The 72,089-nt window shown below is 42.2% G+C and overlaps 1 protein-coding gene and 1 pseudogene across 3 annotated transcripts; both read left to right on the plus strand.

Moving 5' to 3' along the window:
* Window positions 1–22,011: 22,011 nt before the first annotated feature.
* LOC110546535 (peptidyl-prolyl cis-trans isomerase A-like) lies at window positions 22,012–22,645 on the plus strand (annotated as a pseudogene).
* An 8,145-nt stretch (window positions 22,646–30,790) lies between these two features.
* On the plus strand, window positions 30,791–59,191 carry Rgmb (repulsive guidance molecule BMP co-receptor b). Of its 3 annotated transcripts, none has more exons than XM_060373551.1 (6): window positions 30,791–30,913; window positions 31,805–31,999; window positions 32,931–33,006; window positions 36,289–36,545; window positions 41,327–41,835; window positions 54,168–59,191. In XM_060373551.1, the coding sequence occupies exons 1-6, from the start codon at window positions 30,880–30,882 to the stop codon at window positions 54,822–54,824; spliced, it is 1,728 nt and encodes a 575-aa protein (XP_060229534.1). In that variant the 5' UTR covers window positions 30,791–30,879; the 3' UTR covers window positions 54,825–59,191. The 3 variants fall into 3 exon arrangements, with proteins under 3 accessions (XP_060229534.1, XP_021489082.2, XP_060229535.1); XM_021633407.2 differs by lacking the exon at window positions 30,791–30,913 and adding an exon at window positions 30,960–31,366; XM_060373552.1 differs by lacking the exon at window positions 30,791–30,913 and adding an exon at window positions 30,960–31,235.
* The last annotated feature ends 12,898 nt before the right edge of the window (window positions 59,192–72,089 follow it).

Genomic DNA, 72,089 nt, shown 5'->3' on the forward strand with positions numbered 1-72,089 from the left:
TGTGCATATCTCGCCAGGCAATTCAGGACGGTCGAGTGTAGGTTCTACAGCTGGGTGTGGCCGCTGATGACTTCTTCCCCAACAGCTCATATATCACCTTCTGGAACCATGAAGGCTTTGTTTCTCTGAGTATTGTGTCCAGAATGGCTTGTCTTCAGCAATACAGTCTTACTGGTTTGGCTCTGGGAGGCATCTAACAGCAAGAACTACGCTTTTCTATCACTTTTTCCATAGACTTTAGTTTGGGTTGACCCTCTACCATCCCTACCTTTCCTTTATGACCTGTCACCATCACCCTTTAAGCCTTTCCTTCTCTAGGGTTTTCTGCTTTTACTTACACATAAAACCTGTTTTACTACCCCTCCTTCCAAAATCTCTTTCCAGCGCCCATGCGCACACATGCACACGTGCACCCATGCACGCACGCGCACACACACACACACACACACACACACACACACACACCCCTCATGGGTCCTTCCTTATTACCTCTTTAAATTCACTTCACTCAGTTATCTATTCATGCCCTTTGAATTCTTTGAGTGTTTTTATGATTGTTCCTTTGAAACCTTTGTCTGGCATTTCAATGTGTTCTCATTGTGACTACTAAGGACTTGATATTGAGGACCTTTGAAGGAAACATGTTGACTTCATTTTTCATTGCCTATATATATTTGGAATTGGATACCTTTTGTTGCTTGTGACCTTTAGTATGAGCTTGTGACCCACTTCTTTTGAGACACTGTATAGGTGGTCTCTGCTTGTCGTTACCCTAGTTGGGCTTAGAATCAACTAAGTGATGCCTGTTTCACTTGTGGGGCCCTCGGTACTGATTTGGGGGTGATGGGTCTTAGTTTGTCCTTGCTTGGTTAAGGGAAGGTATGACCTCTGGCCTCCCTAGCAGGCACACTGTGTGAGTTGGCAGAGGTAAGAGTAGGTTCCCTGGGTTGCCAAGGGGGTGTGGCCTCTGACCTGAGGAGCAGGCCATACTTCAACCAGGTTCTAAGATGCTGTGAGTTGGAGAGCAGGGTTGTACCAACCTGAACTGAAGATGAGACAGATGTACCATACAAGTCCAGGCACACAGATGGTAGGAGTGTGATCTGGATGGTAAGCAGCCCTTGAGGTGCTAGAAATCAGGATACTAGAAAGCAGGAGATTTGGCTTCAGACCTAGAGACAAATCTCTGCTATGGGCCTAAGATGGCAGTATTAGGGTATCAAAGGGTAAGAGATATGGTGTCTGACTGAGGAAAAAATTCCATTTGAGTCCTGAGGCACTGAAGAATGAGATTCATATCAGAGGTTGGGGTGCTGGAGGAATATATGACCTCTGACCTAGTTGTAAGATCCTATGTGCCTGAGACATGGCCTCTGACCTGGGAAGAGAGCTGCTCTTAGGCCCTGGGACACTGGTGACTGGGATGCTGGAGCAGTTTTGACCCCTAACCTGGGGAGTAAGCTCCATATGATGTCTGTGATGATGGGGTCCTAGGATGTCAGAATGAGGCTGATGCAGCCTCTGACCTGTGGAGTGAGTCCTTAGGGGTCCTGAGGGACACATGGCTTCCAACCCAAGAAGCAACTTCCACACAGGTCTCAACAAATATTTTAACGCTCCAGTTTTCTTTTTTCAAAAAAGTAAATTTGGTATACTAAACAATGTGTAATTTTGTGGTACTTATTTCGTTAGCATTTGATTTTGCCTTCCGAATCCCTGTGACTTTTAACCTATTTGTAGATGTTGAAACGGGAGCATCAGTGATATCTTTTGGGGGAAGAGTTCTAAAAGAATAAGATAGACTTTGAAGGTTAATTCTCAAATATTAATCATATACAGATAGTCCTAGTAATGGAATAATTTTTCTGGCTATTGGTTAGGACCATTGCATCTCTTCCATAATATCTTGAGAAACAGACAATACTTTTTACTATTAGTTAGTTTAATGTTAGATTGGAGAACTAAACATTTTTAAATCATCTTGATGAACACTGGTTGACAGCATTTGAAGATATTTAGACCACGAGAAATTATGTCATATTTAAATATCTTAAGTTTTTTTAGATATTGATTGTTTTAATTTAAGGATCTTATAGTTATTTCATTTTCTGTTGTTTTGTGGTATTAGGATCAAACCCTGGCTTTCCACATGGAAGGCAGGTGTTTTACCACCAAGTCATACCCACAGGCCTTGGTTTTTGAAGACAGGGTCTCCTTATGTATCTGAGAATACCTTCAAACTCATAGTTTTTCTGCCTCAGTCTCACAACTGTGCATCACCATGCTTTGTTTTACCTACTTTTTTTTTTTTTTTTTTTTTGCAACTCCACATTGCCTTAGTCACTTTGAGGACAAATAACTGTAATCTGATACCTCTTGTGTGGGTATTGTTTTGTTTGTATTTTTATGTTCCGAGCCATCAGAGCTAAGCTTAAGTCCACAACAGCAGCTTTATGTTTTTGATTCTTTCTCAGAAAAGGTCACATTTTCGAACTTCTAATCGTTAAAACTATCTAGGTAAAGCCAACAGAAAAGTGCAAGCATGCTTAAACCTGGAATATTTTAGTTGCATTTTATTAAAGTGATTTTGAATTTTAAAAAACTTTTCAAATAGGATAATGATCGGGAAGTAGCTCTAACGACTCTGGAAATTAAATATATTCAGATATTCCTAAGGCAGAAAAGTATAAAATTATTTTATGTAAATTGTTAATAATAGGCCAGCCAACTCTTTCAAAAAGATATATACAATAGAAAATATTATGCAACAAGTTATGTATGACATGCAGAGTGCTTCCAGCTAGAACTCTGTTACTCAGAGTACGGCATAACTCTTACCTATGTCTAAATATAGTCTGTAAATTTATTTCTTGTGCTATAGAAAAGGAACATCCTGTTTAACAGTTACAGCTTCCAACATCACTTGGTCCCATTCCCCCCTTGTGCTTTCTTCCCTTCCCTTATATGTACATAGCTCAACTTGATCTAAAGTTGTCTCAAAGTCCACGGCAGCTCTGCATAGTCCAGCAGTAGGCCAGGCCTTTATCGCCAGCATTCATTCACATAAGGAAAAAAGAAACTAAAAGGACAGGAGCATTACACAGCAGTGAGAGAGAGAAGCTATCGTTTCAAAATTATGTGCAAAAAAAAAAAATGATAGAAGGACAACCTGGTTCCATTTTGGACATATAGTTACCCTAATTCATTACTGAAAAGTTACTGAACTCAAGGCATTTTAATGAGTTTTTACTGTTAATTTATGTTGAACCACCCTGGAGAAAATACTCAGAAAGATCTCCTTTCCTGCTTGCCCAGGAAATACTTGGGTTGAAGAAATATCAGCTTCATCAATAGACATGTATGTAGGTGCCAACATAAAGACGAAAAGCTTCTAGATTTCTGTAATTTGCACAAAAACAAGCAGGTTAGTAGCAGATTGGGCTCCCTAGCCATATGAATTCCCCACACTGGGGTTCTTTTACTAACAAGAAGCTATGATTAGTGTTACCAAAAGATGTCACTTCCTAATTTGGATAAAGCTAAAATGAATTATGGCCTGGTCTTTAGAAGTGGTGTGGTCCACAGTGAATTAATAATCTCAGGAAAATCCAGCCACTGACATGCTGAGTGCTTTCAATAACTCAGTCATCAAGCCTCTCCTTCAATGCAGGCATTTAACAGATGGAGGTATGTAGGGAACTAACTATTAATATATTCTTGTAAAATATTTAAAGTTACATTAGCAAAAAACATAAAAAGAGAGCAAATATTCCTGAATATCTAAAATAACTATCATTTGATTTAGTACTAAGCCAAAATAGTGGGGTTTATTCCTCAGTTTTCTTGACTCTCTACTCTTTGTAACTAGCTGTTCATTATTGGTTTGTCTTCTAAATAATATTTTAGTGATTCGCTGGCCATCTCTAAAGAAAATATTTTTAAAAAGCTCATTCATTTCCTAACTAGAAAACTAACAAGAAGAGGGAAGAGTGGGAGCCAGCTTGCAATTGCATAGTCTAGAGTTGGGTCTAGTAATACAGAAACAAACACCCAAAATAGTGTAAATGCATGAGACAGCTAAGTTCAAAAATGGCCAAGTGTTAAGAGTTCTTGAATTTTATGTTGAAGAACACTGGTATAGAACTGAAGTTATTTGATAAATACTGAAAGGTCTATGGCAACTGGAGCTACCTGTAAAAAGAACAGCAATAAGAATTCTGCCTGGAATTTCTGTTACGTGGACCAGCTATCCAACAAATATACTGCATTTGTAACAGAGAAGTGACACCAAAAAAAGAAAAAAAATAATGTCACTCATTTTACTAAAATGTATCATCCACCCCAGAAAGCAGTTCTACGTACTTTGTCATTATTCTAATCTGTATCAAACAAAAGTCCCATATTAACATGTATCACCAAGCAAAATAAATGAGGGGTTTTTTTACACAGCTATAACAGAGCACTCTTCATTTCAAAGTTACACCTATACTTGCGCTGCGAGGATGTCACCATTCAGAAAGCTTCAGTAGTATATTCGGAGCAGGGAGATGTTCAGCGCGTAAAGATGCCGGCTGACAAGCGTGATAACCGAAGTTCAGTCCCCGGGACAAACTTGGTAGAAGGAAAAGAGAACTGAATGCTGCTCGTTGCTTTCTATCTCACATCCACACGGGGTAACAGCATACACATCCTCCAAGTAAATAGAAAAAATTAAGTGAATGTTTTATCAGGAGAAAAAAAACATTAGAATCAACATGGCTGAAGAGATTTTAGTAACATAGTCTAAAAGGCAGAGAAATTTTAAATGTGCCACAAAAGAAAAACACGACAAGTAAAATTTTCACAAACCAGTCTGCCTGTCTTGAAAAGGCTACTTGCAAATGGGAAGCATTAAACATATTTTCATTTAATCCTGATACTTTATATTTTTGAGGGCATACCGTCAAAATAAACAGCAAGACAAGTCCCAACCTGAAAAAGAAGGAAAAGAAAAAAAACAAACAAAAAAAACACAAACATCCGTGCCGGTGGCTGGAGAGATGGCTCAGAGCTTAAGAGTTGTGCTTCTAGAACATCTAGATGTCCTGAGTTCAATTCCCAGCAGCCATATGGTGACTCACAACCATCGGTCCCCTCTCCTGGAGTACAGGAGCATAGGAAGGCAGAACACTGTGAACATAATAATAAGTAAACCTTAAAAAGAAAAGACACATGTGCCAGAAATGGATCATCTATTCTTGCCCAAGTTTCAGAACGAAATGTTGGTATTATAGAAAAATAATAACACTCAAGTTATATGTGTTGAGGATTTGGTCAAGGAAGAGCAGCTGCTAACCCTTCAAGCTGCCACCACAAATGAAAATACCCAACTTACCCAATTCTGAATATTCTCATCTACAAAAAAAAAAAAAAAAAAAAGGAATGCCAGCTATCATTGTGTTGGCACAGACGGTATTGCTTTTTCTCCTGCCAAGCCCACACATCCCCTTTGCCTCCCTTGGTTGTTTATGCAAGCCAACCGACCTTCGCCACAGTCCTCCCTCCTGTCTACGGGGTAGAATTCTTATGAATATTTCTACCTAACTTATCTGTGCTTCCGTGAAAATAAGCTAAAATTATCCCTAAATTGGGTATTTATCCCTACCCCTTAAATTCTAAAAGTATTTTAAAAGAGATTCTATGGCAGAAAGAAGGACCTACTGAACACTGAACTACAGCTTCAGCCCCAGGATGACACACGTGTCCTGGGATATTAAGTCACCTCCAAATAGGAAACGCAACACCTCTTTTCTCTGTCCACAGAATTGTGGAGTGTCAATGCCACACCAAATCCCTTCTTCTGTCTCAAATATCTTCAGGGGGCTCTTCAATGAGAGTATGATTTTCTTTTCAAGTTCTAGAGAGAGTTTCTATAGACTACAATTCCATGTTCTTTATTGGCGTGCTATTAAAAGAACTAAAAAGGAAAGAAAGTTTAACTTATCTAAATTTCCTTTGCAAAAGAAAGGATTTCAGACATGAGGGAAGGTGTTGGGTTAGCTACTCTCATCAGTTTGTTTTGTTTGTCAGCTGGTGTGTTCACGGGAACTACAGTATTTTTAATATGCAAAAGTACAAATTTCATTTTCTGAGAGCATTTTTATTTTGTCAGAATTCTCCAATAAATAATTATGATGAATGTCAATTTTTTCATTTCAAAGTCTAAATAGTTCTAGTCACATCTTCTAATCATAAAGAGGCAAAAAAAGAAAAGTGATCCTCATTGTTGCATTTTGATTGCCCTTTCCCAATCAAATACATCAGGGATCAATTGTTCAGACAGTTGTATAAGTCAGAAAATATTCACTCTAACAAGGGCCATGGGAATGATCCAGCTCATTTTCTCACTCCCTCTAGAAAAACTGAAAAAAGTAGGCACAGATACTGGTATAAAACATGCTGACACTCTCCACTCTGAAAGCAGTAGTCTGACCTACAGGAAAGAAAGTTGCCAATGGGAAATAGGTACAGCTAGACCACTTGCTCCACAACAGCAACCGTAACACATTAGCAGCCAAAAGAACACCCTCAGTTACCTTATTTTTATCTCTTTTAAAAGGAATCAGAGGACCTATGAAATGACTTCCCTAAAATAATCCACTCTACCACAGATGCTTTTGGAACATAATAACAAAATAAAAGAGGAAAGTAAAAACCCCACCAAGATGCCAATCCACACCAGGTGAAAGAAAACTGAGAGTTCTGAACGAAGACCACTCACTTTGTTGAAATTAAATGACACCGGAATAGCCCAGAGAACTTCTTACATTTGGCCTCAACTCTCACCCTCACAGATAAAGAAAAGCAGCTAAATGAATAGAGAGGAGATGAGAGATGGCTTCCAGAAATAAGTATAATAGAAATGAAATGGTAACCCTGCTCTGACACAGCAACAATTTGGAACCAATAGCCCAATAGGTACCAATTTCCCAAAAGGTAGAGGTAGGTATCTTGGTAGTCAATTTGATTTGATCTGGAGTGGGTTAAAAGGCAGACCTCTGAGCAGGTCTATAAGGGTAGTTTCTAGAAGGGCTAAATGAGAAGAAATACTGTACCCCAAAATGGATGGCACCTTTGGCCCCTGGCCTAGATGTAAAGAAGTCCAAGGGGCAAGCTTTTGCTTTTCACCTGCTAGCCTTCACACCCTGCTGGTAAGTGCATCCATTTTGTCACTGCCTCTTCAGGGCCAGAGCAACCCATATTCTTCAGCCTTCCAATGCAGACTGGAGACCGGCAGATCGCCAGGAATTTTTCGGCCCCCTCACCAGATTGGGCCTGCTGAGGCATCTATCTCATAGGCTGCACAGCCAGAACTTCTCTGGTGTCCAGACAGCCATTGTTGGCTGATACCCAGTGTATCATGTAAGCCAACAAATAAATTCCCTTTGTAATATATATTTATTCTATTGGCTCTGTCTCTCTAGAGAACGCTGACTAATGCAGGATCCAAATGCCACTAACTTCAGGTAATACACTCTTTTGATCCAGAATCTTTTGTTAGGCTTCCACTATTCCATTCCTCAATTCCATTGCCCTGGACCTTGAAATACCTTAAGCCTCACCATCTTCCTTGTGTTTCTCGTTGGCCCAAAAGAAGACTCTCAGTGTATGATTTCCACCAACTTTTCAGAACAAAGCTTGGCCAACTGCTCACACACATCTCAATGCCTGCTTGACCAGCAAGGATACTTACCTGCTTGGCTCTCTTCTCTGGTGTCTTCCAGATACAAGATAAGTCTTCTCTGTTTTTTAGATTTTTTTTAAATTATATTTATTTGTGTGAGTCTGTGTGGATATGTGTACATGAGTACAGGTAATCATGGTTTCCAGAGACACTGGATCTCCTAGAGCTGAAGTTGGAGGAAGTTGTTTGCTGCCCAGAATGGCTGCTGGGATTGAACTTGGACCACTGGGAGAACCATGGGCTCTCTTAGCAGCTGAGCCATCTCTCCAGCCCCACGTGTTCTGATTTAACAAACAGCTTCAATTTCCTCTGTGGGTGCCTCTCTTTGGCTTAAGGAAAAAACAAAGTCCCACAATCTCAATTCTCTTTTTCCTTTCCTGTGAATTAAGGAAAGGAAATGCTTAAGTGCTATTCATAAGTAAAAATTACCTTTGAAAAAGGTACGTAGGTCCCAGGTACCAGCTCATATAGATTGTACTGAGTGGTTCCAAATCTGCAGAGACACCGGCTGAAGGCATGATGAAAAGATGTATCTAGCAGATCTCTTCTTCACATTAAGGCTTAGCCAGCACCCTAACGTCCAAAAGGAAGCCTTGTGTGCTTTGCGTTATATAATATTTGGGATAATTATATTTAAAACAAATCATATTTGTTTAGAGCACAAACTTTGGATTGTTCTAATTCACTCTTGATAAAATAAACAGTCTTTCTTCAAATATTAAGAATAGCTTAGGATCTATCTCTGCTATATGCTAACAAAAAGGTCATGCATTTGAATATTTGGGTTTAATGGTTTATGCAAATTTTAAACAGGAAGTTGTCTATTTTATTAGCTAAATCAGACGGTTGTTGCTAAGTTCATCAACCTCCTTGCAGAGGAACTGAGGTTTTTCTCCCAAAATACAAAAAGAGGGAAGATATTGTTAGTTCTATTATTCTCGTTACTTTTTATTATGTCATGTGTGAATGCCGTGTATATGTGAGTATGGTCATGCATGCCATGGTGGCACATAGAGGAGAAAAGACAGCACTTGGAAGATGGTTTCCTCCTTCCACCTATACATGGGATCAAGAATGTGGACTCCGGTCATCAGGTTTGTGCCATTAACAGGCGTCTAACCACGTGAGTCATCTCATTGACCCTCTTCTTAATGCCATGTTTTACTTTGAGATGTAGATACAAAGTAGGATGTTTCCTAGCCACAAATTTGCATTGCATGTTGAAAGCATACATACACAGACACGCACACACACGCACCCTGGAATCTAACAACGAGAACTTTAGGAAGGACAGAATTTCTCTAGACCTCATTGAAACCCATCTCTTCATCTCCTTTCAGTAACAGACCTAAGCTACATTTACCAGTGTCCCTTGCAATTAAATGTGTCCATGTGGCCAGTTTCTAATCAACAGTACATGAGCAGAGGTGACACGTGCTTTGTATATGTATCCCATAAAAACCACAGAAGAGTACATTCTCTTCTGTGTGTTCTCTTTTGGCTGCTGGAATGTAGGTGACTCTCGGGAAGATTTTGACAATACTGATTACTGAACAAAAAAACATGTGCCTTCCAAGAAAGTCTCAAGTCTCAGCATCCATTCTTCTTTTCAAAGACATCAAACACTACCTAGACAACTCTGGCTCTGCCATTGTTGGTACCCTAATGAGCATCTCAAGTTATCAGGATCATCAAGGACATGCCCATGCCTGCAAGCCTTCCTGACTACTCTGAGACTTTTTTTTTTTTGCTTTTTCATGATGTACACACTGTATTTGTAGTGTCTTATTGTCTGAATGGTTACTCCAGGAAAAATTCTATGTGCTAAGTCAGAGCACAGTTGCTGACTTCAAATTATCAGCAATAAAACATCAGTCTATATCGATGTGAGTATGTGCACGTGTGTGTGTCTGTGTGTGTGTTGTGTGTGTGTGCTATGTGTATGTTTGTGTCTGCGTATACCATGGAGGCTATGCATGGCCCATGGCATGCATGAGGAAGTAAGAGGGCTACATTGTGAAGTCAGTTCTCTACTTCCATCTTCATTTGTGTTCTGGAAATTGAATTCATTTGCCAATTTTGTGCAGCAAGGACCTTGACCCTCTGAACCTTCTCACTAACCCATGACTTTTGTAGTCAACCTAATACTTGTTTTCATAATATTTTGCTTTGTCCTTTAAGCCTCCACTAGGGATAACCTTAGAGAGATCTTTTGACAAGAAATTCTATACATATGATTCTTCAAATATAAATCCCATTTCAAAGCCAAATTTGCTTTCTTCACGCACACTACCTTAGCTACTGAAATGGCTCGGCGCCTGCAGAACCCTAACTGCTGGGCTCCTTTTCTTCTCTTGTGTCTCTTGCCCAGAGAAGTATACCTTCTGAGTCTAGCTACTCTATGTGCTTTCTATTTATCTACTGTTTTTAATGCCCCTTTTTATTCATGTGTGTTGTTACTTTGTTTTGCTTTTAGCTTCTTGTCTAGTTGATAAGAGCATGATAAGAGTATGAGCTACTTCTTTTCCAGAGTAGATATATACCATATCATGCATTCACATAAATAAAAGTATGTCATAATGCAGTATATATTATTTTCCATGAATGAACTCTTCCTTTGGAGAGACACAATGCTTCACAGCAATATAGAGAATACTCTAGGTCTATGACCTTTAACTTGAAGTTTCAGTGAGCCACTATTTTCCCTGTTGCAAGAAGGGATTTAGCTTAACAAAAAGAACAGGACATAACTGTGTGTGCTACAAAGGTCCCATCTCCAAAGGGACTTAGAACCCCCTTTGTCCTCTGATTTCTTCCTAGCCCTATTTATATTTTTTGCTCAATTTTTCTTTATGGTATTGGAAGTGGAGAGTGTGTGTAGGTATAGATTGACACAGCACTCTTGTGTGATCAGAGGACACCTTCAGGGCTCCTTACATCATGGTTCTAAGGATTTAACTCAAGTTTTCAGGCTTGTGAGGGATGGCAAGAGCTTTTACCCACTGAACCGTCTTGTTGGCCAATCCTAGAGTTTTATTAATTATTATTATTATTATTATTATGCACTTCTTAAAATTACTTCTTTCATTTTTTGAGACTATAATTATGGTATTTCCCCTTTATTTTTCTCCCTCTAAATCCTGCTGTATGCCCCCTTGCTCTTCTTCAAATCCTAAATACAACCTGCTTGTTCTATGCAATGTTATTTGTATGTATATGTTTTCAGGGCTGACAATTTGATATTGGATAACCAATTGGTGTGCTCTTCCCTGGAAAAGGTCATTTCTTTCACTCTCAGCATTTCTTAGTTGCCTATAGTTCTTTGTGTGGGTTTTCCTCATCCACTTCAGCATGTCTATTGTTGTTGTCCTTTGAACAAGGTCATGTTCATACTTAGGCAGCCATGTTGGTGAGACAGCTGTAGCTTCTGATATTACTAGAAGATTCAGTTTCATAGCAGACTCCCTAATCTTTCTACTTTAAAATCTTTTTGACCCCTCTTTAGAGATGTTCCCTGAGTCCTAGGAGAGGATCATGTTTTGTAGATGTATCCATCTGCTGGGACAGGGCTCCATAACTCTGCATTTTGATTGGTTGTGATTTCTGTAATGGTCTCTATCTGATACAAAGGGAAGTTTCCTTGATGAGATCTGAAGAATTATCTGTGGATATAAAGACAAATATTTGGAATGGAGTTAGCATTTAGGCTCCTGTAGCAAAGTGGTGGTTGGAAGGTTCTCTGTCAAGATCCGTGATTTCACTATCCCTGCGTAGTTGGCTAGGTTTTCAATATCAGGATGGTTTCCCTCTAGTTGAATGAGTCTTAAGCCCAAATTAGAGAGCCATTGCTTTCTGCCAAGGTATGTGACCCACTACTGCACCCTCAGTACCAAGCTGGTTGCTGTGGTTCATAGGTGTCTTAGCTCAGTAGGGCTGTTAGTTACCCTCCTCCATGGGAACCTTACATGGCACCTTCTCATACCTTGAAAGTTCTTTCTCAAGGAGGAAGCATTCAAGTCATTTCCAGCTCATGAGGTCTCTGAATCTTTCTCAATGTCATGCTTCAGTCTAAATTCATTATCTATCAACACTTAACCTACATATATAATTTTGGGCAAATGATGTAAACTTTTTTAATTTCTACCTTTGACTATAAAGGTATTTATACTTCCACAAATTGTGTCAAGGATCAAATACGATAATGTGTTTAGAGTAGTCTAAAGTATGATTTATCAAATGGTGCACACTTAGTGAAGTAGTATGTCATTCCCTTTCCTGTTCTGATCTTCATCTTTCAATGGATAACTGAGTCAGAGCTAAGCATGATCAGGAAAAATAGATCATATCCAGATGCAGGTATGAAAGCTGAACTGTTCTCACCATTTGTGTGTATCTTATGAAACAGGACAGAGGGCCTACTCTGTGAGTAACTGGAGCACTTACAAATCTCTGCTTGGATGATTACAGCATTTTTTCTGTAAAATCAAGTCCCACCTTAGTGAGTTTGCCCTTGTTTCAGGATAGGGAATTATAGAGCCTGGCCTAGAAGCTTCTCTTATTTCCTTTTAAGATCATTAGAAATCCCACATCTATTTTCAAAGCCAAAGCAAAACCCAGGCAAGTTGGAAACAAACTGTGCCACAAGATATTTTATGCTTATTGACAACTAAACAGATACTGTAATAACACAAGAAGGTAATTTTGTCAAACAATTCGGATGTGAATAACATTACAAGCACTCTACCCATGTCAAAACATATTTTCTCTTTTTTAATCATCCCTAGGGTCCTTGGTCCAGTTCTCACAAGTGCCAACTAGAATCCATCGAAATAAGCCAAAGCCACTGTTAAGACCAAAAACAAAATATCTGGAATCTTTTTAGCATTTAAGCTACTTTAAGGTAAACAGAATTATGCATACCTCTAGGTAAAGGAATTAGTCTCATACTTTTGTATATTTTCTCTCTCCGATTTCATTTGCCATAGATATGTCACAGTCTCTATGGCATGCTGTATATATGCATGCTTTGTACACACATTTCCATCTCTAAGGTGGAATCATCTCATTGTATAACTTTTTTTAAAGCCTTTTTAAAAAGACCTTGCAGGGTAGGATCTCAACTCTTGTAGACCAAGAAATGCTAAGGGTATGAGTGTCTTACCTGCTTATTATAGCTCCTACCCTTTGGCCACCCACTCTAACATGTAATGATTCATAATGTAGGAAGTAACAAAAGGCAAATCGCTAGATTTCTTTTTTCAGTCAAGGAGACTGTACCTTCTTCAATTTAGTTCATAGCAGTAAAAAGCCATTGAGTTCTTATCATGCATAAGGGTGTTAGGGGCCATAATTAATTTATGAGGTTAAGCACACTAGTGAATTCAAGTTTAGAAAACTAAGCTCCAGAATTATTCTATTATCTTACATCATGCTTACCTAATCCTAGGATTTGAAGATTAAAGATATCCATTCCTCAGAAGAAAGAGAAGCTAAGCAAGAATACAGGCCCATTAGAAAATTCTATCACATTCTCTCTAGCCCTGACATCTGACATGTTGCTAACTAAGTGCCTATAACTCCACAATTTTTAGAGCTTCATCAGGTTTAAAGTGTTTCTGTTTTATTAACACAGTTTCACGGCGGCCCAAAATGACACAACCTCACAGGTCTTTCCTAACCTGCAAAAGGCAGATGACAGCCTAGTGCCATGTTTTTCTTACTCTTGTTCTAAGGCTTTATGAACCTTACTTGTCTCAGAGACCCCACCCATGAATGTCATGTATGAATATTATTCGTTATTTTTCTATGGTTTTTCAACTCTGGCATCAAAATCTAGGCTTTGAACATCCTAAGCAAGTATTAATATCATTGGGCCTCACCTCAGTAAAATACCTTTCCTCACTGGAATTTTAACACCAACTAGATATCTTGAATGTAGATCAAGCATTTTGAGCCATATTGAACTACTTCAAGATTTTCAACAACTTTTCTTCATATAGAAAAAACTGGTGGGCAGGTGAGATGGATAATCAGGTAAAGGTGCTTGCCTCCAAGGCCGATGACAACTGAGCTGAGTTTTTAGTGACGTTTTTCTTCAATTCTCTGCCGTTGCCTATAGATGCATGTTTGCAGCTATGAAATCAAAGCTGCAAAGAGGGTCTATAAAGTAGTCCTCTTGTCTCTAACACTGCCTTAAAGAGAAGTGCCTAACGGTCATGTTTTACTTTTTCCTTTTATTTGCAACACTGGTAATACAGTTGAAAATTCTGCACGGACTGCCAAATCCTAAGGACATATTGATTCCTCTTAGAATGATGGTACAGTTAATTGTCATCATTTATGGATTTGATACTTATGAATTTTCCTACTTGCTAAAATTTATCTGTAATCTCCAAGTCAGCACTGATGTTCTTTTGTGGCCTTTTCCCCATGGGTAGAGAAGGGAGACACCTGTTCCCAACTGACATTGCGCTAGATGGCAGGCAAAACTCTGCCTTCTCATTCAGCTTACTTCTGTGAGCTACAACAATTGTTTGTTCCCCTTGATCTACTTAATGGCACTTTTTTTTTTCAAATTTAATAATTTTTCGCTTGGTGACTTTGCTGTTTGAAATGTCCTTCGAGTGAAGAGCAGAAGTAACATCTTTCATTCCTGAATACAGGAAGGCTGTGATGTGTCTAACAGAGAAAATAGATGTGCTGGATAAACCTTAACTGAAACCTGAGTTATGATGCTGACAGCCAGGACCTCGGTGTAAAACAATCAACACTATATGTTAAATAAGGAGTTTTTAAACAGAAACACACATAAGATAACATTATATATTGATTGGTTGGTGAAAACTTCATGACCACAACACAGAACAACTAGGCTCTGTATTTTCCCTGATCGGATAACCATTAGCTCAGTATTTATAGTAACTTTATAAGAGACAACTGTGACTACTAATGAGAATTAACTGTCAAAGCTTCTGGTCAAAATATACAGATGACCAGATAGAGGCACACAGACCCTCAAGATGCTCTTGATCATGACCTCATCATGGCTGTAAGTTGATGTTAAGCACCACTGTGTATGTGTGTGCGCATACACACACACACACACACACTTAACCAAGAGCACTCCTTTTATTTCCTTTCACATAGTCTAACTCATTTTTGCAATCACTCGTGGTAGGGTTGGCCAGCTGACATGATGAATTCAAATCGCTCTGGAATCCTGAATCTCTCCTTGGTGTTTCTGTAAATCTCCATGCATTATATGATTTCCTCCCTCTCCTCTGGCTCACTTTGTAGCTCCTGATGACTTTGGTTTATGGGCTTTCTAACTGTACCATTCCACTAAAATCACTGGGGGCAGAAGTGATGCCCACTGCTTGAAACTGGGGCCTGACATGCGCTTCCTCTTGCACAAAAGATAAGGGGGAAAAGAAGAGTCAAGGACTTGCTAGTACAGAATAAAACAGAACCCTGGCACTAACCCTGACTGAGCTAACCCCAGTCTTCAGGGTCTTCATTCCACTATGGACCATCCTCTAAAGGAAGGTTGCTAACTGGAGGCCCAGAGAAGTCAGCTGGAAGCCATTATAGAACAGCTCGAGGGGCCTGCAATATTTCAAAATTCAGTTAGGCAAAGACAGTTACCACACATTTTCTCTCATAAGCAGTCTCTGGATTAAAAAACAAACAAACAAAAAGACAAATAAGTAGAAAAGGGAGCCTTGGGGAGGAGAAAGAGAACAGGAGAAAGTGGATGGGCCAGAGGGTAGATCAAGCAAATATAAACAGAGCGCATTATATCCAATGCTACATCATATTAATATCCCTCTCTCCCTTTTCTTTGCTTATCTGTGAATTGCAACTATCTTCATTATATTCTGTGAATCTGAGAATTCTTCCAATTCCCAAATGTACAGATAATATATATGTGGGCCTGTCTCCTCTCTGAACTAGGACCTACACAACGGGAAGGATTATGTCTCATTCATTTCAGATGCATGGAGCTCCTGACTTACTCCGGGGAATGTCGTGGGTACACGGAGTAGCTAACAGAGAACTAGAGAGACAACTCAGGAGCAAGCACGGGAAGATTTAAACTTGTCCATTGTTACATTATAGACATGGTGGCACCTCAATGTCCTCGTGCCAAAGTAAAAAGCATAGTAATGCGTCGTGTACAAATGCTGAGAAAATAAAATCATGTTTGCAACATGTTTTATTAGCTGTCGAAGAAAATTCTCAGTATTTATTTTTCTGGTCCATTCCCTACAGAAATAATATACAATGGTAAATCATGTAACAGGTAACACCCCATAGAAATGTCCTAATAAGCAACAAGAGAGACAAAATTTAGTAAATTATAGGACTACAAAAACAACAAATTTTGGCAAAGTACTACAGTGAAAAACTATAAAAAAAATTAAACGTAACAGGAGATTAGAAGCATGGGGGAACATCAGTGATGACTTCCACCGTATAAGAGAAAATAAGCGCAGACAATACTATTCACCAGTTAAAATTTTCTTCTGCAAGTTCCAGCAATGTAAGACACTGACGGCAGCAATGGTGAACTATAATCTAACTGCTGTGAACTCGTTAATTAGTCAGACTCTTATCCTCTGTTCGAACTTCATCAGCAATTCCAGTAAGTAATCGCCCAAATGAATTGTAAGCACTGAGCTCACTCCTAAACAATTTAATGATGACACTCAGCAGAGGGCAACAACACAAAAAGAAATTGCGAAAACCCAAAGTGAGATAGAAATCGCCTTGGCACTTAGTTGATTAACATTCTTTCACCAATTACTTGCAGTCCTAGGCTTTCCCATGAACTGCCCACTGAACCCCACTGATGAGGTCTGAGGACTAGAAATACCAGAAATTGATCTAAATATTAAAGTGGAGGGTGAAACATCTGCTCCATAGACAGGTAATACAGACTGAGAGAGTCATCTTAGCCACTAATCTCTTTCTCCTTGCTAGAAGAGTACAGCTTTATAGCCATGCATTTCCACTGATTGGGGGAGAGCGGGTGCTGACAATGCTCATTTGTAGATCAGCTGTACTGTTAACTATATCTCTATTCAGTCAACACAATCTGCTGTGCACAGATTTAGACAAAGAGTGTAAAGCCTCTCTGCCATGGAAGCCTTGGTTGGTGGATTTTTCTGATTGGCTAACTTTATAATTCTGTATGCCTAAGTTTTTGTTGTTGTTGTTGTTCTGATTTTCTTAGGTGGAAAAAATTAAAATTTCATTTTATTGGCATATATTAAGTTCTTAAAATAAATGGTCTCACGTGACATTTTTACACATACATATAACATACTTTGATCATATTCACATTCATGCCATTACATCTTCTTTTCTACCCTTAGGTAGAATTCTTTTCTCAAATTAATCACTTATGTGATTCTTCACTGAAAAATATTTTATTTATCAATATAAATAATAGCTATTAAATCCTTAAATATTTTAACAAGAAGATTCCTATGGACAACTTAACTTCTTCTGAAGAAGATACTGAACACAGAAGTAAAGGAGCAAGTAAGGTAATTACAGAGAATCATCATGCACAATTCAAACTGCCAAAAAGAAACTAACTGAATAGGGTTTTATCTCATAAAGATCCTGAAAAAATTTGAACACCAGGCAACCTCCCTAACCACGTGGAGACTTGAAAGTAGAAGTTCTACCCATCAGAAAGTACAAGAGAAAAACCTTTCAGCAGGGAAGGTCACACTCAGAAAAGTCTCAAAGTAACCCAGGAACTTTTTGAAGGATGTGGCTGGAATGAAAACATGAGAGGAGGAGCAGGGCCCTCGCTGGCGTTAGGGAAGAACACCAGGACTTAAGGATGATGGTAAATAACAAGCATCGAGAAGGACAAAACCTGTTGTACACAGATGACCTACAGACCTGCGGAATTAACCTCTGAGCCCTCTGTAATGTGCCATTGCTCTAGATGTCTGCTTTTGTGGCAATGCCATCCATCGATGCTTTTGTTCCTATGGCTCTGCAGTATAAGTTGATGATGTCACTAGCAAAGGTGTCAAAAACATAGAGACCGTGAGAAAAAGACCATCCTTTCAAGAAATGGTGCTGGGGAGACAGGAAACAGGTTTAAAAGTGAAACTAGAGCTTTATCTCTCAGTTGACACAACAGGAAATTCAAAATGGATCAAAGTCTTTAATGCAGACCTGACACTCTGAAACTGCAGGGGAAAATTATCAGAACACTTCAAGATACAGGCATAGGCAAGGAGCATTGAAGAAAACTCTAACAGCATAAGAAATAATCCCAATAGAGGACACGTAAAGTTACACAAAATTTAAAAGCTTCTGCACAGTAAAAAAAAAAATCTAAAATGAAAAAAAAAAAGGCTGAAGAATAGTAAAGAATCTCTGGCAACTATAAATAATCACATAGGGGTTCAAGATCTAGAATATATAAAAAAAATTACAAAAATTAAATATCAAAAAACCAAATCATCTGATTAACAAGACGCTACTGCACTAAGCTAAGCAAACAATCTTCAAACGAAAAACTACCAATAGCCAATCAAGATTTTAGAAAGGGTCCAACATCCTTAGCCAGAGAAAAGGCAAATTAAAACTGCATTGAGAGTCTATCATCAAGACAACAAATGACAGCAAATGATAGTGAGGATGGAAGGGAAGAAGAATCATTTCTCACGACTAGTAAAAGTGCAAACTAGTGTCTCCACTATGGAAATCAGCGTGGAAGCTTCTTAAAACTCTAAAAATAGGGGGCTGGAGAGATGGATCACCTGTTTAAAGCGCGTGGCTGCTTTTTCAAAGGATCCGGGTTCGAGTCCCAACACTTACATGGTGGCTCAAATTGTCTGTAAGTCCAGTCCCAGGGGATTTGACAAAATGGCTAACCGTGTGCCACCCAAACTTTGATGCACCAAGGACTAAAGGCCGGTTACTCTGCGGCCAGTGAGATGTTTTAGTGATACAGGCGCTTCCAAAAGCCTGACAATCTGAGCTGCATCCTCAGAACTCCTGCGGTAGAAACAAACTCCCACAAGTCGTGTTCTGACCACAAACGTACGGAACACACACACACACACACACACACACACACAGAGCACACTCTCACACATACACATATATATACATACACACACAAAGCACATTCTCACACATACACATATATATATACACACACACACTGTCTCACACTCACACACTTGTACACTCACACATACACACACTCTTACACACACATTCTCACACTCTCACGCAGACACGCACACACATAAACATAAAAAATTTAATTAAAATCTTGAAAGCACATTCTGACTTGGAAGATCTTTTAGAGCCCAGTGATCTCTTTCTTAGAGATTTCAGGTACAGCACAAAACCTAGTTCAGCAAATTTTAACGTTTTGAATTCTTGTCTCTATTGTGTGTGTACTTTGTAGCGTGTTTCATTCTAAGGCGTATTTTTGCCTTTTGTGAACACAGTATATAATATAGAGTAAAAAAAAGACAAACTAATAAAATGTGAAGAGTTGAGTTCTGTGTATAGAGAATATTTTTCGGTAAAATTCCCAGGGTAATCATTCGTGCAGGTCATCTGCATACAAAAAAGAGACATATATTCATGTGTGCCAAATATTCCTGGCGAGATGTCACTTATTCTCTTTCTCTGAATATTGTTCCAGAACAATTAATTAAATTATTTTATTAATAAAAATGTATTTAAAGCTAGGGGACTAGGGATCTAATTTTGGCTTTTATTTCCCTGGAAGCTTTTGGTTTATTTTCATTCCTCACCTTGACTTCCATCTACAGTTATATCAATAGACCCAGAAGACTTAAGTACAATTCCCAGCACAAAATAATAAAACAGACTCGAAATAATAAACTAAGAAATATTATTTTCCCTATACAAACACAGTTTAATCTAATAAATAACTGGGGTTATGTTAATGACCAAGATTTCAAAATAACATTTAGTTGGCTATTTGTAAAGAAAATATAGAGAGTTGGCAAGCAGAGAGGCCAACTACAGCTCTTCACCTTCACCTCTAGGTCAGCAGCAGACCAATTGCTGTGGCCCCCAACCCTCTGTGCCCACCTCCAGTGGATAACAGAAAACCTTCCTTTCCAAACTTCTTCCCTCCTACTCCTCCCATCATCCCAGCCCCCATTCCAACAGGTATTCCCAGGGAACCAACGGGGCACACAGGCCAGGAAAGCAGGTGTTTCCGGAATAAATATTCCAACACCAATGAGAGTAGAAGAGAGGTGATGTCATCAGGCGACCTAAGCCAGAATGCCTCCCCTGAAAGGCCTCGATGCTGGGTCTAGTTTGTATTCTCATTTTACGCTCTAAAACCACAAGGCGTGTCAGGCAGGCAAACGAGTTTACAGAAGCCTACAGGGCAGTTGTTCAGGGCAGTGGCCCTTTGTTTCAACTGTTTCTCCAGGTCATTCTGTTCCAGGTAGCCAGTAAAGCCGTGATTGGAAAATAGGCCAATAGGCCGTACAAGCAGCGCTTTTGGTAAATCACTAAATAAAGCAATAAAGCAATATCTAATAATAGGCCTCTTCTACCTTAGGCTATTTCAGAGGTAGGCTAACTGCAGATCCTCATCTCTCACTCCTCTCCTCCAAACCCCTAGCCTCACCTCCAGCTCTGCAGGAGACCACCGGCTGTGGTCACCCTTTCCTCTCTGCCCAGTCACTAGCGGCTTATGTAGATGCTTTTCACACTTCCTCCCACTCATTCCATTGTCCCAGGCCCCAACTCCAGCAGGCATTCCCTGGGAACCTGCCCGCCAAGCCTGCCGGAAGCAAGTAGGCCAGCTAAGCAGGCAGGTGAGCTTCGGGGCTTCAGTCTTCCTTCTTCCCCTCCTCCAAACCCTGTGCCGCAGTCTCATCCCGGACATTGTCGCAAACCAGCTGCTGTGGCCTCTCATTCCTCTCTGCCCCATTCCCGGGGACTCAGCAGATCCTGGTGGAACACAGCTTTCCTCCTCCCTCCTGTGGACCCCTCAGCCCCATTCCCAGCCAGTCCCCTTTCCTAAGGATCAGCTTCCAATACCTAGAAACACATTTCACAGGGAACCCCCAGTGGCCAAACAGGATCTCAGAAGTATTCCCTACCAGGCCATACAGCTACCACACTTTCCGAAGAACCGCAGTGGGCAACAGAAACCAGGGAACAAAACACCCACCCAACAAAGACAAAGCCATGTATTAAGCACCTGGAATCACAGTTTTACCAAACCCAGATGCGTGTTCACAGATTAAAATCCACAATCAATATAGCAATCACGACAGTGAGCCCTGACTAGAGCCCAGCAATCCAACTACAGTAGGCACTGAGAAATTCAACACAGCTGAAGAAGAAGATAAGGACCTTAACATAGCCTTTATGAAAATGATAAAGGTTCCTAAAGAGGAAATTAATCAATCCCTAAAAGAAACCTATGAAAACAGAAACACAGAGAAAGGAAATGAAGAAAACAGGCCAAGACCTAAGAGTAGAAACAGAATCAATAAAGAAAACTCAAACTGAGGGATATTTAGAAATAAAAATTTTAAAAACTAGAGCATGTACCTCAGAGACAAGCCTCACCAAAAGAATCGAAAGGATGGAAGAGAGAATCTCAGACATTGAAGGCAAGAGAGAAGAACTGGATACCTTAAGCAAAGAAAATGTTAAATCTAAAAATACCCAGGTACAAAACATCCAGTAAAACTAGAAAACTATTAAGGGACCAAATCTAAAAATAATAGAAATAAAGGAAGGAAAAGAAACCAGGCCAAAGGCAGAGAAAATATTTTCAGCAAAATCATAAAAGGAGAAAAAAAAAATCCCAATGTAAAGAAGGTGATGCTTATCAAAGTACAAGAAGCACAGAACACCTAACAGAACAGACCAGAAGAGAAATTCCCCTCAACACGCAGTAAATAGAACACTAAACATACAGAACAAAGAAAGCATATCAAAAGCTGCAAGGGAAAAGGGAGCCAATAGCATATAAAGGCAGATCTATTGGAATTATACCTGACTGTTCAGTGAAGACTTTGAAAGCCAGAAGGGCCTGAATAGATGTTCTACAGACTCTAAGAGAACACCAAATAAAGATTCATTACCAAGAATGGGTTACATATAATCAGGTTGTTGGTCAAAGGGATCCCACGGGAACCCTCCAGCAAACCAGGTTATTTATGTCTTAGGTCCTGGAAATAAAAGGAACTAAAATTAGGCTTTGCAGACACCGCTGCCCCCTGCCCCCTTGTGCTGCAGCCATGGTCAGCCCCACTGTGCTCTTCAACATTTGTGACCGATGGCAAGTCCTTGGGTGGTGTCTCCTTCGAGCTGTTCGCAAAGTTCCCAAGATAGCAGAAAACTTTTGTGCTCTGAGCAATGGAGAGAAAGGATTTGGATATAAGTGGTCCTCCTTTCACAGAATTATTCCAGGACTTATGTGCCAGGGTGGTGACTTCATACATCACAATGGCACAGGCAGCAGGTTCGTGTGTAGGGAGAAATTTGAGGATGAGAACTTCATCCTGAAGCATACAGGTCCTGGCATCTTGTCCATGGCAAACGCTGGGCCAAGCACAAGCGGTTCCCAGTTTTTTATCTGCACTGCCAAGACTGAGTGTCTGGATGGCAAGCATGTGGTCTTCGGGAAGGTGAAAGAAGGCACGAACATCGTGGAAGCCATGAAGCATTTTGGGTCCAGGAATGGCAAGACCAGCAAGAAGATCACAATTTTTGACTGTGGGCATCCTACCCACCAGACCATTCCTTCTGTAGCTCAGGAGAGCACCCCCATCCCATTTGCTCGCAGTACCCTGTGATCTCTGCTCTCGCTGAAGTTCTTTGGGTTCCATATTTTCCTCATTCCCCTCCAAGTCTAGCTGGATTGCAGAGTTAAGTTTATGATTATGAATAAAAAGCATATAAGAAAAAAAAAGGAAACTAAAATTAGATTATTGGTTATATATGTTCCAGCACTTCAGAATCTAAGTCAAGAGGATTTTCACAAGTTCAAGGCCAGCCTGGCATACCATTCATTCATTAATTCCAAAGATGTGAGGAGAGAGACTAATGACATGAACAAATAAATTAAAGCAAACAATTAATTAAAACAAATTGTTTTTTTTAACTCAAGTACAAGGGCTGCCTGTCCCTAATGTGGGGTTTAAGAGGTCAGCATTGGATGTGCAGAAGACAAGGATTTTATAGCTCAGGAGTTGAGGGTTTTCAAATGGGACACTTGGTGGACAAAATAGGTGGGGTGACAGGAGCAGAACATAAGTATAACAAGTTAGTCATAGCAATAAGACATGATTGCAAGGTGGTCATAACAACAGGTGGTCATGACAAAGTAGCCATAACAACCCCTTTGAAACAAAGGTAGGGTTGCAAGACGTTATTAATTTTTTGAAATGAAGACACGATTGCCATTCCTGGAACAGGCAATATAGAGCCATTTGTAGTTAAGGTTGCAGGTGGAACTTAGCCCAGTCCTTGAGAAACAGAATTTTGATCATAAACAGGAATGAGCTAGTTTGTCTTTACTATAAGATGGCTTTCAAGCCTAAGATGGAGGCAAGCTGGCTCATCACTACATAGCAAGACTCTATCTGAAGACAAAACAAGCATTGCTTAATGAAGCAAGTAAGATTTGACATGTATCAGATCTTCCCTTTCATGGAGAAAAAGTATGAAGGATGTGAAGTCCTTTCCAGAAGATGGAAAATTATGGTTCCTTCTCTCCCCAGCCAGTCCCACTGCTTAAAGGTCCTGAGAAAAAGAAAACTTGTTTTTAGTAGAAGCCCTCCCCAGTCACACATTCCTTACATTCTTCAGTGATGGACAGTTCCAGCTGTGACAGCTGAAGAGCACTTTAACAACTCCATAGCAAGAGCCCAGACCTTGCCGCTCCCAAACTATCATCTTTTGAACCAAGCTCTACTCCTAAATTCGGCCAGATCTCTTTGTAAAAGTCTTATTAGCATGCATTATTTTCACTAGTCCATTATCAACTTGATTCTGGCACTAAATACCACCTAAGGCTGTTATGTGGCTCAAATAGCTAGTGAGTATGAGATATAAAAAGAAAAAGAATACTTAATATTTTTATATTTGTAATAATTTCAACGCTGCTTTCTCTGTACTTAGTATAATTTAGCAAGTTGACTTAAAGTATACTTGCCATTTTTTTCTACTACTGCTCTATGTACATTTTATCTGTATATTAAAACATACTCAATACTCAATAAGTTTCCTAATTTAAACTCTTAGTAGGTATAATAGGCTCTTGGAAGAAAGGATATCCAAATTTCCATTTCACACAGATTTTGTGGTACTTTAAAGGCTTACTGTAGTATATTCTATTTCGTCTATTTTTTTTTTTTTTTGGTAATGTTCTTGCCATTATAAATACAGGTGAATGTGGGGATAAAGATACCTGCAGGGTATCCAGGTTAGACATCACCTCCCTACCCAACCAGTCCTCTCTTCACCAGGTCCATCTGGGGCACAGCCAGCAGGGGTGAGCTTCATGCAGTAATATTACCTGCATTTCCAAGGAAACTTGCAGGGCTCCAGGAACAACTAGCTCCGTTGTCTGGCCACCTCACCAGGGGTGCTGCGCCGGAAACACGCCAGGGCAACCAGATGGCTAAAGGCCAGGCTTAAGCACACAATCAACAAGAGCCATGGCAATATGGCACCTTTGTACCATCAAATGGATAGAGGCCTTTAAAAAGGAAATTAATAAATCCCTTAAAGAAATACAAGAAAACACCATTGAACACGTGAAGGAAATTAATAAAATTTTCCAAGACCTGAAAATGGAAGTAGAAGCAATTAAGAAAACAGAAACTGAGGGATTCCTGAAGATGGAAAACCTAAGGAAGAGAACAGAAACCCCAGAAGTAAGCATCATCAATAGAATACAAGAGATGGACAAGAGAATTTTGGGAGTAGAAGATACAATGGAAGAAATTAATACATCAGTCAAAGAAATGTTTAATCTAAAAAATTTCTGACACAAAACATCCATGAAATCCGTGATACTATGAAAAGATCTAACCTAAAAATAATAGGAATAAAAGAAAGTGAAGAGTCCAAGCACCAAAGACCAGAAAATATTTTCTACAAAATCATGGGATAAAATTTTCCCAACCTAAAGAAAGAGATGCTTATAAAGATACAAGAAGCATATAGAACACCAATTAGATTGGAACAGAAAAGAAAATCCTCCCACCACATAATAATCAAAACACTAAATCTACAAAACAAACAAACAAAAATATTAAAAAGCCAAAAGGGATAAGAGCCAAGTAATTTACAAAGGCAGGTCTATCAGAACTACACCTAACTTCTCAAGAGTCTCTAAAAGCTAAGGCCTGGACAGATGTCTTGTAACCTCTAAGAGACCACAGATGCAACCTAGACTACCGGACCCAGAAAAACTCTCAATCGCCATAGATGGAGAAAATAAGGCATTCCAAGATAAAATCAAAATATGTATCCACAAATTCAGCCCTACAGAAAATACCAGAAAGAAAACTCCAACCCAAGGAGGTTAACTACATCCAAGAAAATACAGGAAATAAATAGTTCCACACCAGCAAAAACAAAAGAAGGGAAGTACACACAAACACACATACACTAACACCAACAACCTCAAAATAACAGAAATTAGTAGTCATGGGTCATTAATATCTCTCAACATCAATTAACTCAATTCCCCAATAAAAAGACGCAGCCTAATAGAATGGATACAAAAACAGTATTCATCACTCTACTGCATACAAAAACACAACTCAGCAACCAAGATAGACATTACCTCAGAGTAAAGGGCTAGAAATGATTTTCCAAGCAAACAAAAGCAAGAAGCTAGCTGGAGTAGCCATTTTAATATCTAGTAAAATAGACTTTCAACCAAAATTAATCAAAAGATATGCGGAAGGACAACTCATACTCATCAAATAAAAAAATCCACAAAAATGACATCTTAATTCTAAACATCTAAGTCCCAAATTCAAGAGCAACCACATTTGTTAAAGAAACATTACTAAAGCTTAAATCCCACATTGAGCCCCATACATTAATAGTAGGAGACTTTAACACACCTCTCTCACCAATCGACAGGTCATTAAAACAGAAAATAAACAGAGAAATAACAAAACTAACTGACCTTATGAATCAAATGGACCTAAAAGATAGCTACAAAACATTCCATCCAAACACAGAAGAATATACCTTCTTCTCAGCACATCATGGAACTTTCTCCAGAACTGACCACATAGTTGGTCACAGAGCAAGCCACAACACATACAAGAAAACTGAAACAACTCCTTGTATTTTATCAGAACACCATAGACCTCAACAGCAAACAACAGAGAGCCTGCAAACTCATGGAAACTGTACAACTCTCTATTCAATGACCACTGGATCAGAGAAAAATAAATAAATTTTTAAAAAGCTATCTATATCTATTCATTATAGTACTTGAAGTTCTAGCCAGAGCAGTAAGAAAACTAACAGAGATCATGGGGATATAATTTGGAAAGAAAGAAGTCAAAGTATTGCTATTTGCAGATGATGTGATAGTATACAGAAGGGACTACAAAAATTCTACCAGGGAACTCCTACAGCTGGATAAATACCTTCAGCAAGTGGGTGGATACAAAATAAACTCAAAAAAAAAAAATCAGTAGCTTTTCTATATACAAGTGACAAATGGGCTGAGAAAGAAATTAGGGAAACAGCACCCTTCCCAATAACCACAAAGAATATAAAACATCTGGTGTAGCTCTAATCATGCAAATGAAAGACTTGTTTAACAAGAACTTCAAGTCTTTGAATAAAGAAAATATCAGAATATGGAAAGATCTTCCATGCTCATGGATTGGTAGGATTAACACAGTAAAAATGGCCATCTTTTCAAAAGCAATCTACAGATACAATGCAGTTCCCATCAAAATTCCAACACAATTCTTTACAGACCTTGAAAGAACAATTCTCAACTTCCTATGGAAAAACAAACAAACAAACAAAGAAACAAAAACAAACAAACAAACAAAAACCAGGATAGCGAAAACAATCCTGGAGGTATTACCATCCCTGATTTCAAGCTGTACTATAGAACAACAGTAATAAAAACTGCATGGTACTGGCATAAAAATAGTCAAGTTGATCAATGGAATCAAATTGAAAACCCATAAATAAACCCATGCACATATGGACATCTGAATTTTTACAAAGAAGCCAAAACCATACATTGGTTAAAACAAAACAAAAAACAAAAACAAAAACAAACAAAAAAAAAGCATCTTCAACAAATAGTGCTGGTCTAACTGGAAATCTACATGTAGAAAATGCAAATAGATCTATATTTATCACTCTGCACAAAATTCAAGTCCAAGTGGATCAAAGACCTTAACATAAAACCAGAAACACTAGATCTATTAGAAGAGAAACTGGGGAAGAGACTTGAACTCATTGGCACAGGAGACAACTTCCTGAACAGAACACCAACAGCTTAGGCTCTAAGATCAACAATTAATAAATGGGACTTCATGTAATTGAAAAGCTTCTGCAAGGCAAAGAACACTGTCAATAGAACAAAATTATAGGCTACAGACTGGGAAAAAAAAATCTTCACCAACCTTGCATCAGACCATATCCAAAATACATAAAGAACTCAAGAAATTAAACACCAACAAACCAAATAATGCAATTAAAAAGATACAGAGCTAAACAGAGAATTCTCAACTAAGGAATATCAAAAGGCAGAGAAACACTTAAAGAAATGCTCACCAAGAACCATGCATGGATATAACCTAGAACCCCTGCTCAAATGTAGCCCATGGCAGCTCAGTATCCAAGTAGGTGCCCTAGTAAGGGGAAAGGGGACTATTTCTGACATGAACTCAGTGGCTGGCTCTTTGACCTCCCCACCCCACCCCCATGGGAGGAGCAGCCTGCTAGGCCACAGAGGAGGACTTTGCAGCCAGTCCTGATGAGCCCTGATAAGCTACGGTCAGATGGCAGTGGGGGAGGACCTGCCCTATCAGTGGACTTAGAGAGGGGCAGGGAGAAGATGAGGGAGGAAGGGTGGGGTTGGGAAGAAATGAGGGAGGGGGCTACAGCTGCGATACAGCTGAGACACAAATAAACTGTAATATAAAAAACAAAAATTTAATTAAAAAAAAAACAAATGCTCAGTTTTCTTAGCCGTCAGGGAAACGCAAATCAAAACAACTCTGAGATTCCATCTTACACCCATCAGAATGGCTAAGTTCAAAAACTCAAGTGACAGCACACGCTGGAGAGATTGTGGAGAAAGGGGAACCCTCCTCCATTGCTGGTAGGAATGTAAACTTGTACAACCAATTTGGAAATCAATCTGGTGCTTTCTCAGAAAACTGAGAATAGAGCAGGGTGTGACAGCACACACCTTTAATCCCAGCACTCTGAAGGGAGAGGCTGATGGATCTCTGTGAGTTCTACGCCAGCCTGGTCTACAAAGTGAGTCCAGGAGAACCAAGCCTACACAGAGAAACCCTGTCTTGAAAAGACAAAAAAAAAAAAAAAAAAAATTGAGAATAGTTCTTCCTCAAGACCCAGCAATACAACTCCTGGACATATACCCAAAAGATGCTCCATCATCCCACAAGGATATCTGCTCAACCATATTCATAGCAGCTTTATTCCTAATAGCCAGAAACTGGAAACAACCTGTATGTCCCTCAATTGAGAAATGGATAAAGAAATTGTGGCACATTTACACAATGGAATACTACTCAGCTTTTAAAAACAAGGAAATCATATAGTTTGCAGGCAAATGGATGGAAGAAACTAGAAAAGATCATCCTGAGTGAGGTAACCCAGACCCAGAAAGGCACATGTTATGTATTCACTTAGATATTAGCCATGTAGTACAGGATAACCATTCTACAATCCATAGACCCAAAGAAGCCAAGTAACAAGGAGGACCCAAAGAAGGATGTTCAATCTCCCTCAGAGAAATAAAATAGACATAAGAAGTGGATGAAGAGGGAGAGCTGGGTGGGAAAGGGTTGGAAAGGGAACAAGGGTGGTGATCAGGTGGGGGAGAACAGGGGTTGGGAGGTGAGGGAGCTGAGGATAGAGAAAGGAAACCAAAGGGGGGGGTCATCTCTGGGATAAGCTGGAGACCTTCAATGGGATAGGCTCCTGGGAGGATATGAGGTGACTCTAGCTGAGACTCCTAGTAGCAGGGGATAGGGAGACTGAAGTGGCCACCTCCTATAGCCAGGTAGGACTTCCAGTGAAGGGCGGGGGATTCCAACTCACCCACAAAACCTTTCACCCAAAGGCATGGATAAAGATGGAGCAGAGATCAAAGGAAGGGCCAAACAATGACTCGCCCAACTTGAGACCCACGCCATGGGAGAGAGCCAACCCCTAACATGATTAACAAAACTCTGGTATGCTTGCAGACAGTGGCCTAGCACGACCGTCCTCTGAGAGGCTCCACTCAGCAGTGGATCGAAACAGATCGACTCATAGCTAAACATTAGGCGGAGCTTAGTGTGTCTTGTGGGAAAGTTGGGGGAAGGATAGAGGGATATGGAGGGCACAAGACCTCCAGCAGATCAACAAAGTCAACTAAAAGAGGACCATGGGAGCTCACAGAGACTGAACCACTAAGCAGAGAGCATGCATGGACTGGACCTAGGTCCCCCACACATGAGGGTGTCCTAGCGATGAGAGCAGGACTGTCTCTAACATGGACTCTGTTGCCTGCTTTTGGATCACTTTCCTCTAGCTGAGTTGCCTAACCCCTCAGGGGAAGAAGATGCCCTTAGTCCTGATGTACCAGGGTGGGTTGGTTGGGGGAGGCTCCCCTTTTCTGAAGAGAAGGGGAGTATTTGGAGGAAGAGGGTGGGAGGGGGCTGCAATAGGGATGTAAAATGAACAAATAAATTTTTAAAATAAAATCATAAAAAATTGTTTTTAAAAAATCATGAGATGGAAACATTAATTATCCTGATTTGATGAGAACATGTTGCATTCCTGTACTGAAATATCATACTTTAATCCATAAACGTGCACAAATATTTCATGTTAACCAAAGATATTTGTTAGAGGAGATGGAAATGTCAACTAACCTGATTATTCAATTAACAATGTGTACATGTATCAAGTTGTCATGGCTCTTCCCCATAAATTTCAGCAACTAAAAGATATTCTCTTTAATAGCTATATTTCAAAAGTTAGTATTACTAGTAAAAGCTAGGCAAGGTTTTAATTCTTGTTGTTAAAACAGGAGACAAGCAGTGTAGTGGCACTTTATTATGAAATTTCAGCCTTTTCTGCATCAATTTCAAAGATTTTACAATCAAACAAGACACAGTTGACCACAGAGGGAACTAAAACTGGAGGTCCCGAAGTGGGACCTGAAAAATACATTGAGACTAAGGAAATGTTAAATGTATGATTTAAATAAATGTGCGCTGGAGGGATTTGCACAACAATTGGGTCCATCTTGCACTGGCCAGTATTTATTGGAAAGGGATTGTGGTGGCTTGTGTCTGTGTTTATTGATGCGCAGGCCAGCTGGCCGCGCAAAGGAACGAAGGGCCGCGCGGCATATGTAGGCGTCTTCTGAGCCGGCTCTCTGGATTCCCTTTGAACTCTTTTTCATCATGATTGTGTGCGGCAGCTTGTCTTTGTGTTGGTAAAAGGGAAAGGAAAGGCACCGGGGAGGAGACTTTAGTTTCTGACTTAGAGCTGTGCTGTGCTGATTGCTCAAGTGACTTTTCAAAGGCAAAGCAGGTGGAGACATTAACATTCCTTGTTTCTATAGGACCACGGAATGAGACCACCACTACTACTTTTTTTTTTTTTTTTAAATTATCAGTAGTAAATAGAGCAGGTTTCAGTGTATCTTACACATACCTTAAATGAACTCAGGCTTTTTTTTTTTTTCTCCTCAGTCTGATTGGCATTTAAAGAAGATAACGGCAGATGAAACGCAAAAATCCAGGCAGAGGAGTGGTTGAGTTTCCGAACCTGGAGGAGCTGCGTCCCCAAGCTTCTCCATTTCTTCTCGACACGGAACCCACGGTACAGACGTCAATCCCGCCCTTTCGCACTGCCCTATGCTGCCCCTACCGTTACATGGAGAAACTGCAGGTAAAGGTTAGAGGTGATAAGGCGTCGGGCTAGGGAGGGCGAAGTCGCCGTGTCACTACCTGAATCCGGACGCTTCAAGTTTTATTTTAGGGGGGGGGGGAATCACCACTCTGGGTCTAGAACGAGCGAGAGAACTAAAAGGCTGCTGCTGAGTGCCCACGAAGCTCAAGAAGAACCTCCCTGGAGACACAGCCCAGCCTCCCCTCCCCCGCCTCGTTCCTGGGGTAGAAGGGGCCGTGGCCCTGCGACTTTCCTGCGGGTCTTTGACAGCACGCTGCCTCGTCGGGGTCTCGGGCTCTTCTTTCCACCCCTTTCTTCGGACGTGAGGCCCAGCCACCCGGCACCCCGGCGGGCGGGAAGGGTAACACCGAGGCTCGCGCGTCGGGAGGACCCCTCCCGCCTCTCCCCCCCCCGTGGTTCCAGACAGTGGAAGACCCTCGGGGATAAGTCGGGGTGCGCTTTGGGGGGGCGCCGGAGGACAGCCCCAGGGGGCGGGGAGGGCGGCGGGGGGAGGGGTGCGCTGCCCCCGCGGCGGCGCAGAGCGCGGACACCGCACGCGTCGGCCGCTGCCCCGTCGGGGCGACAGCCCGCGGAGGTCCCCACCGGGACCCGCGGTGCGGCGGGCGGGTGGGGGCAGCGCGGCGGGCGCGGGGGGCGGCGCTGGCGGCGTGAAAGGCGCCTTTGTGCGCGGCCGGGCGGGGGAGAGCCGAGCCGGAGGCGCCCCGCGCTCCCGGCCGTCGGGTCTCCAGCGGGACGGTCGGGGGGGCGCGGTGGGGCGCGCGCGGGCGGTGCGGGGAGCGTCCGCGGCGGGTGCTGGGCAGCGGGGGTGGGAAGGGCGCAGCGTGGAGGAAGTTGGGGAGAGGGACCTGTCTCCCCGCCCTCTCCCCCTAGGTAGCGGAGAGGCCCCGCCGGCGGGCTGGCTGTGGCTCCGGAACCGGCATCTGGAGGGCGGCCCCCGGGTGGAGCCTCCCGCCGGCCGCCCACCTGGGGCCGCGGCGCGGCCTCCCTCCCGCTCCCCGGCCGCGTGGCTTGCGGCTTGTTTTCCCAGCTGGCAAGCGTCGCGCTGCAGACAAGGGCATGCCTGTGGTGAGTTGTTTATTTGGTTGGAGTTTGCGGTGGGCCGGGAGGACGTGGGGGGCCAGCGGCAGGCAGCGGCCCCGGCTGTTTTGTTTAGGTCTCCCTCCACCTGTGTGGTATAAATCTGCCAGGCTCGGGGTGGTGGAGCCCAGGCTGAGAAAGCCCTGGCATTCCAAAAGCTCCTGGTCACGTTTAATTCGCAGTGCCTGAAACCGACTAGGGTCTAACGAAGGCTGGCCCCCGCCCCCGGCTTTCCAGGGACCCCCCAGCTTCCCAAGGGACCGTCGTAGCCCATGACCCAGGGACCGCAAGCCACCGAAGTTTCTTAGCTTCACTTCCCCATTCCTTGGGGGCAATGGAGCTGAGGATTTGGCGTGAAAGGAGCCCAAGAAAAGAGGGGGGAAACTTATGCTGGGGATTTTTGGTGTGAAGCAAGGATGTCAGGTTGGCCTTGCTTCTACAAATTGGGGCCCCGGGTTGGCCAATTTCCCAGACGAGACTGGTGAAAGGCTGGCGGCCGGCTCCTCAGGGATCCCATAGGAACCCCTGGGGCTGATGTTAGCACAGCCTCAGCTTCGTTTGCCTGGAAGAAAAGCCTAAATACATTAGTGAGAGGGTAAAGCTTTTAAGGCCTTCTTGGGAGTTAGTGGCTGGCTAATGAGAGGTTAATTTTGTTTCGAAGGGAAGGCTGCGCTGGTTTCCTGAGATAAATGGACAGGAAGCGCATTACCTCCAAGCACTGGCAAGCAGCTCCCAAATGCTTTTTGCACCTGCCGCTTCTAGCCCTGTGAGCCAGAAGCGAGCCGCACTGGAGTCTGTTAGGGATCAAGGTGCTCAGGATGTAAGGGCGGGTTATGAACCCCTTGCTCTCCGCGGTCCCTCTCCCTCTCCTGGGGCTCAACGCTCACACAGAACCCGGGGGCTCTTCTCTCACACCTAGGTCCTGCGTGTTCCGGAGTTCCGGGGCATCCTGATCCTGCTCAGCCCCTTCCAGGTGCAGAAGGGTTAAGAATGATGTAAGTACAAACCAGGAGCTACATGCTGCTGGGCTCCTGGACTCTGGGCTTGTCCAGCCCCTGATTTTCAAACATTGTAAGGCAATGAGCAGCAGGGGAGTCCTTACTCCGCGGAATGGGTTACAGAAGTCGCTTGTTGCAGGCTTCTCTGTCCTGGGTGAGCTGTTAAGCAGAGACCCTCATGTTAAGTTTCGGGGTATGAAGAGACAGTACCTGGGTAACAGTTAATACACTATGTAAGGGTTTGGGAAATGAAACTACATCATGTTGAGAGTCTATTACCCATTTGCATGTCCATGGCATGTTATGTCTGGGTCTCCTGGATGTACTGCTGTTCTGGTTTCATCATTCCTTCTCGAAAACAAAAAGGAAGAGAGAAAGAATGCAAGTCGCAAGACACAGGGTGGAGTTTTGGGTTGCTCAAGTTGCCAATCACCTCACTTTTTTCCCAATTAAAATGGAATACTTTATAATCATCAATTTTGTTCTACCTTCCTCCCTGGGTTTTTCACTGCTTGAACTTGCCACACATGGGCTTGAAGAGTGGCTGCCCTGTAGACGATCACTCAACATGCTCTTGTTTTCCAAGCTGATTTCCAGTCTTGCCAACAGTCCAGACTCACCCCAGAGCATGTCAACAGACCCAATGTCATGAAAATTGGAACCACCTTGTGGTTTAATTGTTTAAAAAAATACCATTTTCCTTGAGCAGCTGAACACTTACGCCGTAATAAAAAGTGAATTGTTAGGCATACATGTCTTAAGCTTGTCAAATTTTACAACAGAGGAGCAATAAAACACCTTAGAGATGATTGTTTTTTTTTCCTCTGAAGTTTTTTTTCTTGACATCAGGATTTGCAGCGACTCAAGGGCGCCCTCTACTGATAAGACTATCTAGAGCCCCATGTATTAAAAAAAAAAAGGATAGTGCAGAGAAAGAAAAGTCATCAGCAGAAGGACCCACTCTAAATTGAATGTACTGATCTTTCACTTTTTAGTTATATGAAGTGTGGGAATGACATGAGGTGGCTTTGGGGGATATAATTAAATACTGAAGCAAAAAAAAAACCTCTACATTTTGCTGTTAGTCAGCTAGTTAAAAACACTTAAAAATCTTTGTTTAAAGATGGTTTGTCCAAATGTCTGTCTGTGCACCGTGTGTGTGCGCGTGTGTGCATATGAAGGTGAAGGGGATTCTAATCCTCTGGAACGGGAGTTATAGACTGTTGTGAACTGCCAGTGGGCACTGGGAAGTGAACCCAGGTCTCCTGGAAGAAAAGCCACTGCTCTTAACTAGAGAGCCATCTCTCCAGCCCCAAGCTAAAAAGAGTTTTAAGAAGAGTGTCATGTAGTCACTCTTTAAGATATTTATTGGGATTTTCTTAGTTGTATGTCATGGATTATATGTAGTAACTGCAAGATGGTAAAAATTTTTGCTGATAGCATTTAATGTATGCCATTATGTAAAACTGTCAGATACACTCCAGCCCTCCCCCCATGAAAAGTCATTTCTCCAGGCAACTCTGAAGCTATTATTAAGCATATTAAAGATAGACAGAAGGCTTGGATTGTATCTTGGCTAGTGAAAGGTGTGTTTACCACTTGAGTCATCATGGCATGTAATAAGTAATGAAAAATTACAGTAAAAACAGGTCTCCTTCATTAGGGACCTAGTGGTTTCAGACATTCACAGTGTGTCTAATGAGTAAAAGAGTTTACCTAATTCTTGACCCCCAATTATTTTTGTCCATTGATTAGCACACTGTAACATGTGGAATATTAATGTGTCTGTGGTTGATAGGAGATTCCTAATTAGAGATTCTGAGTAATGTAGCAGGTAAAGTTGTAAACTGTAATTTAGAATGCACTAAGTGCATTTTAAATAGCAGTCCTCAACTGTTTGGGGAATGGCAGAAACAGCGGGAAAGGAAAGTGGCTCCTAGCACTGACGACATCCTCCAGAGGAGATAACACGAACTGATAGCAAATTGGAGCCTATCCTCAACTCCAGAACTGCTTTCTTTTGTCTCCATTTACTAGCCTTTTTTCTTGGAAACAGTTTGTTGGAGTTTGCCCTTAGTTTTGGAGGGCAACTCAAGTAGAAACAGACCTACCATTGGATTAATTTAATAGGCTGGAAATTTGTGGAAAAGCCACCGAGCAACAAGAAATCGTGGCATAATTGCACTGCATAAAAACTCACCACTCTCATTAATCTAATTACCTTGTAACCGAACACGTTGAAGTTCGCCCAATCCCTGACTCTCGCTCTCGGCTTTGAAGCAGGGAAAATGTCAGAGAAACCAAAACACCAGAGCCTCACGCAGCTGCCAGCGAATTCCGCCGGGAGCTGGCAGGTACCTTCTCATTCCATCCATCTGCTACGGACCTCGGGAGCCACCCGAGTATCTAACGCAGCCCGGCTGGTCTCTTGTTTACCGAGAGACCCCACACTCTTGGCTTACGAGGTCCAGCAGATGTGATTGGTTGAGTGGGGCTGGGGGGTGGGGGAACCCTGCTACACAGAGCTTGGGAAAGCACCGGCTTCCTGCAAGCGGCTGAAGCCAGCAGGGCCTGGACGGGGTGGGCGGTGGGGGTCATTAAACGCAAACAACGAACAAAAAAAAAAAAGTAGGAGGAAGCTGAACCTGAAGCTCATTAATTCAAGGGAAGGTTAAAGGCCGGTTCTCCTGGAACTCGGGACAAGCGAAAGTCGCTGTCGCCCGTTTCTATTGGGTATCAGAGAGCTGTGATCGCGGAAAGGGGTGGAGGAGAGAAAGCACAAGGAAGCCGGCGGGAGGCAGCGCCCTGGCAAAGCTGCCCCACCCGCGGGCGGCGGACGCGGAACTTGAGTGAGACGCAGAAGGGAGGCGCCAGGGCGGGAGGCACGCTCGCAGCCAATGGGAAGCGGAGGAGGAGCGCGGAGGGGGGCGGGGCCTCGGCGGATTGGCCGAGCCCGGCTGGGCGGGGCGAAAGTGGGGGGCTGAGATTGATTGACCGGGCGGGCCTCGGTGCGTAGCTCTCCGGGCCCGCTGCCTGCCGCGGCCGGTGAGGTCCCGCCGACCCACGCGCGCCGAGCCCACGCCAGCTCGGGCCCAGCCTCTCGCGGCCGCTCCCGGCGCTCGCTCACCGTCTCTGTGTCTCTCTCTCCCGTCCCTTTCCGCCTGCCCGGCGCGTCCGGCCGTCCCGATGCCTCTACGCTCCGCGGCCGCCTCCCTCCGCCCTCGACGCCCCGGTCCTCGCGGCGGCGGCGGCGACCGGCCTCGAACGCTGGCCTGAAAGGAAGAAGAGGAGGAAGCGAGGCGCGCCCCCCGGCCCATGCCGCAGCCGGAGGCCCGGCCCAGCGACAGCGCCCGCGCCGCCGCCCTCGCCGGAGCGCACGAGACCTGCATGGACGGGCATGGGCGTGAGAGCAGCACCTTCCTGCGCCGCCGCCCCCGCCGCCGCCGGGGCTGAGCAGTACGGCCGCCCCGGGCTCTGGCCGCCGCCGCCGCTGCTGCTGCTGCTGCTGCTGCTCGGCCTCGGGCTGCTCCACGCAGGTAGGCGCCGGCCGGGTGGGGAGCGGGCCGCGCAGGCTTTGTTCTGGGGCAGGAACGCCGCGGCCCCGGCGTTGGCTGCGGCGGGGTCGCGGCTCCGCCCGCGGCCGTCGGGGCCCCGCGGGAAACGCTCCGGGGCTGCAGGGCTCTCCGCGGGGCGGGTTTCCTGGAGCCCGGGCCGCCTGCGCCGCCGCCGCCGCCGCTGCCCTCCAGCTCGGGGTGGCGGCGAGGCCGGGAGTCGCGGCCGGTGCGGACGTTTTCACCGAGTTTGGGGGTGGATTCCGAAGAAACTTCGCCGGGATCTCTTTCGGGTTTGCCGAAGCTGCTCCGAGCGCGGTTTGGCGGGTTGAAGGCGTGCTGGGAGGGTAGCCTCGAGTTTTGGGTTCCCAGCGGGCTTGACAGATGCCTGCTGCGGTGTGGAGGCCGACACAGCCCTGAGGAATGTGCTCTTCGGAAGGTGAACCTGAACCTTGTGACACGGGATGCCTATTTTTGTTTTCTTTGCGAATAAGTACCCTCACCTTTTAAGACTTTGCCTAGACCATGAATTCCTCTTTAATACAAAAATTAAAAGAGCCATTGTTTTACGTAGATTTCTTTTCCTTGAAGGCCTTTTCCCCTTTGTTTATGATGACACAACGCTGTAATCTGAAGAATTCTGGTTTAATATCACTCAGCTGTACTGAGAACTTTTCTACTAGAGAAGACACACCAACCGTACTAAAATAGCTAGGAGGCTTTTTGAGAAATGGAATAAAATGACATTGAAGAGACAGCTCTTTGAGGTGGTATAATAGCTGCATTTTAACGCTGTCACTTGGGAAATGGACTGGTGGTAAAATGTAGCCAGTTGTGGGCTAATTGGGGCTTTAAATTAGTAGCTTTAAAGCCTTTGAAAAAAAAAGTCCGAATGCGGTTTCAGGGAAACTCTGTTAATGTTCCAGTATTCAGGAGTGTTGGGGTGAAAAATATGTATCCATTATGTCAAACTGTGCATTTCATGGCACGAGAGTTGAAGTGCTAGATTGAGCTCTGTTCTCTTGTTCTCGTGGGCAGCTTAGATATTGGTTGCTGTAGGGTCCTGACAGGACTGGAGAGTGGTTCCTGGAGGTTTCTTTACTGCCCTATGAAAGGCATGAGAAACTGGACTAAAGCTTTACAAGATTAAGGTGCTTTAGTTAAAGAATTTGGAACACAAGGTTCCTTTCAGTAACTCGGTGTATGCTCACACTTAGATTGAACCCAAAGGGCTCGCAAGGCTCTCGTTACTGTGAACAACTTGTTGGAGTGGAGCGCCTTTCGAGAGATCTCTTTGAAGAGTGGTGCTATTGAAACGCAGGGGTTTGTTCCTGGCCAGGGAACCTAGCAAATGCTGCTTGCAGATGGACTCCCATATGTTTTACGTCTGGGTCCATATCATTTGCCTCAGCGCCCCATATGGCTCCATAGTTGACTCAGCTCAGCCTCAGCATATCTCATTTCCTTTATTGTAAACTGGCGATTGTGCTGGAGAGTTGCATTCCTGGTGTGAAGGAAGCTGTCTTGCACGGTGAGTCTTTTATGTTCAGTTCATTAAAAAATAATGAAATGAAAGCTCTAGAGCACAAGTCCTTTAGCACTTACAGTAACTGGCACGAAAAATACAAGTCACACCAATTATAGATGATCTGACACCAAAACAGAATTTTTTCTTGTAAGCGCAGCTTTTGAAGTCTGCCTTTGGGAAATGGCATTCGTTCATTTTCATACTTTTTTATTTTGTTTCAAGATCTTCGTAGTTCCTGAGTGGATATCAAATATGGGAGTTCCTGCTTACTCATACACTTCATGGCTTCCTGGGCCACATCCTGGAGAGGGTTTCTGCTCTGCATTGTCTTGGCATTCTGACAGGAGGTTTACTTTACCGCTAGCAGGCAAAGTGTGCATTGTCATTATAAATTCATGAAGCTTGGATATTTCTGGGTGTATGCTACAAATTACTCATTATCCCGGAGCCTGTGATGGAGCTGAAATGCTGACCTCAAAGCATTTTCTCCTCAGTTTGCCCTCCTCTGTCTGCTCTCTACAGCCAAGGGTTGTTAGGACCCTTATCCAAAGCAAAAGAGCTGTTTTGTATGTGATTTCTCACAGCAGTCAGCACCTGCCTACCATAAAAAAAGGAAAAGCTTGAACGTGGGGGTTGGGAACAAAAGGCCCTGGGAAGAAATGCTGCATTTTCTCCCTCCTAAACACTTGCATTACAAATCTCCATGCTTTTCTTACTTTTGATATTTTATGACTATTTGAAATAATTATAAGTAACTGTATGCTCAGGTAGATTTTATAGACCATAAAAAGAACAAATAGGCCCCACAAGTTTAGCGGAAAGTTCTAGTGCTGTCATTATCTGAGGTCCAAGAGCTCTTTATTAATGAGTGATCTTGGCCCTGCTTTCACTTCTTGTTTTGTGCTTGCTGTGTGCCTTATTTTAAAAGAAGAGTGATATAGTTGTCACCCTGCTGGTTTTGTTTGTTTGTTTGTTTGTTTTTAAGCTATCCATGACTGGCCTTAATACTAGTTAGCTGTGCATAATCCCGCCAGGACAAGGCAAGACCTTGAATACCCCTGATAAATGGCTTGAAGGCTTTTGGGAGAGTGAATTTGTTTGATTGTTGTTGTTGTTTTTATCTTGTTCAGTAAATTGAAAGTGAGTAAATTTGTTTTTGAGAAAGGAATCCTGTAAATTGAGCTGCCTTTTTCAGCACTGCACGAAACCAGCCTTAAATGAACCAAACACATGAAGATGACACTGTGCTCTTTGTTAAAGTGGTCTAGTGATTGTCATCAGCCCATCGTGCCAGAATAGTAAAATAATCTCCTTTATTCTGGTAAAAGTGAAAATGAAGGCTCAACTGGGTTTTGAAATTTCACGGTGATGACAGTTGTCTCCCACACTTCTCTCCAGCTAAAGCTAAAAACAGTTTAAAATTTAATTAAATTTTTAAAATATTAAGACACCTTTGTAAATCAACATAGAGATTACTAAATGATGTCTTTTATCAAGATTAAGTTTTAAGTATTGATATCCTGAAGTTTACTGTATCCACATACGGAAATAATTTTATATTTAAAAATAGCCCACAGATTTTAATCAGGCATGTTGGCATACACCTGTAATGGATTGAGCATTCAGGAAGCTGATGCAGAAGGATTGTAAGTTCAAGGTCAATCTGGACCACAATTCAGTGAGACCTGGCTTGTCTCAGAAAAAAACAAAAGTAGGGGCTATAGAGAGATGGAGAGAGTCAGAACTCTGGCTGCTCTTCCAGGGGATCCCAGTTCGCTTCCCAGTACCCACAGGATTGGCTCAGCCATGAGCAGCTCTAGTTCCAGGAGATCCAGCACCACCATCTGGCCTCGCAGAGCACCAGGCATGCCGGTGGTCACAGACATACATGCAAGCCAAATACACATAATAAACACACATACAAAACTAGCCAAAATTAATGATACACTGATGTCAACTCCATCCCCCACCCCCACCAATACAAAATGTAAGACATTTTTTTTAATGTAAGACATTTTATATCTACAAAAGACCACAAAAATTTGTTATAACATCTTCCTCATTTTTCAAAAGAGGAAGCTGCTAAGAGATGAAGAAATTAAGCCTTCTTCCATAGGTTAAACACCTATATGGAATTTCAAGCAACAAATATATATTACAGTTCATTTTATGCAAGTTGAGATAGATGACCAATGTTTCTCTTCAGTAAATGTTTTCTCTCTTTTGAAACAATATATAATGATTGATATACATGACTGACCTAGTATTTTTTGTTTTTTTCTTTTTTTCTTATGTTTTGAGAAGTTTCATGAATTGTTATATAAGAGACAATTGACAGATAATTTGGATTTTTCTTTTAAATACAGACTTTTCATCCTTAGGTCTTCATTTTAACTTTTTCTCTAAACTGTTAGTTTACTGAGTTAATTAAGAAGGAGTGTTTATATTCACACACACACTAGGAATTCTTGGCTTTATAGTTCTCTGATTCCCGTTTTGATGTTGCATAGTTTTTTAGTTTCTTGTGTTTGCAGTTTACTTGAGAGCTGTGTGACAGACATGTAAAATTGTATCTTGGTCAAGTGAACATGCTTTCTTAGCAGAGTACTTAGGTTTTATAAACACTTAAGGCATTGTGCCTGTGGATGAAGTGATGTAGTTTATTAGTTATGTACCTCAGGAAAGGCAGAACAACTTACTACTAGAATTTTTACCTTGATTTTCTTACCCTGTAGCCATACAAAATCAGGTAAAGAGACTTTAAGCATACTATAATTTGGAATTTTAGCCCTTTTTCAGGTGTGTAGGCTTTAATCATAGCTATGTGCATAGTGCGCCTCCCCCGGTGCTTGCCAAAGCAAATTACTCATAGGGCTTTAAAAATCAAAACAGCCCATGTTTTGGGCTTTGCTTTGGAGCAGAAGAGTCTTTGTCAAAATCTATAAATAAATAGCAAACAAGAAACAATAATTCATTTGCAGTTTTAATCTGGAGACATTTCAAGACTAAACTCTTCTTCAGTCACGAAAGCTTCCCAATTTTCAATTAACTATATTAAGTTTTTCTCTCAGTGGCTTAGTTTGAGAGACATGATAACACAATATAACCTTATTTATGAAGGTGTCTTAAAAGAGGAGTCTATGAGATAGAATGGAGACTTCCTAAGGGACGATAGCATCTTTTAATACTGCCCAAGTGACAGAGCATTTACCTTCTTGGTCCTGTCTTTTTCCCATAGGTCATTGCCAACAGCCAGCACAATGTCGAATCCAGAAGTGTACCACAGACTTCGTGTCCCTGACTTCACACCTCAACTCTGCCGCTGATGGCTTTGACTCTGAGTTTTGCAAGGCGCTTCGTGCCTATGCTGGCTGCACCCAGCGAACTTCAAAAGCCTGCCGTGGCAACCTGGTGTACCATTCTGCTGTGTTAGGGATCAGTGACCTCATGAGCCAGAGGAACTGTTCCAAGGATGGACCCACATCCTCTACCAACCCGGAAGTGACCCACGACCCTTGTAACTACCATAGCCACGGGGGAGTCAGAGAACACAGGGGAGGGGACCAGAGGCCTCCCAATTACCTTTTCTGTGGCTTGTTTGGAGATCCACATCTTAGAACTTTCAAGGATCACTTCCAGACATGCAAAGTGGAAGGGGCTTGGCCACTCATAGACAACAATTACCTTTCGGTTCAAGTGACGAATGTGCCTGTGGTCCCTGGGTCCAGCGCGACTGCTACTAACAAGGCAAGTGTGCTCCTTTCCCCTTTCTATGCGCAACTTTCAGATGTTTGGTCCTTCAGACAGCTTACCAGTTGTGTTACAAAGGTCTTGTTTAGAGGAACCATTTGTGGATACTCTTGGAAAGTTATTAACAGGGTTGTTAAAGGTTTAAAATTATTTAATGAGACATTTTCTCTGCCATGAAAGACGTGGGTCTAAACTTAAATTCACAATGATACGAAGAATAAAATGTGAACAGTGAAATCAAGTTCTCCAGGGAGAAAAGTCAGGCCTGTCCAATGAGAAAGAAAAACGTGTGCCTTCCCTACTGCTGTCTTGTGAATGCTGATGTGTGTGTGACTCTTCTTGAAGAGATCTGCATTCAGATTTATCAGATGGCTAAAGGGGTGTTTCTGAAAAAAAAGAAAAAAGAAAGCTGTGAAGGCTGGGGCAATGGCCCATCAGGAATCAGACTTTATTGGAGATTTAGAAGCTATAGTAAATGTAATGGCTATAAGCCAAGCTTCCCAGTGGCAAACCCACAGTGGGGCTTTAGTTACTAACCTTTTGGTAACCAAGGAAGTTACGGATTGGCTGTTGCAGAACAGTGCTATATAAACCCCGTGTAATCTCACACCCTCTTTTAACAGTTTAAGTCAGAAGCTAAGAGGAAAGTTGGCAAAATTTCAGTTACGCTTACCCCGGTCCAGTGTCTGTGCTCTGTGTTGGTTTATTTTGAAGAAACTGATCATGTATAAAGAGATTTGTGATGCCAGCTGCAAGGCACTGTTGTCTTAGTGCCAGGTAGAAGAGAGTGTCAAGTTGGTTTGCAAGTTCTGGTCAGTGCTAGGTAACTTACCTTAGTAAAAAGATCCAAAAGAGTTTCTCCTAGTGGCCAGGTAAACCACCTCCTTCTGTCTTCCCTCGCTACAAACCCCTCAGAGAGACTGTCTCTTCTTGCGTTAATTTCTTGTATTTATTATGTCTGTTCCTTTAGTCATTGACTAAATATAATTGATAAGGATCAAGCTTTTGAAGTCTTGTGACTGTTCATTTGATCCCCTCCCTTGCCTCCAAATGTGTGGCATATTTTTAACTGAGTTTAAATTATTTTACTTGGCATTTTGTGAAGGGAATTTTACAACACCTCAGGAGATATCTGGAGACACCCAGGAGTGTCACAAAATAGAAGCCAAAAATAGAAGGCATTGCTCTTGAGCAAAGAGGACTGTTCCATTGCAGCAGACATTTTGGGGGATCTCCACAATGTTTCTACTTCAACCCAGTAAAATCTCAGGCATGCCTTTTGCCTTAGCAAATTTCACATCTGAAAATAAGCCCCCCCCCTTTGGCTTTTACATGTTTATAAATAACTTTCTTACCTAGATCTCAGAATATGTTTTTAGTAAAAGTTAGATTATAAAGATACACAATTATGGGGCTAGTGAGATGGCTCAGCAGTTAAGATCCTCTGTGCTCTTATAGAGGACCTAGATTCAGTTACCAACAACAACAACCACCATGTAGCTCAAGTTCCTTGATCTGATGTCCTCTTCTAGATTCTGCAGGCCCTTACATGTATTGGCATGCACATGAAATCAGGGCACACACACACACTCACACACATAAACACAAAAAAAACTTAAGATACATACATATATATGTGTGTATATATATTTTTAAAACAAATGAATGTGAAGTTTTAAAGCAGACTATTGCAACAGTTTATTACAACAGTTGTGATAAACCTCAAACCTGGGAATAGTTATCCATTGTTCAATTAATCGAGGATTTGTAAGACTTTTGGTCAAACTATTAATTAGTTTTGTGTGTATATATGTGTGTGTGTATATGTGTATATATATATATATATATATATATATATATATATGTTTTTGTGTGCAAGAGAGAAATTATAGAACAATTTACCAGTGCACTTGGATTAGCAAATTAATTTTAAAAATACAGGTTTGTTTTTTTTCTTCATCTGTTAAGAGCCAAAGGTTTTGTTACTTCTAAATGGAGGAAAATAGTGGTTCTGACAGCCAGAAAGAGTGCTTTCTCAGTTGTACACTAGTGTTTTGCCTCCATGCCACTCAGCAAGTTCTCCACGCCCAGCAGGGACTAGACTGCAGTATTTTTTCTCTATATTCTGCAGGGTGCCCAAGTATCCAAAAGGCTGATTTTGATGCCCTGTCTCAAAACCAGTATGACACGGGTTGCTGGAGTTGGCAAAGGCCTGAAATTGTGCTGCATAGTTTTACCTTTAAGGACTTTAAGCATTAAAAAAAAAGGTGGTAATAAAATAAAAATAGTGAGGCAGAATGTCCTTACAAAATACATTCTAAACAAAATCTGAAGGCTTTCTAAATCTGTTTTAAAATGCTTTCTTTCTTTTTAAATAAAATCTTGGAAAGGTTTTTGTGACTCTCCCTACACATTCATCAACCTTCTCACCTTTTTATCTCTGACAAATACCCAAGAAGAAACAGTGAAGAGGAGGAAGGTTTCTGTGAGTTTGAGTGCATTTATTCCTTTGAGCCTCAGACGAGACAGGATACCAGGATGGTAGGAGAATCAAGTTGGCCAGAAAGAGAAGAAAAGAGGGAATGCAAGAGGGAAAGCAGGGACGAGGTGTCACATTCTCATGAGGTAACTATGTGCTCCCTCCACCTAGATCCCGCCTGACTTCTACTCCCTCCCCAAAGGCTATCCTCTAGTGAGGCTGTCAGCCAGAACCCTGCTCATCCCTTATAGGGTACCAACCCAATCTTTTGGAGGTATACTTCATTTTTTTACTGAAAATTTCTAGATCTCAGTAATTGAGTAATTCAGCACTGAAGGTTGCTGATATTGAACCTTGCTTGTATGGTCAGGCATTTTTAAAGGCCTGTGTCCTCTGTCACTGTACTAATGACATTATAGAAAGCCAACTGTGAGGCTGAAGTGTTATATTTAAATACCCATACATTTCACTGCCTTCACTCCTGAAGAGAAATGCTAGACCCTGGGATTTTACTGAGGTCACTGAGACAGCTGGCTTCTGGGAGCTTGGCTTCTTGAGCGAGCCAGCCACAATCTTACTTTAGTGAAGTCTCCCTTCCAAAAGTATCTCCCATCTGTCAACTAAAGGACACCTAGACAGAATAAAATAAGATGAAGTCACTAGGCTCAAGAGGTGTTTATTAACTAAACTTTTCCCCACATACAAGCCTGAGTGAGTTAAGACAGGTAGACCTATAGTGTGGCATGGATCTATCTCTCTTTATGCACTGTTCTCCCCACACGCTGGCCCTCCCCTCCCCTTGTAGAAATAAGGACTTGTTTTCCAGATGGTCATGCTATGTACAAGTTCGCTTACTCAGGGCCTCCATGTTTTTGTTTATGCCTTTCACCTGCCTTTTTTTTTTTTTTGGTCTTTCTGGAAGAGTCTGTAGTCAGTGGGCCAGCTTGCCAGGGTAGATATGTTACTGAAGGTGGGAAGAAGCCAGGGCAAGTTTTTCATCTCTCCACCCTGGGGCTGCAAGAGTTTCTGGCACACCTACACACCTCACCTCATCTCAGATACACATCTTCCCCACCTTTGGCTGTGAGAGGCAGCTGCAGGCACGCCGGCCCTGAGAAAGTGAAATGAGGGCAACAGCGTTAGGACTGGCAGCATTAGGGACAGAGAGGAAGAGCAGTTTTTTTGTTGGGGGAAAGGCAGGCACACTTCATCAGTTCCCAGGAAGCGTTATCCTGTGTGTCACCTGCTCCAGAAGTGACCTATCTTGAGGATGCCTGGCTTACTGTCTTTGCATCCACATTTTCTTTGACACGTTCAGACTCAACTCCTTCATTTAATGGGTTGTGATTCTGTTCTTAAATAAAGGTCCATAGAGAGGATATTTAAATACATGATTCCAGCAGGTGGTTGAAGAGTAACGCTCTTGACCCTTTGGTACGTTCCCAGGAGCATGTATTAAGGTTGAGGAGTCCAGAGTATAGTTTAGTGGTAGAGGGCTTGCCTACCTCCACAGACCTACAAACAATGAAGATGAAAGTAAACTTCTTTTTTAGTCATCAATCTTGAGCTAGCAAAGTGGCTCAGCAGGTGAAGCACCTGCAACCCAAGGTTAGTTCCTGGAACTCGTGCAGTAGGGAAAACTACAAAATGTGCTTTCATCTCTAACAATGGTTATATTTTTAATAATGATTGTCACAAGTATTCTTTTGCTTTATTTTCCCCTTTTCTTCTTTCCCACAACTCTGGCTTTCTTATATAAAACTTGTATCTCATGAAAACAAAACAGAATTAGGGAAGATCGGGAGCCACAAGCCCTGGGCTCCCTCTCTGAGCCAGAGAAAGCATTTGCAGTATTGTAGGCACTTGCCTGCCTTTCGGGAAGGGGCCACTCCGTGTGTTTGCCTGGTGAGTGGGCACTCTTGCTCTTGCAGTGGCCACCAGCCCGTTATCCTGTGGGCAGCACCCAGTGCCTAGCCAAAGCATAGCCGGATACCCAGCTTATCTGAGTTATTTGTGTACATCATTTTATTCCATAATATCTCTAAATCTCAAACTCTGTAATTGCTTTCTTAGACGTTTCTGAGAGTTTCAGCTTGGCTTTATTTCCTTTTGGTTAATGTCTTCCTTGAGCTGTGTAGCCTACGGTTTTCATTCTGATAAAATCCATCAATCCTTGTTAACATTACAGCATATTGTGGCCACTTCTTTCTGAAAGTCCTTAGATAGATCCTTACACAGCAGCAGTGGACATGCAAACCATTCCGGGTCATTCTAAAAGCATTGCAAAGGCTTTCAACTGTCATTTGAAGTGCATCTCTGGATCAAGGTTTGGAAATCTGGCCTCTCTTGACCACACGCCTTAGTACATTTTGTCCTTGCAGCCAAGTTTTTCCAGTGCTTTGTGTTAGTAACTGTAGATCCCTAGGAGCTACATAGGAGTAGTCTTTTATATTTATCAATGAAAATATTCCTCCTTTGCTTTGGTTGAACTACGTTTAGATGTATGGACCCGTTTGTGGTGGTGGCCATGGTGGCAGGGGCATGTCTTCCAGAGTGTACTTAATCTTTAAAAGCTAAGATTTGCTTTTGATATATAGATATTAGATAATTATAGCCATTTCTTTGACACTTGTTTCTTCTGGTCCTTCTTAACTACAGAGATGCTCCTTTATTGGTGTAGCTCCCTCAGTGTAATAATTTCTGATAAAACATTAATTTGGTGCTACTGTTTTTGTTTGTTCTTGTTTTGCTTTGTTTTGAAGTTACTACATGTAGGAGATGAAGGGATGAACGTAGCCTCTGCCTTGGCGGGGCACATACCTGAAATGTCCAGCACTGGGAAAGCTGGGATTTGTGTGTAGACCTGGCTGTCTTCAGAGCTTCGTGCTAGAATGTATTGATTCCCAGATTAGTCAACATTAGTTAGCAGGTTGACACAGGTGTCAGGATGGAATATGGACACAGTGGCTGCTGTGAAAGCCTGTCACAGGCTATCACCCACGGTGGATGCCTCCTTTCTTGCTTGCTCCTGGGATTTGGCAGTTTGGCTTTCCATCTCCCACAGTCAGTGTGCTCCTGACCAGCATCTCTGTTTCCACAGTCACCAGCTTTAATCAGATTTTCAGAGTCCCATCTAATTTTTAAAACCCTCATTAAGTCATGTGCGAGACATTTTTTTGTCATTTCTGTAATCCAGAAATAGCACTGAAATGTTGAAGAATGGGTTTTAGAAGAGCAAATCCTTTCCAGTTTTGGGTGGGACTAGGCCTATTGTCCCTTTCAGTTTCCAGCAAGGCTGTTGTTTGTACTGGATTATAAAGAGTTAGGCCCAAGAACTACTGTGTGGTACAGTCTCAGTAAATTGCCTGGAGGTAGAAAGATATCCAAGTGGGTGTTGGAGAAGAGAGGAGAAAGGAAGAATACCACTGGACGGTCGATGTGTACTGTTAAAAGAGCATTTTGTAAGTTGGATGGGCTCCTTGGTTATTCTTTATGGTGTGTTTTTCAAATAAGGCATCCCTTTTTATTGTCCACATATGCTAAAACACACATGGATGGTAAGAAGTTCTTTACCATCTTTTGCTCTTCTTGACACCACTCCTTGAGTCCTAGATGTCCTTGGAAGAGACCTTCTAAAATTCCCCCTGGTGAGTGAAATTAAACAGAGGTTTGTCAGCGCCAGGCAAGATTCCTTGGGTGGTGGAGGCCTCTGCTGCTTCAAAACAAATCCACACTCCTCCATAGTTGAAGGCAAGGGCAGGAAGCCAAGTCTGATACACAGCTGGGAGTCAGAACTTGTTTCTCTGTCACATTTCCAAATGTCTCTCTGCCCTGTTCAGTTTTCTTTGAGTCGACATTTTGTGGGGAAGGGGTGAGAAGGAAATGTTAGGTGGCTGGTGCTCTTTTTTGTTGCTGTTGTTGCTGGCTTCCATTAAAGCTAGCCAAACACTTTCTGCCTCTGTGGAATGTGGCCTGAGAGAGTACCTACAGTATGCAACAATGAAAAATGCTCCCTTCTCCATTTTGTCTTTATTTGTTTTGACTGCAGTAAAACTTGCTCTTCCAGTGTTTGGATTCTGTGTTCTTGTGGGTGGGGTAATTTAACAAAGTGCCCAGCCTGCCTGTGAGTGGTGAGGAACAAGAGCTAACACTCTAACTAGACAGCCTTGGAGTGAACCGATGGTGCTGTTGGATCCTAAACAGAACTCAAGCGAAACCAGTATGCTAGAGAACGGGAGCGCTTTCTGCTCCACCTAGCTGATTATTTCAACACTTAGGGGTTCAGCTAATTGTCACGTTGACACGGTGTCTGCCACAGTACTTAAACCTGAACTTCTCATCTCCCATGCAGATGCTTCTGAAACAGATTCAGGCTTCAATCTGGACCTATAGACACTTGGTGCAGGTACTGACATCTTCCCCTCTTCTTGGCCAGGCACAAGGATGTCTTTGGCCAGTTACTGCCTTTTTAAAACAGGTGGTCATCAATTCTGACAATCTCGATCCTTTTCTCTTTTGTGTCTTTGGGAACTTGATGAACCTAGAGCTGGCAAGATCTGTGTGTGCTGTGAAAAAGTTGAAGTTCTTTTTCCCCTTTCTAATGCTGAGAGAGAATCAGAGAGGCTATGGTTTCCTGTTCTCCACCAGTTTAGGGACAATAGTGGAACCTAGACCCTGAACACTTGCAGGATCTGTAGCCCTGCCTCTTTCCAGAGAGATGACCGTAGAAATCAGGACCTGCTATGGTAGATTGTGCCTAGCTGAGGGCCACTGCCCCCACCAAAGCCCTCAACTTTTGAAGTATTTTTAGCCTCTGATCTGAAACACAGTGGCAGCCTACGTCTGTAATACTCCTATAGGCAATAACCTTCTCATCTACAAGTATAGTGATATCAGCCTCCTCACAATGAAAAATCCGAACCCAAAGTGAGGGAGACATGCAAAATCTGAAGTTTGGAGTTTTTGGAGTTGCTGAGATGTACAGGCCTGGAGGGCTTGCCTCCTCATGCTCAGCATAGCGTCACTCTGGTGTGTAGAAGGAAGTTGGCCAACTTCCCCGCCTCTGTGCCTATTTATGCTTCCCGCCTTCCTTGTTTTAATGATATAGAAACTGGTTTTTGAAAGTTGGCACTTCTGTGCCTGTCCCTTTTGTGTGTTATCCCTGGGCCAGATTGCTTTCATTCTCAGTGCTTTTTCCAGCCACTGGGCTTGGTGCTTCTCTGGACCACCCTAGCAGCATTCAGCTGTGGGTGTCCTTCCCCTCTGGTTTGGCTTCTTAATTCTTCATTTACTGCCAAGTACCCCTTCAGCAGCCAAAGCAGCCCCATTCTTGCTTGTGTTCATTACCTAGGGCAACACTGAAGACTAAGTGTGAGCCATCCTGAACGTAGCCTGTAGAAGGAAACTGAGGGCAGAGAAGCATGCATATTTGATACCTGTTATGAAGGCACTATATCCTTAGTCTCATCTAGACCGCAAAGGAATCTAAGGTTAGATTTTTGATATGCTGATCACCTTGTAAACACGTGTGCTGTCTAGCTGTTGGACTATGGTCCTGTCCAGTGAAAGCATTTAACAGTTATACTTCTGCAGTTCTTCGACTTTCTGTGAGTATTTGATGCAAGCTAAAATTGCTTTCCATTTTATTGAGTTTACAACTTCCTAATAGACCATCTCCCTGATGCTTTTGGGAAAATTGTCAGTGACAGCATGTATCTCTCACCTAGCATTTAGTATACTACAAATAAAATCTTGTCTGGGTTCTGTATCAAATTGTTTGGGCAGAAAGGTAATCGAAATGAGTATGTGTGAATTTTCAAAAAGGGGAAAGAGAGAGTTACCCACATTTTTATGTAACTAAAGGTCAGTTCCCTCTTTGCCTGCATAAAGGAGGCCAGCCCCAGCTATGATCCACACTCTGGTGACCCTGAAGAAGTGAAGCCCTTTCAGGGCATCTGCCTTTTTCAGAGCTTCCTTAAATTCTCAACATTTAGAAAAATTGGCCCTCCAGAGTAGAATTGGGGTGTGTTAGGTATGGAGACAAGGCCAGTGTGGTAGGAGCATGTGCTGTTGTTGGAATGGTCTTGTTATTCTGTCACGAGGACGGAGTGTCAAGGCTGTGTTCCACTTACATGTGCGGACATAAAAGGGCTCTGAGCCCAGTCTTGGTCTCCTGGAGGGTCTACTATTTTTCAACATAATTATGCCCAGACAATGTGACAACACTGACATATCAGCTAATTAGATGAAGTAAAATTTATTTTAACTTCCTTGTACACGGGCAGAATTTTAACCAGATACAAATCAAATTGCCTTTCAGTCCCATTTCTTTGCTTCAGTTTCGTTTCCAGTCCCATGGTTAGCTCTGAAAGTCCAGTTCTCTTGCTGAAGATTCATCCACTTGAGTGCTCAGTGGTCTAACTAAACACCAGCAAATGTGTCCTTCACAGGATACACAGAGGTGCGGTATATGCAGAGAACTGACTGCAAAGCCGTTGGGGAGTTGTATCTTAAAACCTCCGCATGGTATTTTCCAGGCTGTTGTACCTTGGGAAGATTTCTCTGTATCTTGATTAGGCAGAGCCTGGATTTTCCTTGTGGACTTATTCAATTCCATTTCATATATTTTCTTTTCTTGCTAGTGGAAAAAAAAAAGGCATGTAGATGCCTCTTAACAAGTGGTTCTCAACCTGTGGGTCATGAACCTTTGTGGATATTGACTGACCTTTTCACAGGGGTCACCTAAGACCATTGGAAAACACAGATATTTACATTACAGTTTATAACTGTGGTAAATTTATGGTTATGAAGTAGCAACAAAGATAATTTTGTGCTTGGGGGTCACCACAACATGAGGAATTGTACTAAAGGGTTGCAGCATTAGGAAGGATGGGAAACGCTGCTCTTAATTTTACAACAAACCTTAAATTCTTGTTGCCTTTCGTATGTAGAAAGGTTGATTTGTAGCTGCTATCTTTCTCTTCCTCATAGACCTTGTGGGTGGTAAAGATCTCAGGAGTGAGATTAAAAATGAATGAAGAGCGCTAGAGTAGTTTGTCTAAGGTGGGGTTGAGAGGGAGTAGACGGGGGAGGTTTAACAAAAGACATTGATGTTTTAAATGCACAGAAATGCCACCCATCAATAATAAATGGTGTGGCAGTGAGCAGATGTGCCAAATTGAGTTATTACTGCATATGGATCGGTTCGTGGAAAAGAAGCAAGTAGCACAGGCAGGGTTTCACGTTTTTTTTAAATGCTAAGTGAGAGCTGTATATAAATTTGAATATTCCATTTTAGGCTCTTGATGGATGCTATGTAAATTTTTTTTAAGTCTAGAATTTGCAAAACTTCCAATGAAAGTTTGTACATTTTTGAAGGATTATTACAGATGAATGAGTTTGTTCTTCTGGAGAGGTAGACAGTCTGAAATGGATTTCGTGCTGTTCATAGCTGAGTGCTTGTTGAGAGCCTGTGCCGTAATTGTTCTGAGGAGTGACATCACATTACAAAACCCAGGTCATGTGAAACTGTTAGCCGCAGCTTTTACTACACTGCATTGATTATACATCTAGGTTCCTGCTCAGTACCTGCTTAAACTCCAGGGACTTCTCAGGGCCCTTACTCACGCTCTGGAATTGTTTCTTCCCCTCAGCATGTTGATTTAACAGGTAATTCTATACACATACCCACGTGAAATATTGTAGTTTTATCAAACAGAAAGTCACTTTAAGTACAGTGGGTAGACAGAATTCCATGAGATAGAGTGAAATATTTTATAGGCACAGGTCCCAAAGGATGCTAGCTAGATTTCCGTGTGCCCTGCATGGCAGAGAGGAAGTGTGTGAGATGTTTCAGATTAAAGTGAGTCCTGAGTTCCAGAATTGGAATTGTTGTGCCTAATGAGAAAAACAGGCTTGGTTAAACTTGAACCTATTCCACTCATCTTAATATTGCCTCCTGTGTGTCTTTTTTGGTAACTTGTTTGTAATTGGATTTCTTTACTTTGTTGCCCCAATATAAGTGAATTCCTTTTCTCTCTTTTTAATGTGAACAAAATTTTCATAGTTCTTGCATGCAAAGTTGGTTTAAATTTAAAGTTTGTTAGAGTAGAAAGACACATCACTGAGTTGTTGGCTTTTCTCGGTTGTTTTAGTTGACAGGACTCTCATAGTCCTGACAGTCAAGACAATGTAAAAAGTAATTGTTGACTTCTAGCCGTCTGTCCGGGTCTACCGTCAGGGTTTGCTACCCGCCCTCCAGTGTTTTCAGGTGCAGAGTTTACTTGAATTAATCCTTTCACCTCCTAACAGTCCCAGTGTGTCTTAAAAAAGGACTTGTCAAACTGATTTTAGAGCCACCAAATAAATCTATTTTATAGTCTCCTTAGATACCCACCTCAGAGCCCCTCACGGTGGAAGGGCCCATGGCTGGAATCAGCAGGCCCCCTGAAATCATCTCTGCTCACCTTCTCTGGGTTGTTAAGAAGGTGTTGTAATGTGAGAAGGCTGGTAGTGAAATCAAATTGTGGCTCTGGGTAATTAGGAGAGAAAGCCCAGGGTTTTCACAGCACATTGTCTGGCTTTCAGTTGCAGCTGCAAACAACGGATATGAACTTTAACCACTTGCTGCAATGCAGCTGTCTCAGATCTGGCTTTGTAACTGGCTGAAGTAAAATGAAATGGCTGGAAAATTCCAGTCAAGTAACACCAGTGGGGACATGTGGAATTAAATAGCGTGAGCAAATGCTGGCTGAGTTGGGGAAAAACTTCAGACATAAGCTTAAGGGTGGTAGTCAGGATATGGGGGGACATTTCTGGCCTTTTAAACAAGGGTCCATTGTTTTGACTAGTTCTCTTACAGGAGCTGAGGAGTTCTTACCATCAGAGTGACTTACAGAATGTGTGGCTTGTCTGTCTGCCTTCTTGACTCAAGTCCCTCAGTCCTTTATTCTACTATTTTAATTAAAAAACAAAACTGTTACCGTATAACTAACAATAAGGCAAATCTTAGAGCTATATCAGATGGCACTGGGGGAGTGCTCCCACTTCAGAGGGACACACAGAACCTCTGTCCCTTCGTAGTTACTCTCTTTCATCACTTGTTGGCTGAAAAAAATAAAAGAGCCAGTTCACTTGTTTCAGTTGTTATAATGAAAGGATTCTGCAAGGAAGAATGTGGTCTGACTGAAGAAAGGTTTTGCGTTATCAGTGGATAGGTTTTTGTTGTTGTTTTTCTTTCTCCCTGAACTGTTTGCTTCATTTGGAAAATTAAGAGCTTACTAAGAGCTCACTGGGAAAAGGTATAAGGAGTCAGAGGCCCCTGGTGGTGTTTGGGGAAAACAGCTTCTGTCACTAGGTCCGGGGCTTGTTACTCTGCCAGTGCTTGAGAACTGTGCTTGCCAAATAATTCCCTGTCATGGGATTAACCAGTGATGCAAAACATTTGATTAAGAGACTTAAAGAAATCTCTCCCGAGGCACATGATTGGTAGTTGTTGCAGATAACCCCCCTCGGGAGGGGGGACTCAGTGCTTATATTAAATTTATAGTGATGAGTCATGCAAATGGAGATAGTCCAGTGAAGGATCTCTTTAGAAGGCAGGACTCTGTTAGATACATCCCTAAGAAAATCCCTCAGAGCTTCTGTTCCTCCTTGGAGAGGAGGCCCCACCCAAGCTATGCTGTGTGATTTTTAGGAGACAAATAAAATTATCAGTCACAATGGACTATGACCCAACAGTGGTACTGCGCTAGCGAAGTCGCGTCTGCACTCCAAAGTAGTCGTAGGGAGCTAGGACCCCTCTGCACAGTCCCGTCCGGTTGTACTAATCTGTGCATCTTCCACCCCACAGATCACTATTATCTTCAAAGCACACCATGAGTGTACAGATCAAAAAGTGTACCAAGCTGTGACAGATGACCTGCCAGCCGCCTTTGTGGACGGCACCACCAGTGGGGGGGACGGTGACGTTAAGAGCCTTCACATCGTGGAGAAGGAGAGCGGCCGCTACGTAGAGATGCATGCCCGCTACATAGGCACCACAGTGTTCGTGCGGCAGCTGGGTCGGTACCTAACCCTCGCCATTCGGATGCCTGAAGACTTGGCCATGTCCTACGAGGAAAGCCAGGACCTGCAGCTGTGTGTGAATGGCTGCCCCACGAGTGAGTGCATGGATGACGGACAAGGCCAGGTGTCTGCTATCCTGGGGCACAGCCTGCCTCGCTCCCCCTCAGGGCAGGCCTGGCCTGGCTACACACTGGAGACTGCCAGCACCCAATGCCACGAGAAGATGCCAGTGAAGGACATCTATTTCCAGTCATGCGTCTTTGACCTGCTCACCACTGGTGATGCCAACTTTACTGCTGCAGCGCACAGTGCCTTGGAGGACGTGGAAGCCCTGCACCCGAGGAAGGAGCGCTGGCACATCTTCCCCGGCAGCCGTGGGGGGCGCGGGGGTTTGCCTGTTGGTCTTGGGCTCACATGCTTGATCCTTACTGTGTTTTTGTAGGGGTTGTTTGTTAGTTTTTGGTTTTGTTTTTTTTTTGGTTTTTGTTTGTTTGTTGTTGTTTGGTTTTTTTTTGTCTATAACAAAATTTTAAATATATATTGTCATAATATATTGAGTGAAAGAGTATATATGTATATACCATGTATATGACAGATGTTTGTCCTGGAACACCAGATTGTACATTATGTGTTTGGCTGTTTTCACATATGTTGGTTGTAGTGTTTTTTTTTGATTGTATCAACTTTGTTTTGAAGTTTTGTGAAATGTTTTATAATGTCCCTGCCTAGGGACCTCTTAGAAAGCACTTTATTTTTTATATATTAAATATTTATGTGTGTACCTGGTTAATATGTACAGTGCATATACACAGACACCACAGCAACCCATTTGAAGGAGACCAGTTTGTAGCTACTCTGGGTGTCCCTCCTGCACTTCCCATTGCTACTGATTTGCCAAGGTACACAGTTCCCAATGGAGCTGTCTCCTTTCCTTTGAAATGTCAATTTGAGAGGAAAGTGGTCCCCTCACTTGTAAGTACTTTTGATTCTTAAAATGTGGCTCTCACTAAAGAACCTTGTTTCCAACAATTCAGTTTTTTAGAACGTGGGGACAGTAGTGCTACAGCTGCAGTCCTTGTTATAATTGTGACATTTGAGCACATATGGCCTATTAAGTTGACCCTTCTGAAGCTGCTGTTTGTTGACTCTGAGTCCGGTGATGGACATTTCAAGTAAATTCCAGGCATCTTACTATACCTGAGCTAGTAGCTCTTTCTCATCATCTATCCCTACGTAAATTGTAGTTCTCCCCTCCTGTAACTCTTTAAGCAAAACCAAATCATCAGCTTAGTAGAGGTCATACCTTGCTCTCCTTCTTTGTAATTTGTAAAAATCACTTTAACTTTCTCCTCCTTGGCTGCTTGGAATTCTAACAGTGCTGTATGGCTCTGCCCCAGCATCTCCTTAATTTCCCTCAGGATTCCAAATCCTGGCTGTTAGTGTTCCTCTGATATTGAGGTCCTGGAGTAGGCCGTGAGAACTGAAAATCTTCCTTGGTGTACGTTAGTGCGCACTTGCCTCTGGATGCTGTTCAGTCCTGATGTTCATAACTAGGCCTTGTGCTGCCCAAGTAGTATCTGCCCTTTCAGCTCTCTGCCATCTTGACACCTGTTGTTGAATGTTAGGCAATTGCACCTGTCACTTAGTGAAATCCTGTAAGGTAAAATCTCTCCTTGCCTTTTCCATCCCATTGCTGGTACCAACTGTAAAAGGAACATGGCAAAAGTCAGTGGTGCCAGCACAGTTAACTCCTGAATAGGTAGGTTTGTATTGTTATATCTAAATGTGAGTGTTTGGTTCCAAGAAGTGATATAATTTGTGTTTTAATATTTAAGGTTTAAATTAACAAAAGCAAAGATGCAAACCTTAAATACTCTATAGTTATTTAGGCTAGGGTGATACTTTTTGCCACGTCCTGTTGGCCAGTGGCACTGACAGACTCAGGCTGGCAGGAAGAAGGATATTTTGTGAAGTTGTATTTCTTAGAGAACTGATACAATGAAAAGGTGGGATTGTGTGCTCATTAGAAGGCGGCAGACTGTCACCCTGGGGCGACTCCAAAGCCACCCTGCTTCTTCCTCTTCAAGGTTGGACTCCAGCCTCACTGTGAAAGAACATCCTAAGAAAGCTGGATTAGGACTGAGCAGCTCTGAAGCATGGCCACTTTTGTTCATGTTCTTGAGCCATGTGTCAAGATCACTAGCTACTAGTAATTGAGTAGAGCAAGAGAGGGAAGATGTTGATTATTTATAACCACTATTTTTGTGCAAATAGTATAAAAGTAAAGCAAAAACAAAGGAAGTCTCTCCAGTGTCTGGCTTTAGAGCGTAATGGCTGTCACCTCTATCCTTTTGAGAACAGAACCACCATGTCTACTCATAGTTTGGAAGAGAAAGTTTGTTTGTTTAGCTGTATCGTTTAGCTGGAAAGGGTGCCCGTGAGTGTACGAACTACAGCAGTAGCATTAGTAATAAAATAATAGTGTGATGGTTTCTTCCCCATAATCCGTGTCCCTTTACGTCCTTTACAGATCCCACAGATAACTTTTAGAAATGAAGTACGTCTGTAGAGAAGGGCCAGGTTTTCTTCGGGGTTTCTAAGGAACATACTGCGTACAGTTGTTCCACTGAGACCAGACCAGCATGTGTATAGGCTACAGCTCTTCACAGGTCTCTGGAGAGAGCTTAAAACTTGGGGCAAAACACTTGGTTTTCCTATGTCTCTACACGGCTCTTTCAGAAAAGATTCAACAACACGTTTGCCCTCTTCACCGCGCTTGGAAACCCCCACGCTGTGCCGAGTCTTTGCAGAGAAACCTGTAGATGTGGTTCATAGGTGTATGAGTATCTGTAAAAACAGTGAGTGTGCAGTATGTAAATACTTTTAAGTTATTATGCTAGAAAAATAAAGTTATAGACCATGCTGTCAAATGTTTGTTCTGTGGTTATAGTGACACCTGCTGGAAGAGCTGAGGAACTTCTGCAGAAGAAAAGGAGTAAGGGAGTTGAAAGTTGACAGGATGTACTGCTTGCCCCCAGCTCATTTGACTGCTACTGTAGTTTTTCCTTTATAACCTTTAAACAGTTACAAATAAAGCAGTGCCTGTGATGCTGGCCGCTGGTCCTAAAGATCTGTCTTTGATGAGTAGCTTTGCCCCCTAAGGACACTGTACTTTGGTCTTTTGAAGACTCCTGGAATGCAGCAACGTAGCATGATGGAAATATGTGGGAGGGAGGATTTTTATTTTGTTTTGTCTTTGAAGACTTGCAAGCCCTCGTAAACAGGGAAATTTATGTCAACTGGATCATCTGAGCTACAGAAACCAGAGGTGCAGCCCAAGGTGCGAAGTCGCGCCTGTATAACAGCGGAGGCTACATTCCCACATGGCATCCACGTCAGACAGCCAGCTTTCCGGAGACCAAGACTAGAGAAACTCCAAAAACACAGAGAGGAGACTTCATAAACAGCAAGTGAATTTGAGTTTTCTTAAACTGAAAACTTAATCCTGTTAGTTGGCTGATTTATTTCATTTTTTAAAAATATGTATTGGTAGGACGGTCTTGGATCACTATAGACTTCCTCTGTATTCCGTGATCAAAGAACACCTCCTCACCCCCAAGAAGGTAAACAAAAGGAAGCCGTTCTAGTTCTACTTCCACTCCCTGTGTGTCTTCTAAAGGGAAAGTCAGTTTTTTTACATTCACTCTTCTTCCCTCAGAGAACCTCTGGTAAGATGCTTTACACTGTCAACTAAATACAACGTGTCTCCCCACCCCCAGTGTCCTGTCAACACTTTGAAGTGGTGATGTCTGTGTCTCCTCTCTTGTGAATGGCTTGCACATTGTCCTTCTTGCAACTAGGGCCGCACATAGCCAGAGCTCATTTTCATTAGGATGATGTCAGATCAACTGAGCAAACATACTAAGGTAGGTCTATCAAACTGCCATCAGAAAAAAAAGCAAAAGTAGGGCAATAGTTCCTAATTGGAGGTTCTTTTCTTCATGGCTGTCAGCCATAACCATCCTTCCAACCCCTAACTGGTTTCTGTTAATGGGTGATATATTTATGATCTATTTTTTTTATTCGAAAATGAAAAGTACACCTCAAAACTTTAAAAAGGCATTCTGTAACCAGATCAAATATGTAAGACTAAATCACAAATGAGTTGGCAAAGTACAAATGCGCCTGCCGTAAATGAGCAGATAAGCAGTCTTTACAACCAGGACTGTTTCAGGGTCTGAGACTATAGTCAAGTGTTTGCCACACAATCATGAGGACCTGGGTTCAGATCTAGATCTAGTGGCACAGGCTAGTGATTCCTGTTCTGGGGAAGTGAAGGCAGGAGGATCTCTGTACTGAATTAGTGAGCTCCATGTTTAATGAAAGGTGCTGTCTCAAAAATTAAGATAACCGGCCATAGAGAATGACACCCCATATTGACCTCTGCTCATTACATGTATGTACACACATCAACAGAACACTGCAAACACCACACACACACACACACAAAAGAATAATGGTATGAGTAAGAATGACTCCCATACAATATCTGCCTGCTTGGTCCACAGTTGGAGCTTAGGAAGAATTAGGAGGTGTGCCACTGGGAGTGGACTTTGAGGTTTAAAAAGGCCAGCCCATTCCCATTCTCTTGCTCTCTCTACCTCTTGCTTACGGATCAGATATAATGTCTCAGCTCCTGCTCCAGCACTTTGTTTGCCTGTCTGTTGCCATACGCCCTGCCATGATTGGTCATGGATTCAACCCTCTGGAACTGTAAGCAAATACCCAATAAACTCTTCTCTAAGTTGCCTTCATCATGGTGTCTTTTCACAGCAGTAGAAAAGTAAGAAGTCTAGGAACATTTCGATCAATAACAAAACACTACCAAGGAGAAGGGTACTGTTAACTTATCATTGGTTACCAAAATCATGAAGAGTTAGGGGAGAAGTGCGATGGCCTTGCTCTTGAGTACCAAAAAGACCAAGCCTGTGTCTTGTGAATGTTACTTTCTTTCTTGGCAGGGCTGAGGAGGACACTGAAATAAGTCAGTATAGTATAAATATGAGATCATTAGCTGCGATCAAATTGGAAATCTGGATGACATCTGGAGTTCAGGAAAATGTGAAAGGTTACTTACCTAGGAAATATGGAAGAGCAACAGGTAGGAAAAGCTTGTAGATCAAAACAGCAGCTGTGGGTTTGAGCTGCTGGGCCATCAAGGGTTCCTTTTTGATAGCCTATTCAGGGCAGCGTGCCACTATGGTCAAGGCTAGGCTTAAATCTACTTCCTTTACTTGTGGCTTTTCAAGCATTCTAAACCATGTCTAGACTTCCGTTTTCTCATGTTTATAATAAGAATTCTAACATCACCTCAAATGTACCCTATGAGAAGTAAATTTACTACCTTATCTAAATTTCTTAACATAGCACTTGACTGTTTACCAGTTCATACACTGCATAGAACTGTCCCTGAGGTGGACTGTTTGTGTGTTCACCTTGGGGAACTGGCAGGCCCCTGAATTATCCATGGAACTGTATTTAGATTTAAGTTCCCAGGAAGATACAAGAATTTAGAACTGGGCCAAAGTTCTGAAGAAAGTTTGGACATCCTAAAAGGAGTCAATTATATCACAACTTCCAGGAAAGCACATGAGACCAAATCAAAAGCAGGCTCACCAAATACCTTCTTCCCAGACTGTCCACACAAATGTACTAAGGCTCTCAATAAGACAGGAGCAATTTTTTGAGTAACCTTTGGCTCTGGTTTAGTCTTTGGGGTTTTGAAATGGTCTGAATATAGGAAGAGATCTAGTGAAATTATTGCTAAAGAGGCAGTTGGCCATATGCTTCTACAACCCAGCAAATCAGAGTTCCAGTGGAGAAGCATGTAAGGACTCTCTCCAGTGCCTTCCCTAGACTGAGTGGCAATGGACACAGTCATTTTGTGTCTCAGGCTCAAAGCAAAACTGACCCTTGGATCTGGACCCTTCTAGTTGTTCAAACTAGGCCAACGATAATATTTTCATCTTCTCAGAGTGGAAACAGAAAAGACCATCTATAGAAGGCTGAGAGATATAGACTGGCCTGATCAAGAAAAATCCTTTCTGATTTTAGAATCTCTTTCGGGAGCTGATGAGATAGCTCAGCAGTTAAGAGTGCTTCTTGCTCTTTGAGAGGACCCAGGTTCAGTTCCCAGCACATACCCTAGTCAGATAGCAACTGCCTCTAAGTATAGCTCCATGGAATCTGACACCCTCTTCTGGACTCCATGACATAGCCTCATGTACCAACACATACACATTCTTAAAAAGTAAATCTTTAAAATAATATTTTTTTAGCGTGGTGGTGGTGGCACATGCCTTTAATCCCAGCACTCAGGAGGCAGAGGCAGGTAGACCTCTGTGAGTTCAAAGCCAGCCTGGTCTACAGAGCAAGTTCCAGGCCAGCCAGGGCTACACAAATAAACCCTGTCTCAAAATAAACAAATAAATACCCCCCAAAGAATATTTTGTTTCAAATGTGAGGGGTGAGAGAGGGGAAGAGTTATAAAAAGTTACATACACATGTTCAATAAAAACAACAAATGAAAAATGTTGAAAAGAATACACATCCCATTAAAGGGAGGGAGTATAAAAGGTGATGGGACAGAAAGGGAATGGAGACTTAACTAACAAAACCTGTAAACAATTAATGAATACACTGAATTAGAAATTCCAAAAGGAAGGGGCTGCTCAGGGTTTCTGAGATCAGAGTTGTGAAGGAGCCCCTTGTTATCTGTTTAAATGTTTTATTTTTAAAATGATTATCTATCTCCAAGGCATTAGGGAGTCTGATAACTAGCCAAGATCCTTTGGTTTCAGTAAATACGATGTGAACTACTGTCCCCAGCCTCAGGGTAGAGTGGAGAAACCTACTGTTCTGTTGGAGCAGAACCTCTTGCGCCCTGAGGGCAAGAAGGCAGAACCTGAAAGACAGGAAATCAAGCCTGGGAGCTGTAGAGTGTCCCTCTGTGAAGGCTCTGCAGGCCCCTTCTGCCATTCTACAGTTGATTTTTCTGTCTTGTGGATACCCTTTGTAGAACAAGGCTACCTTCAGTTCAGTGTTGGTCACATGAAACAGCCTAACACACAGACTTTTCCCTGGTTTCATATGAAAATTTTAAGAACTTTGCCATAGAAAGGTAAGCATTCTTCCTACGGTCTTACTCTTGGAGACCTGTTGTTGTTGTTATTGTTGCTTGTGACATGAACTGCTCAGCTGGTAGACTGCCTACCGCGCACTAAGCTTTTCCAGCACAACATAATAAGAGAACTTCACCATCCTGTTTTATAAATCGGTGGGGCCGAAAAGGAAAGACTAAATCTATAAATACAACCTGGTCCATCTGTCTAGTGACATTTGCACGTAGGTTTTCAGGGCCGGCCACTTGGTATTTCACAACCAACTGACGTGCTTTTCCCCAGGAAAGACTAATTCTCCTGCAGTCAGCAATCCTTAGTTGCCTGGAGGGTTTTCTAGAGGGTTGTTGCTTCCTAGACCCTCCCATCCCAACAGTCCCATCCACATCAGCATGTGGAGTATTGTCAGCATTGCTCAGCTCATGTTTGTGCAGTCATGTTGGTGAAACTTTATGGGTGTAGCTTCTGACATTCCCAGGAGACACACAACTTTGCAGCGAACTCCCTGATCCTCTGGCTCTGACAATAGTTATGCCCCCCTCTTCTGCAGTGATCCCTTGAGCCAGATTTGGAGGAAGTAAAAGGAAAGGGGGTAAGAATGCTGTAGTTATGTTGCAAAAAAAGAAAAAATAATTAAAATAAAACTAAAATCCAGGTGTGCTGGCACACACCTGTAATCCCAGCACTCGGGGAGGCAGAGGCAGGCAAATTCCTGTGGGTTCAAGGCCAGCCTGGTCTACAAAGTGAGTCCAGGACAGCCAGGGCTTCACAGAGAAACGTGTCTCAAAAACAAACAAGCAACTAAAAACTAGCTAGCCTGTTCTGTATGTAACACCTATAGAGAGACGTTATCATATTCACAGTAACATGAAAGCCTCATGTGAGTCGGGGTTATTAATCACTTCAGAAACACGCACTGATGCTCTCTCGTGAGCATCGGAACCATGCTCTTCAGCAACCACAAGGGAAGACTGTTAATTCAATTCACAACACTGCTAACTATAGCTGAATGCGGGTATCAGTGAATAAGAAAATAAGGTTAAGTATAGTATGGAAGGGGACAATTACATATTTAACAAGCATTTCTCGAAATACTGGAGATCCAATGTTGAACACCCCTATTTCCTTACCTGGAAGAGCTTATAGTAGGGGAAAAAAGGAATTTTTTTAAGCTCTCGGTGCTCAGTTTTGAAATATTTTATAGACCAAGTGTAATTCATCTTTATAATATCAAGCAACAATTTCAATAAAGCCAAGTATTTATGTTCATAGTCTGTGCACTGGATGGCCTCAGCTGGCTGCTTTTTCCTGGGATGAGCTCATGCCGAAGCAGGGCCTCAGCTGGGCTAGACATCCAAGATGGTCCATTCAAATGGCTCCCAGTCAGTGGACACTACCCTCTGAAAGATCAGCTGCGGCTGTGAAATCAGTACCCACTTGTACTAGTTAGGGTTTCTGTTGAGATGATCAAACACCAAGGCCAAAAGCAACTCAGGGAGGAAAGGGTTTATTTTACCTTAAAACTCTCACTAAAATCACAATTCGTCATTGAGGGAAGTCAGGGCAGGAACCTGGAACTAGGAATCGAAGCAGAGGCCACAGAGGATCGCTGCTTACTAGCTTGTACTCTGTGGTTGGGTCAGTCTGCTTTCTTAAACCATCCAAGACCATGGGCCCAGGGGCAGCGCTGGCCCCAGTGGGCAGGGTCAATCATTAATCAAGAAAGTGACCCACACTCTTGCCCGTAGGCCAAGCGAGTGGTGGCATTTTCTCTACTGAAGCTCCCTCTTCCAAAATGACTTTAGCTTAGGTCGGGCTGACGGAAAGGTTTCCTGCGTGACTTTGGTTTTTCACAGCATGTTGGCCCTGGAGAGAGAGCATAGCAAGAGTAGTCACAGATCAGGAACTGTTTCTTAATAACCAGGGAAAATAACAAACACAACTAATGACTACCCAAGGAACAGCATGTTGTCACTTCCATTATCTTCTGCTGGGCGAAGTAGCTGCAGGGCTTATCCAGATTCCAGGACACACAGAATAAACCTCACCTCTTGATAGGCGGGAGGGCGTGCACCGAGACCACACTGCAGTAAGTTACGTAGGGTTACAGATATTTGGGGACAGCTTCCAAAGTACCACGCGCTGCAGACAGAAAAGCATTGCTTCGTGCCATATTTCATCCTACATTATTTTAGCCTGGTACTAACATTTCGGATACACTGGATCATCATAAATCTAACAAGACGGTCCTATGTAATTTCAGACCTCCTATATAATTTCAGAACAGAGCTCTCACAAATAGTAAGACAAGTATCTCTTCTGGCTCAACATGAACCTGACACACACCTACACTCTCCATATCACAGAAAACAAATCTTTACTACTCTAGACAAGACGATGAGTACAAATGTCTTCAAACACTCATCTCAAGATATTATACCCTTTCCATCCAACTTAACAAAAACTGATCTGTGAAGACCATGTGTTTGATACTGTTTTAGGCTATGTAAGAGCATACAAACCAGAAAGCATCTTCTTGGAATTAATAACCTCTAAGAAAAGGCAGAAAAATGTATCTTCTTCAGTATACATTCAGAAAAATGTATGTTTCTTATTGAGTGGCTCAACATCTTTATAGCTACCTAAATAAGGTGGGCACTGTACAGAATTAGATGACCTTTTACCTTCACTCATTTAAAAACAGTTTTAAGTGTCTCTTGTTTCATTCAGCACAGGGTACGGAGTGAGTGCACTCTGTGGATGAGCATTCGTTATGTGATCACGGCCATGTCGAAGAGCCCAACAACTCAGACCCATGGAAATGGCAAAACCTCCCCTGGGTCAGACTCAGGTAAACATCAAGCCCTTCCCTTGATCCAAGCATGGATGTCGACTGTCTTCTGAAGGAAGTATCAACCACAGCTTCCTCCTCCCAGGTGACTGCAACCCCGAGACTGCTCTCCTACAGAGACCCGCTACTAGGATTAGCAAACCCACCATCTTCTTCAGCTTTACAGAACAGTCTCCACCAGAGTGTGCTGTCCACCTGATGCCGGCTTTTCTGGCCATGTACCTGTCATTTTTTTCTTTCCCTGTTGCCCGTGAGGTCTTTCCCAAAGTTACACAAGACCTCATTGTTGATGAATCTAAGGCTTATCTCAGGACATGGCATCCTTTATATTCAACTTAACAAAGACTAATCTGTGAAGACCATTTGTTCAAGGAGGCAAGACTACTTTGAATTTTTTACTATTTTATCCCCCAGTATTGCACATTCAAAACAGAAGCATGAGGAGGCTGGAGAAACAGTTCAATGATTTAAAAACCTTGGTTGCCCTTAGAGACGTTTTTGGATTCGTTTCTCGGGGCCCACATGGTGACAACCAGTCATCTGTAACTACAGGTCTAGGAGAATCAAGTCTCTCTTCCGGCCTCCGTAGGCACCAGGCATGAACATGTTGCCCATAACATACATGCAGGCCAACACTCATATGTTTTTAAAAGAGAAGGAGAGCGCATTTTGTAACGAGCATGACCTAACTTTGGGAAACTGTTAGCCCACCAGGAGGGCTTGGAATGTTAAAACATTTCCCCAATGCTTCAAAACATCTCTAAGTGTTTCAGTCTTGTTGAAAAGAACATAGAGTGAGGTAGGGACCTCTAACATCTTAGATAGTAGTAAGAAGCTCTCGTGCAGCAAGAAAGGATGGTAGAGGCTCTCAGTTGCCAATTTTTCCTGACAAGAATTTCCTCCTGCTTTGCCTTTTTGTTCAGTGGAGATAAACACTTCTCATAATTCTCATCACATAAGCAAAGTTCCAACTCTTTCCCTACCTGTTGTCCCCAGTGTGAGTCTTGCTACTTTTTCCCTAATGGGCATGGTACTCCCAAGCTTTTCTGAATGCTGTGTTACAAAACCTGTAGCTGGAGACTGGGACACTGGCTGGCACCAGAATAAATTGTGAGCATGTGCTGTATATGGGCCCAAAGCTCCTAAGGCTCAGTAAAACATGGCTGCTTCTTTGAGGTATTTCCGACCTAGATTTAAACACTTATGTGTCATCAGGGTAATGCTTTCAAAGTAAATGGGAGAAGCCAATGGACAGTGCAAAAGTTGCATACTTTGAAGCCTCTCCCAGCCCCACAGAGATATGGTGCATTTCCATCTTTGACGAGAAATTAAGAGGGACCAAAGCAATAGAGGTATGAAAAAAAAAATGTAAAACCAAAGGAAAACAATTTGTTTTTCAGAAGCGTAGATGAGTCTGTGTTTAGAACATTCTATTTCATTAATCAAGCTAACACTGTATCAACAAACTCAGCTTTTAGCAAACAATTACCAATGAAATAAAAATTTCTCTTCTGATCTGCTTCTATCCAAGAGGTAGAATGTGGAACAAACTTAAGTTTTAAAGGCACTGGGGATCAAACCCAGGGCACCGTGCATAGGAGGCAAATGTTCGCCCATTGATCGGAACCCCCTACCTTCTAAAAATAGAACTGGTCCATTCAGTGCTTGCAGAAAAACATCTCTTAAACTGACTGTGCACTCGTTCGCTTGAGAATATTACTCCCCTTCTCAAGCTAAGATATATCGACGCCAAACAACTACCATGGCCTCTGTTATCCCTGCCAGCACCTACTGCTAGGCCATTTCCAGCTACCCCCAGGTATTTAAAAATGTTTAGGCTTAATATTTAGGGAAATTACTAAATGAAACTTGAGGCAATGTGCCAAGTTTCAGAGAAAAAGAAAGAAGAAACTGTTCTTTTCGCTCCACCCGTGAAATATGAAAAGGGTAAAAGAATTGTTGACTGTAACCTTAACTCCTGCTGAAGGCACGAATGTGATGTTTCAGATAGGGATCTAGGACATTTCAGCCCTGGGTCTTCAATGCCTCCATCTCCCACCTTTAAATGACTCATTTCTACAATCTGGTTTAGCTGGCCTTTCTCATCTACAGCTCTCACAGAGCTGATCTATTATGTAAAACAAAATTAATTTCCCAGCAATGCTTCTGAAATCCCTTTCTCATGAGACATTGTGCAAGGAAGCTTTCCCTTTGACACATAACAACGCAATGTTGCGTAAAGTGCAGACTGATACTACAAGTGTCTCAAGATCACTTATCTGACTTTAGCCATCTAGAACGCACCTGATAGTAAGTCGGGAAATATCAATTATTTGAACTACTAAAGAAAATCCTTCATCCAGAGAATCTGGATGAAACCGACAGCCATTTTTGTTACTGAAGGCAGAAGGCAAGAGAAGAAAGAAGAGGAGAGATGAAAGAAGAGAGAAGAGCAGGCAATACTAAGGCCTTGGAGATGGGGTAACTCAGAACCCCCAGTGGAAGACCACTCAATGAGAAAATAAGCAGTGCGCCAATTTTGTCTTCTCAGCTATATCACTCTTCTATGAGAAATTAAGCCTACATATTCCACACAAAAAAAAATCTTTCGTGTGTGTGTGTGTGTGTTCATATGTGTGTCAGTACAAGCTCAGGTGCTGCGCTCTGGTGTCATGTAGCCATCTTTTGTTGGTATGTATTCATGTAGGTGAGTGTGCACATGAGTATGAAGAATGCTCATTCATAAGTGTATTTGTATATATGTGCAGGCCAGAGACCAAAGCCTTCTGCAGTTGCTCTGTACCTTATGTTTTTTGAGACCGTCTCTCCTTGAACCTGGAGCTCACCAGTTCATCTAGGTTGGCTGTCTACTATAGCTCCACGGGGCTGCCTGTATCTCCTTACTCCATGCCCTGCCCAACACTGGGTTTACACATGCATGCCCATGTGCCCAGCCTTTTCTGTAGGTGCTGCATACTGCATGCTCGTCCTCTACCTTTTGTTTTTAATTTTAGATGGCTGAGGCCTGAAAGGATAAGCTGTCTGTCTATTCCTAATGGCGTTCTCAGAGTTACCCTTAGTCTTGAAAGGGTTAGGCTAACTTTGTAACCTATATGTCTTCTAAAGCCTATAATTTTGAGTTTTAGGTCCAGGTTAAGCTAAAACCTCTTAGTACCTTTCCAGAGAGTAAAGGAATGTGACCCTATCTGTGAGGACAGATATAAAAAAAGGGCAAGCAAGCAATGACCTTCACTCAGCAAAAGAAGGACAAGACCCTTGTCTTTGAGATAGTGTTTCTTAGCAATGAACCTAGACTTCTTCTGAGTAGCTTTTGACCTCCAGCCAAAAGTCTGTAGCCCCTAATCTTCAAGGATGAGCTAACCACCCCCACCTTCAATTACAGCTGCATCCACACTTGGCAGGACTGCCCAAGCTTGAACACCTAAGACTAACCAATTATCTTACTTTATAGCTTCCTCATCCAATCCTAAGTTGCCAAAACTGCAACTTCAAATTTCCCACAATTTTTCTTTTAAAAACCTAAAGGCCTTTGTCTCCAGGTGCCACTCTTTGCTGACCGGCAGGGGTGACCCCATTGTGCAATGGTTAATAAACCTCTTGCTTTTGCAACGAGTCTTGGTCTGTGGGAGTTTCTGGGAAGGGTGTGATCTTGAACTCCTGAGCTGTGAGACCCCAGGTCTTACAGTCTAAGGCAGGCAATAAAGACACAGAATAACTGGCCACTGTTCTCACCCTCTTCGGGTGCATGACGGCCCCATTTTGTCTCAATGGTCTGCTTATGATGTGACAGAAGAAGGTGATGAGACTCAGCCCCAAAATATCATGTCTGTATTTATTGAGTGAGTCGGTAGAATTAATAGATACTAGGATCTGAGAATTCACTTATTGACATTATGACCCAGATAATGAATTGTATTCCTGTATTGCCTTGTATTATAAAGCTCAAACTGAAGACTATGACCCACTTCACTAACACAAAAGAATCCATGACGATTCTTTTGCCTACTGCATTTTATTCGCATACTTTTTGTCTAGTTTTCTCCACCTATTCTGAATTTATTTTTGAGATGGTAAGAGGTTAGCTATCAGATTATTTTAGTCTATTTTCTGATGTTATAACAAAATTCCTTACCCCAAGTAATTCATAAAGAAAAGTAGCTACATAGCTCACAGTTCTGGAGGTTAGATATCTAGCATAAGGGCTCTACACTATCTTGGCTTCTGGAGAGAACTTCATACTGTTCTGGGCATGATGGGAAAACAAAGGTGCAAACAGGTTCATGTGGAGTATGAGTGTGTGCAAGAGTAAAGGAGGTGGCACACTTGTTTTATAGCAACCTGTTTTTACACAACTAACATACTGCCATGAGAATTCTACTGACCCCTTCATTAAGAGTGCAGCTGGGCATCCAGTTACCTCTTAAGAGTGTCAGTACAGACTGAATCTCTAACATGAACATTTAGGGAACAGACAAGTCATATTACCTATAACTCTCAATATAAGTAAAAATCTCATGATCTGCAATTGATTATTAAATAGACTTCACAGAAAATTCCTTTATATGAATATTTCTGCTTCCCAGCAGAATCGAACAGGTCAGTGTGTCTATGAGTACTTGCATGTGCATGTGCTTGTGTGTTAGCTTAAATTCAAATGACAGAGCTGAGCATGATGGTGCATATTTACAGTCCTGCCCTTGGGAAGCAGAGGCAAGAGGATAAGGATTCAAGATCACCCTCAGTTACATAGTAAGCTTTTGTCCATGGTTTTGAGAAAACATGAAACCAGTGTTTTGTAACTTTTCAAGGGTGCCATGAAGAAGCATCATTCACCTCAGAAAGGCCCTAACAACAGACCAAACAATTCTACCCAAGTCTAGAGACAGTGAGTTTACTGGAGTCTACTGGACGACAGCAGTAGAGCTAAGGAATTACTTGTACAGGAACACAGTAAAATGAGGACTCACAGAGGCTGCACCCCTGCAGATCCCTGCTCAACTCCCGGCAGCTCTGCCAGGCTCAGCCAGGCTTCTCTCCCTAGCTTGGTTAACGTTTCTTTAACCTTGGGGAGGAGCCTTGTCAATTTAGCCCTACAGTTTCCTGACACAAGAGTTCTATTTATTTCCTTTCCCTCCTAACTCTTTTAAAGAGTTGTCTCCTTTGAGAAAGAGCGTTTCAATAAAAAAAATAATAATAACAATAACAGCTATATGACAGACAGACCCTGCATTGATGTTACAGATGTGTTCCACCACATCCACTAGTTCAAATGGTTTTAAGGTGCCTTTCTGATTCTTGAGGACTTTAAGATGTCTTATGTTATAGTGACAAACATCTGGGTAATTAATTGTGGGGAATCCCGGCAAGCTCTACTGCCAGAAAAGAAATGAATCATGAGAGGCAAAAGGGAAATTCAGTTCAGCATGACTTACTTTGCAGGCTGCTTCAAATGAAAAAAAAAAAAAAAAAACCCACAGGATATAAATAACTTTACTACAACAAAGCCAAAAGTAGACAAGCACACAAACACACTGCCACAACCAACATCAAAATAGAAGGAACTAACAGTCACTGGTCATCAATATCCCTCAGCATCAATGGACTCAACTCTCCAATAAAAAAAACAACAACAGACTAATAGAATAGAGGCATAACAGGACCAATCATTCTTCTGCATAAAAAAAACATACCTCAGCCACATATATAGACATTACCTTAGAGTAAAGGGCTAGAAGAAGGTTTTCCAAGCAAATGGACCCAAAAAGCAAGCTGGAATAGCCATTCTAAAAATATCTAATAAAATAGACATTCAACCAAAATTAATCAAAATAGATGAGGAAGGACATTTCATATTCATCAAAGGAAAAGTCCACCAATATGACATCTCAATTCTGAACATCTATGCCTCAAACACAATGGCACCCACATTTGTCAAAGAAACATTAATAAAGCATGAACCACAAATAGATCCCTATACATTAATAGTGGGAGACTTCAACACCCCACTCTCACCAAAGAACAGGTCAATGAAACATAAATCGAACAGAGAAATAATGACACTAACAGATGTTTATGAATCAAGTGGACGTAACAGACATCTACAGAACTTTTCACCCAAACACAGAAGAATGTACTTTCTTCTTAGCACCTCAAGGAACCTTCTCCAAAACTGATCTTCAGGTTGGTCACAAGGCAAGCCTCAACATATACAAGAAGATTGAAATAATCCCATGTATCCTATCTGACTACCATGGACTAAAGCTGGACTTCAACAACAACAGAAATAGCAAAATGCCTACCTATACATGGAAACTGAACAACTCTCTACTCAAAGACAACTGGGTCAGGGAAGAAATAAAGAAATAAATTAAAGACTTCCTAGAATTCAATGAAAATGAAGGCACAACATATCCAAGCCTATGGGACACAATGAAAGCAGTGCTAAGAGGAAAGTTCATAGCACTAAGTGCCTTCATAAAGAAAAAGGAGACATCTTATACAAGCAACTTAATGATACACCTGAAAGCCCTAGGGAAAAAAGAAGCAGATATATTCAAGAGGAGTAGATGGCTGGAAATAATCAAACTCGGAGCTAAAATCAATAAATTAGAAACAAAGAGAACAATTCAAAGAATCAACAAAACCAAGAACTGAGAAAATCAACAAGTATACAAACCCTTAGCCAAACTAACCAAAAGGCAAAAAGACAGTCTACAAATTAACAACATCAGAAATGAAAAGGGGGACATAACAGACATTGAGAAAATCCAAAAAATCATTAGGTCTTACTTCAAAAGCCTATACACCACAAAATTTGAAAATCTAAATGAAATGGACAATTTTCTTAATAAATTCCACTTATACAGTTGAATCAAGATTAGGTAAATAGATTAAATTGCCCTATTTCCCCTAAGGAAATAGAAGCAATCATCAAAAGTCGCCCATCCAAAAAAAAAAAAAAAAAAAAAAAAAAATCCCAGGGCCAAATGGTTTCAGCGAAGAATTCTACCAGACCTTCAGAGAAGAACTAATGCCAATACTCTTCAAAGTATTCCACGAAATAGAAACAGAAGGAACATTACCAAACTCATTCTATGAGGCCATAGTTACCTTAATACCTAATCTACACAAAGACCCAACAAAAAAATAGAACTTTAGACTGGTTTCCTTTATGAACACTGACACAAAAATACTCGCAAATACTCGCAAACCGAATCCAAGAACACATCAAAGATATCATCCACCATGACCAGGTAAGCCTCATCCTAGGCATGCAGGAGTAGTTCAGTATATGGAAATCCATCGATGTAATCCACCACAGAAACAAACTGAAAGAAAAACAAAACAAAACAAAAAGCCATGATCATCTCCTTAGGTGCCAAAAAAGCATTTGACAAAATCCAACATCCATTCATGTTAAAAGTCTTGGAGAGATCAGGGATACAAGGCACATACCTAAACATAGTAATTTTAACAAGGCAATTTATAACAAGCTTATAGCCAAGAACAAACTAAACAGAGAGCAACAAATCAATGTCACTGAAATCAGGGACAAGGACTCTCTCCGTATCTCTTCAGCATAGTACTGGAAGTCCTAGCTAGAGCAATAAGACAACTAAAGAAGATCAAGGTGATACAAACTGGAAAGGAAGAAGTT

Source organism: Meriones unguiculatus, chromosome 20, assembly GCF_030254825.1.
Source record: "Meriones unguiculatus strain TT.TT164.6M chromosome 20, Bangor_MerUng_6.1, whole genome shotgun sequence".
NCBI lineage: Eukaryota > Metazoa > Chordata > Mammalia > Rodentia > Muridae > Meriones > Meriones unguiculatus.

Excerpts from the sequence above, each read along its gene's own strand:
- Rgmb (XM_060373551.1), top strand. The coding sequence starts at position 30,880 with ATGCTGCCCCTACCGTTACATGGAGAAACTGCAG. Across the intron at positions 30,914-31,804 it reads GTTACATGGAGAAACTGCAG|GTAGCGGAGAGGCCCCGCCG; the intron begins GTAAAGGTTAGA and ends CTCTCCCCCTAG. Across the intron at positions 41,836-54,167 it reads GCGCGACTGCTACTAACAAG|ATCACTATTATCTTCAAAGC; the intron begins GCAAGTGTGCTC and ends TCCACCCCACAG.